General features: G+C 34.2%; 1 protein-coding gene, 1 long non-coding RNA gene and 2 pseudogenes across 3 annotated transcripts; all 4 read right to left on the bottom strand.

Moving 5' to 3' along the window:
- Positions 1-21,253: 21,253 nt before the first annotated feature.
- Positions 21,254-56,356, bottom strand: LOC149561620 (uncharacterized). Of its 2 annotated transcripts, none has more exons than XR_016363453.1 (5): positions 56,213-56,356; positions 55,182-55,901; positions 37,117-37,215; positions 36,727-36,863; positions 21,254-21,348 (listed from the first exon to the last, which is right to left on the bottom strand). It is a non-coding gene; the product is annotated as an uncharacterized LOC149561620 (long non-coding RNA). The 2 variants fall into 2 exon arrangements; XR_016363452.1 differs by lacking the exon at positions 21,254-21,348 and adding an exon at positions 26,916-27,192.
- LOC149561622 (acidic endochitinase-like) lies at positions 27,636-28,778 on the bottom strand (annotated as a pseudogene).
- On the bottom strand, positions 43,131-43,988 carry LOC149561621 (aspartic proteinase nepenthesin-2-like; annotated as a pseudogene).
- A 13,620-nt stretch (positions 56,357-69,976) lies between the features above and the next one.
- Positions 69,977-71,115, bottom strand: LOC149561619 (acidic endochitinase-like). The gene has a single exon (XM_089825208.1). It carries the CDS (start codon positions 71,102-71,104, stop codon positions 70,196-70,198), a length of 909 nt encoding a protein of 302 aa, XP_089681334.1. The 5' UTR covers positions 71,105-71,115; the 3' UTR covers positions 69,977-70,195.
- Positions 71,116-72,089: the final 974 nt, after the last annotated feature.

The following is a 72,089-nucleotide window of genomic DNA, read 5'->3' as shown; positions in this document are numbered from 1 at the left end:
TATAAGGAAATGCATTAGTAAATAACATAATCTAAACATGATAAACAAGCATCCCAAGAAGCTCCAACAATGACAACTACGGACGGATCTCAATGGTAAGAGTAAAAAAGCACTACCACCTGACTGCGTGGAACCTAAATGGCCCACTCCCACCGTGCTAAGAAGATAGTCTCAAGTCCCAAATAGGATATCAAATCACACAACACAAATACTCTCTAAGTCTAGGAAATCTTAAAAGTATACTAACTCAAAAGTTCCAACATAGACCGACATCTAGACCCAGAGGCACACAAGACACGTAGAAAACTTACTATGTAAGCAAGCAAGTGTCATTGCATAAATCATGCTTGGATTTACCTTAGCAGTCCCTTAGGACTCTTGGGTCCCTAGTGATCCCACTATGGCCACTAGTATCCTCTCATACTGACAAGGCATACTAGGAATGCAAGGTCACAACCACGCATTCTCTCTACTCCCATCCTAGTCTATACTAGCACTCGAGACATGGGCAAGAACATACAATTAACTCTTATTAAGTTTATTTTACTCTCATTTAGTATAACGTTATCAATTATTAAAAAAATTACAATGAGTTACCCTGGCAGCCACTTAGGGCCCTGGCCCCCCATTAAAAGCCACTTCCCAACAATACATATGGATTACCTACCCTAAGCTCATGAATTCACAAATCAAAGAATCATAGTAAAATCACCTCAGTCCTGTACAAGTGATTGGAAAGCATCATAAATATAATCGCAATAATCACATCAGCTATTTGTGAAGAACTGGAAAGCATCAAAGATAGATCATAGTATCCATCGGTTCTCAATGACCAACTAGAAAGTATCCCAAAGTAATACTGATCAAAGACTCCAAAATGGTCAAGTCAAACATGTCACAACATGACATCATCAAGAACAAATCAATCAAAAACACCTCAGTCCTCTCAAAGTGACTAGGAAACAAATCAAATATAATTGATCGATGACTCAAAAATGGTTAAGTCAGATATCTCATAGCATAAAATCTCGCCATCCCACATAGGCACTAAAAATAGTAATTAGCAATATAAACACACTCAACATAGAGCATACCATCACATAACATGGTTAAGTTAAAAAGATCAAGATGAACATCATAACATCACAATTGCATAACCCCTAAGCCTCTGGTAACAAACTAAACTGGTCAATGCTAGATCAACCCCAAACCCAAAACAACAACACACATAGAACAGAGTGTAGGTATCAAAGTTTTGGTTTGATTTGAAAACACATAGTTGAGTTAAAGTAAGGTTTAAGTTCTCTATTTTTTCATAAATGTTTCCAGGTAATAAGTCTCATAGTTAACCCTTACCATTAACCCATTTTATATTGTAAGTAATTACACAATTACCCCTATTTGTTTTAAGTAAATTTTCCAAATTAATTAAGGGCAATCATTTATTTAAATTATTAAAATAATAATCATTGATGTTTAAATAATACCACTTTATTAAAAAAATCAATGAAATAACACTATATCTTCTTTAAACAATATTAATCATTAATTAAATTCAATTAAACTAATTTTAATTAAATTAAGTAATATTTATACAAGACTTAGCTATATTACCAATTATTAATATTTTACTAAAATTAATAATTATTGATAAATAAAATTCATTATTAAAATTAATAATTAATAGTTAATAATTAAAATTACTAATATTTAATAATTTTTCTTTTAATTACAACTCATTAATAATTAATATTTAATAATCCTTAATTGATTTAATAAATAAGTTATGACATTAATAATTTTAATCAACAAATAATAATTTAAAAGTATTAATAAATAATTATAAAACATTTATAAACATTATTGAAAAAACGTAAATTAATTACAAACACAAATTAACATTTAAAATATTTAACACTCATATAAAATTGTGTCCTCGTGGCTTAATCAGTTCAGGTGCTATATACAATAGTCACCGATTATTAAACAAGCTATGCGATTTTAAATTGCAATGGCCCCACACACGTATGCATGGCTTAAACAACTACCATAGAAGGTAAGCGGGTATAGGTTAATCCCTCCCCATTCGTATTTTAATAAAATTTATTTTTTTTCAAATTTTGTTTTCAGTAAAATTCATTTTTATAAAAGAAATAAACCCAAACACCCCTCCCCCCCCCCCCCAAAAAAAAAAAAAAAAAAAAATCATATATATATATATGTATATTTTTTAAATTTGTTTTCCACATCACTCTAATAGAGAAAATATTATCAACCATCCAAATTTTTAATCTAAAATTTTCATTTTAAAATTCAAACCCTTCCCAAATTAAATCCTAATTTCTTTAATCTAGAAAGCGAGGGTTTTTTATTACTTTTCTAATCTCCATGTATGTAGAAGATATTGGCAAGCATTTAATAATTTACAAAATTGAATTGCTTAAGTGTTCATCACAGAGAATTTAGATTCACAATCCATAGACAAGAAGAAGAAAGGAATGGAAATTATGTAATTAAATTGTGCAAATAATCATAAGCATCTACCTGGACACCGATGCTAATCACTAAGCCCAAGAGTTTGAAGAGAAATCCCTCCTCACAGAATCTTCCTTTTTTCAAAAATTCCTTCCTCTTCCAAAATTTTGCTCTCCAAATTCGCTTCCTAAAATTTGCATCTTTAAACTCCTCTCCCTCGAAAATGAACCAACCAAATTGAGATAAAGAGTTCTCTCCTTAAATCAGGGCACTAATTGTTCGTTCACTTGGGAGAACTCCATGCTCACCAGAATCGAACTCCAAATTAAATTTTCTTTAATCTTTCTTTTATTTCTTCCATGCACATTAAATGAATTATTAAATAACTTTATTTAATTTCCACTTGACTTCACTTTTCAAATAATTTATTAAATTTAATCCCATGTGCACTTTATGCAATTAAAATATCTTTATTAAATTCACTTGTTTTATTAATTTCTTATATTTTAATCTCATGCATACATCATGTGAACTTAAAACTTTTCAATAATTAATATTTTTTCACTTTTTACTTTATTTTTGAATGTTTAATTTGATAAATATTTATTAACTTAAATAATAATAATATTTAAAATTTATTTAAAAATAAACTCTAAATATATTATTATTATATCAAATAAATATTATCACATTCTAAATTTATTCTTATAACTTTTATCTCCAAATTTAATTCTTTTTATTTAATTAATTTCTCAATTAATTAAATACAATTAAATATTAAAGTTTCATAATAATTTTTCATTAAATTAAATCATTAATTTAATCTTTTAATTTGACTTAATTACTAGAAAATACACCAAAGACTCATAAAACAACATACCAAAACCCATCATAGAAAAATACATAAAAAATCAAACTAAATGGTTATAATCATGAATTAACGTCATTCGATGCATTTGGAGGGTACTTGATTTAGATAGTTGTCCTAATTTTCAATTAGGACAAATGGCTTAAAGGTTTAGGATTTAGACTCAAGAATTTATCTTCCCTCTCTTACCATTGAGATAATGTGATAGGGTACGCTCATCCTAGCAATTCAGGGAAGTCAATACCCAGTACTTGCAACTTGCAAAAAATTCATGCATTTACAGACACACTATTCTAAGCTAAACAAGCAATGGTAAGAAGTGGTGCATCATGTAGATCCTGACTAGCAAGTGACTACGACTCCCTTCCTTAACCACATAAAAAATGCCACACATAAAGAAAAAAATATGCACACCATACACATGTAGTATGGGGTAAGTATCCATAAGAGAACACATATGATAATAAACCATCTAATTGATCATCATCAATAACTAAAACACTGAATAATCATCATGCATATATGAAATATAGAGTACCAAGTAATCTCATCATTTAATCAACTAAATGTAAAACAATATCTAATAATCTCAAGATAATGCTACTAAACATTAAGCATAAAATTGGCCTAAAAGAGTTTGGCAATGATAACAGAAATGTAACTAGGAAGATGTGAAATGGGGTAGGCACTACACATATAGTTCCAATTCAACTTATAAAAATAATACACCCTATCATTACTAACCAGTAAAAATAGTAGGAAACCAATATAAAATATACTCATTTAATATCGCCAATTTGAAAAGTTTTACACTAGAAACAACACAAAATGAAGAGCAACAAAAAATAACTAGAATCATTTAATTTTTTCTAAAGCATCCCAAATCTTGCTAAGGTAGCTCAGATCCTTTTTCCATCTTTCTTTCTCTCCCACTTCCTTGTTAGAGTCATCCAAATCAACTAGGTTCTTTTTTTCACATACCTCTTGATCTTGCTTCTACCCCCACTGATGCCAACAACCATATTCTACATCAACCCATAAAATTTATTGCATTGGGAAGAGATTGTCTTATTCAAGTCATCAAGAGAGACATTCATGGGGACCACCTCCTCTAGCACAAAGATCATATCATGGAAGACATCTAAATACTCTTTGATTATTTCCATGTGTTAACTTGACCTTCCTCTCCACTCAAGTAGAGTTGTTCATTTAGGTTTCACTTTATTTTCACCATTATTTTTATGGACCTTTCCTCTTCAGACTCACCCACTACCTCTATCCTAATTTTGTTATCCTCACCCTCAAAGTCATCAATAGCTTTGTAATCTTTTGGGATATTCTCTTTGTCTATCTCTAAGAAAAATTCATCCTCTACTGACTTCTCATTGTCCTTTTTGTTTTTAGTTCTCGAGGGTCTGTGTTTTCCACAATTTCCTTAATTCTCTTTTTCATCTATTATATTATTTTTATCTCCCTGAACTCTACTTCCTCAGTAGAGTCTTGCTAACCATGTTCAACGAAGCATTTCCCTTTAGAGTAAGTCTTTCTAGCATTATAGGTGGTGGCTTTTCTCGATAGGGCTTCTCACTTGTTGGGGGTTGTGGGTAGTAGCTAGCAAATTCTCATGCAACACCATACCATAAATACTATTTTCTTTAACCAATTTTCTCACAAATTTATCCTTTTCTTATGGGTAGTGGTTTTAGCCTCCTTGAGGAGTTCATTACTAATTAACTGAATAGCCAAAGAACTTTTAGTTTAATGACCATACTATAGATAGGTAGGGCTCCTACTAGTGAAAGAGGCATGGTTAAAGACATACTAGTAGATGAGGAAAATCAAGGCCTGGTGTAGGGAAGGACTATCATATTTCTCAATATTCTTGTTAAGAGAGGAAAAATGACACATTAATTTTATCCCCATGTCTTATGTAGTTGATAATAGGAAAGTGGTAGCCATGAAACACAATATACCTATACTCGATTGTGAAGAAATTTGTAATAAATAAATAAAGTTGTAGAAATGGAGAAGGGAGGGAGGTACGAGCATAGTTGTTACCAATAGACACAACAATATGTTTCTCCCCTTTCTTAAAGAAGCATTTTTTGTACCTTTTAGAGTCTTTGATGCTCTTAATAAGAAGAATGAGGTTAGTCCTACATGCTTACTAAATACTTTTTGTTCTTTTAAAATAGGCTCACTCGTCTTCTAAAAGTAGAACATATTTATTTTGTTAAACTTAGACTTTTACCAAACCTTAGACATTTTTAATTAGTGTTAAGTCACTTATGTATATGACATGACAACATTATATTGTAAATATCATATGACTTAGTATAATCTTAATAAATTGTTAATGCTATAATTTACACACAAGATATGATAATACATTGAATTATATTTTCTCTTAATATAAATTTATGGTTACAAAAAGAATATTATATCAATATATATAATATAAATTTATATATTTACTCTTTTATTTTATCACACAACTTTTTAAAATTAAAATAATAATTCAATAAACATACACAGAGATATATATAACTCTAATTTAGTGCAACATAAATCATTATGTTTCCCGACATTAATTAGTACAGCTTCGTTATCAGGAAAACTCATTGTGAATCCAGAGGATAAAAGGAAACACTAGCAATATTGCTCGTCGCCTTTGATTTCACTTACGAAGACCTCTATCTACAAGTAGCGGGGCTCATGGAAACCAAGAGCATTATTATTAGTTCCTGCCTTTGGCAGGAAACTAATGGAATCACTAAGTTCCATATTAGTTATAAAATCTAAAAATTTCATTCATATACCAATGTTTGCAAAAGGTTTATTGATTTTTATGTTTTTTTGAAATTCAAAAATACATTTTCTAAAAAATTCTATTGGCTAATGATGAAAAAGGCAATGAAAATTTCCAATTTCTTTCAACAAAAATTCAAATAATTCTCCCACCAGCAGCATTGATTGCAATTTTATCTTTTCCACACTTGTCACAGGTGTATAAACTTCTTAAAAAAAAAAAATCATTTTCCAATATTATCTTTTTGATATTTGTTACAAGTAGAGAAACTTATAAATTAAAAAAAACCCTTTTCTGACACTTTATTAATGAGTGCATTAATTTCGGTTTTATCTTCTGCAGTCGGGGTTTTTTATTGAGGCGGTTTAATCTTAGATTGTGCATTCTTTCTATTTATGAGTGATACAGCACGGTTTTTTATTGAAGCGATCTAATATTAAGGTCAGTTATAGCAAATTGGTTAGCATTGAAGTTTTTGTTTTTTATCGACAAGTTCAGGTTTATGCTGAAAATTACGTTTTAAGTATTTTATTTGTTTGTTTATGTGCTTTTATTCTACAGCAAAGATATTACAGGTGTTGCAGGAAGAGGAGATAAGTCAGTACTTCAATTGTCGTCTGTTTTAAAAGGTTAGTAAAATTGTTTCCTAAACTAATTTCCAGTACGTTCTGAATCACGAATGTTTTCTTCATGTAGAGCTTTGGTCTTTTGGGTCTTTAGGGCATTTGAAATGTTGTAAATTTAGAGAACTGGTAAAAAATTTAGTCAAATCATTTCTAAGTTTTTGCTTGGTACGATGAAACAGTGCAGAAGTCGTTGAATCTGATATTTCATGATTTGTTCAGAGTAAAGTTTGCAAATTTTCATATTCTAGAGCCAAGGGCATCTCAAAATTTTAAAATATTTTCCATTTCTAAGGTATCGTATAAAATATAGTAATTTCTCTGCGCCATAAAAGATATTAGGGACCAAATCTGTGCTAATGATGTTGAAGGGGGTGACGGATCATGCATTCAGGTTGCGAGAGAAACGTAGGCCCAAAGGTAAAAGAAATGGGGGAAAACCCCAATAAAAGCCGCCAAAAATGCTTTTGTTGAAGATTGCATCAGCACTACAGTGCAAACAGTATTCAGGGTCCCATGAAGGGTGTCACTCTGGTCTACCTTTCTCGGTCCGTGGGATCATTGTGCGAATGTGGGACCACGAAAATCTTGAGCTTTTCGGAATCGAATTCATTTTCCTCGTAGCGGACATTCCAACCCTGTTTCCATGGCCTTCCATCAATGTCCAAGAACTTTATTTTGTTGAAGACATTCTTAGTCGTTATGTCTTCTCTCACTTCAGCAGATGAATTGAATTCCGAGCTTGAAGTCACAGATAGGGTTCTGCTTGTCCCCACCGATTTCTTGCCCTGCCGAACTTGAGCTTTGTAATGCTACAAACTATCGCCCTGCTATGCATCTTCCTGATCCTCGTCGTGGTTGTTTTGGTGCACGAGAACACCCCCTTTCTGCCCGGAATATCGCCCACAATTTTTTTCTTAATCGCCGCTTTAGGGTTCGGCCTCCAATGGGCGGTATTGGAGTGAGGATCTTCTCTTATGCCTGCTGTTGAGGGCAAGTGGTTTGTTCAGTCTGATTTTTCGCTCTATGTGAATGGTTAACAAAGAATTCAGGGCCTCCGTAGCATGTATGTCCAAACTTAAAGAATTGACAGGGAATGAATTTGGCACAAAAACAAGTGTCAATACAACCCAACGAAATCTAGAGAATCCGAATATCTATAGAAGAATCCAAGATATAAAAAATAATCAAATACAAAATATCTGTTGAGATCACTCGGCCATAGAAATTATGGAAAAATAAAGTTATAAAGTGAAGAAGACCTTGAAATTGAAATAACCCTGACAGGTTATTGCTTTTTCCAGCACCAAAAAAATTCTTAATACTTCGGCTCTGATACCACTGAGATGACCCTCTACTATATGGGTCAAAGAAGGGCAATACTGAATTGGATCGATTGACAAATACTTATCAAGATACCTTCGGATTGTATTATGAAGTGCCAAAATGATGTAAATAAATCTACTAACAATGGAAGAACCTCGTTGCAATGATATTCATTACTGTTTCAAAATCTGAACATCAGAGCCCAAATGGAACAATATCTAAATGACACCGATAATGCTCAAGGACAATCAACTTTACAGCTTTGATAATAATTCTGACATGTATTAAAGTTAAACCTGAATTCGATGACTTCAGTGTAAGGTTGCCGACCTGCCATTGACCAAACTCCTGTATCTCCTTCCACTCACAGCTCGTTCAGGCTCACGACTTCTATGGACTCCAACTGGTCGCAATCGGATTGGAACGCCTCCTTGGTCATCCGCCAATCCTGTGATCTCATGCGGTTTTCTGCAAATTTCCCTTAAAATGGAAATCGCGTGACAGGATATTATTATTTTAAATTGCTGTTGCGTCTTGAAAGGGCACGCATAACCTTCTGAATGATTGGCGCTTATAGTTGACTTTCCGCATCTTCCATTTTGGCGGCAAATGGTGAAAGGATTCCGCAGTCTCGTAGCCAGGTTACGAATCTTCTGAGATGAATTGCTTTGTGCGGCTAGCTTTACTCTGTCCCCACGAACTGGTCAAGACTTGCGATTAATTTCAATGCAAAGGCGCTGAAGGGTGTGTTTGAGTATTCTCCCCAACCCATTCACTTTCATTACCCAGCCTGCGGATTCTGAGGCTGATGTACAGTAATCTCAGTGGAGAAATCCCGACTTGCTCTCTCCAGTTTAGATTGACTGCCTGCAATCTTTGAACAGTGCCTACTCCGTTATGAACTGCGTCCTTCCGATGACAACGACGACAATGCATCAAAGATGATCCGACCTGCGTCCCTCCACCTGCTGTAATATTGACTTTGAATTTATATATTCCGACCTTTATCGAACACTGTTTCCGCTAACTCTTCGACTTAGCCTTGTGCAAATCATTTCCGGCTTCTATCCCGAGTCGATCCCCTTGGTTCAGGCTTCGCCCTCAATGTACGAAAACGCTGGCTGGGAGGATTGTCTAGTAAACTTTCCTTCTTTCCCGTTCTGTCCAATACTGCAACTGATCTTGTGAACCCTTGTGAATGACTTATATCTTCAAACTGAATTCCTAGAATAATCCCTCCAAAATTTGGCCTTAAGCCACAGATAATTGCCTTGATGAAATGACTGCAGCGTCACCTCCAATCTGCGATAATTCGGATGATATCTCACACCCTCAAAATCGCGTACCAATTGAGCGTTATCGTTCTCAATGGCCAACTGTGACAATTGCCGAAACCCTAGGTTCCACAATGCACCTGTGATCGAATCACAACCTGAAAACAAAGAGAGATAATCAACTGCCTGATTCGAATGGAGCCCCGGGGTGCCTATTTATTCTTCTTCTCCATCCTCTCCAGAGACTTCTAGAATCTTTTTGATCTTATCCCCCAAGTGACTTTATTAAATATTTTCCAAGTCACTTTATTAAATACTAAAGTCACTTTATTAAATACAAGGTCATCTTTTAATATTTATTTATTTAATTAAAATAACTAATTAGTCGTCCTTGGACAACCATTAATTAAATTAATTAAATCGAACTGTCACCAGAAAATTGGGGACATGACAGTCCGCCCTTCCTGAAATTGCTTGTCCCCAAGCAATGGCTGAACCATGAACCAATCAGTCTTCCTGGATCCCAAATGTAAACCTGTGTATCATCCCAATCCGCATCATACTCTCGTGGAGAAATCATCGATACCAGTATCTGAGAAACTGTACTCAACATACAAACAATTGACAACTCTGATGAAATCATCTGAAAACCAACTGTAGATGTCAGTAGAAGAAAACATTCTGCGGAACTCAAGCCAACTGAAACATCAACTTTATCAAAACTCAAGCCCCCGTCAAAAAGACACCTGCACCCAACTGCATTGTAGATATGACACCAGCCATAGATACTTGAATTACTGTCATCAAATTCAATCTCTGAAAAACTACTCCGGGTGTGTCGATGCTTCAGGCTGAATAACTTGCTACTACCAACTTTATTTTCAAAAGATGGTGCCAATCTATCCCCTAATGGAAGATAGGAATCTGGAGCCAATCTACATCTGCGTGAAATAAAATCTTCTACCTCTGTGTCAAAAGAGAAATGATGAGCGTACCCTACCGTATAATGCAGGTAAGAACCTCCAAATTCTGCTGCTAGCTCATCATCACTGAATTGGTAATCAATATATGGCTCCAATCTCTGACTCCGAGTGACTGTAGGCTGGATAGGATCTCGTGCATTCTGCTCAACAAACCCTTCCTCGAGATCCCTGTGAGGTAGCATAGTAGAAAGGACCCCTATAATCTTCTCAACCAATCTGCAAATAACACTAGTATCTTGGATGAGAACACCTTCTGTCACTTTATGCGAGTCCAAATGAACACATGCATTATCCAGCAAATACTTCATGAACGGTTCAGTGCAGTAAAAATTATATGAGGAAACATTAACATACTCCCCTTTACACCACAACTGGTCCTCCAGTAAGGGTGGCATACTCAACTGTACCACACTATCCCCTATTTGAGAAGAATCAATCTGGAAACTGGACTCTACCGGTATCCCAAACTCATTAAGACCAACTTCCTCCAAACCCTGAACATGTATGTCAGTCTCAACAATAAGCTCCTCAAAAGCAACTGTAGGAGTGTACTTACCGTCATCTACCTCAGTAGTCAAATGAACTGGGTCTGGAGCTGGTTTTGACCGCAAATGCTCCAACTCCACGGTCACCTCCTTTAACTGAAACTGCGACTTCTGTAGATCTCGCTGTGTGTCCTCTAATGCCTCAGTAGTCGCTATGAGCTCTTGGGAAAGCTCACTCACCTCCTCTTCACGATCCAAGAGTGCCTCATATGCTGTACTCCCCCACTCAACCAAGTGATCACAGTCGGCTACCAATCGTAAATAATCCTGCTTCAATATCCGAATAGCTTCACGCAAGGCATGAATCTCTGCCAAAGAAAAGTAACCACCGCTTGGCTCATCCATCATAGAAGTACCCCAACCAGTAACAGCTAACAACTGACGAGTAGTATCAAAATGCTCGCAAGCGATAGCAATGTCTCGCTCACTAACTTTCAACTGGCTAATCACATGATGGTTCTGGCTAGACTGTCTTCTATAAACTCCTTCTGACACATTGTTTGGGGGAATGTCTTCAAAGACACTAGTCTCTGGATTATTATTATCCATATTTTCCGAATCAACTTCAAAACTCATATCAACATCCAGAGTGTCAAAATCTGTAATTCTGCTGTCAAGCTCTTCTGTACCTAAAGAATCTGTCAAGGAAGCTGAATCTTCAAAACTGTTCTCTTCATTCTCCCGGATGTCATCAAGGTCAAAACGATCCTGGGACTCATCTGTACATGCTTCCAAATATGAAAAACCTTCAACACCTTTCAGCAAGAATGGTCGACTGGAAATATGAACCAAACCCAACAACGGTGCATAAAGACTAATACCAACATTGGACAAATTGTTGGTACAAGGAAAGACAACACCGTATACTCTGCTAATCAAATCCATGATAGTATTTAAACAATCATCGCTACCATTAAGTGTTCTCCAGTCAATTGAATCCCAAACGCTGCTAAAACATTCTTGAGTCCATATTCGTAAACAAGGAACAGCTGGTAACTCAAGCAAACTCCTTACCTGAGTAATGTGACCAATACCAACTAACTTCACATACTTGTCTGCCATGGTCCTTGTATCTTGAATGCAAGATGAACTCGTAGCATTATCAGCAACCTCACATGATCCTTCTTCGGTCAAAAACTGAGTGCGAGATGAACTTAAGCTCAGCTCCATGTCGTGCTCATTCCTATGTCTTTCCCAGTCCTGTAATGCCAAAGTTGCTCGAGTGTCCTCAAGCTCGCAAGAAAGCTTGACAACTTCCTCCTCCTTCCTCCTCAAGGCATCTGAATAGTCTTTGGCAAGGCTTAGAAGATGGTCACGATCTGATAGAAGATGTAAATAGCTCAGCTTCGTCGTCCCCATCCCTTCACCAATTGCATGTAAGTCACAGCAGGAAGAATTTGCCTGAACTCCCTTATGTCTTCCTTGTAACTGAATCATCTGGATGTGCTCTTCTAACATCTCCCGCATCCTGTCATGATGAGATAAAGAAGCCACAATACTATCTTTGCTTACCTTCAGCTGGCTGGACAAATCATGTGAAGTACTACCATTCTCATCCTCATGTGATGAAGCATCTAACTGAGCCTGGTACTCTCTGTCAGCAAAATCATGAATGCTCGATGTCTGCTCATTTTCTCCAGGTATCTCATCACCATGCACAATGACATCTTCATCGTCATCTGAACTCACTTCACCGAAATCATTGCTTGTCGGAACCAAACTACCTTGAGCTAAGACATCACCCTGGGAAAGCTCGTATTCAATTGTCTCAACTTGAGTGTTAAGTTGACAGTTACTATCCGTCAGCGTAATGTCCTTTACCGCTTCTTCCTGTGACTGAACTGAAACCTTTGACTGGTTGCATACTTGTTTCTCGAACTCCTCATTAAGGTTCCTCGTAACATCTCTCATTGTATCTGTCAACTCTTCGTGAGAAGATTTGCCAAAACGAAATCCAGTTGATTTACTCACCTTAGCTGGGACGGACAACCTGTCAAGCATACGGTGCTGTTTAACCAACAGTTCAGACATGTTATGTTTGATCTTTCTGAGCTCGTCCTGAATACCTGAATAGTCCTCCTTTCCACATTTCCGACTCTGAATACTCTGTCTATTACTTGTCCGAGATTGTGTCCTTGGAGACTTTGTGCTGTACCTGTCCATCTTGTTTGAAGTAAAGCGCTGATCACTCATGTAATTCGGTTCTCACCCCACAGGATGGCAAGAAAACCGCTCTGATACCACTAAAATAACCCTGACAGGTTATTGCTTTTTCCAGCACCAAAAAAACTCTTAATACTTCGGCTCTGATACCACTGAGATGACCCTCTACTATATGGGTCAAAGAAGGGCAATACTGAATTGGATCGATTGACAAATACTTATCAAGATACCTTCGGATTGTATTATGAAGTGCCAAAATGATGTAAATAAATCTACTAACAATGGAAGAACCTCGTTGCAATGATATTCATTACTGTTTCAAAATCTGAACATCAGAGCCCAAATGGAACAATATCTAAATGACACCGATAATGCTCAAGGACAATCAACTTTACAGCTTTGATAATAATTCTGACATGTATTAAAGTTAAACCTGAATTCGATGACTTCAGTGTAAGGTTGCCGACCTGCCATTGACCAAACTCCTGTATCTCCTTCCACTCACAGCTCGTTCAGGCTCACGACTTCTATGGACTCCAACTGGTCGCAATCGGATTGGAACGCCTCCTTGGTCATCCGCCAATCCTGTGATCTCATGCGGTTTTCTGCAAATTTCCCTTAAAATGGAAATCGCGTGACAGGATATTATTATTTTAAATTGCTGTTGCGTCTTGAAAGGGCACGCATAACCTTCTGAATGATTGGCGCTTATAGTTGACTTTCCGCATCTTCCATTTTGGCGGCAAATGGTGAAAGGATTCCGCAGTCTCGTAGCCAGGTTACGAATCTTCTGAGATGAATTGCTTTGTGCGGCTAGCTTTACTCTGTCCCCACGAACTGGTCAAGACCTGCGATTAATTTCAATGCAAAGGCGCTGAAGGGTGTGTTTGAGTATTCTCCCCAACCCATTCACTTTCATTACCCAGCCTGCGGATTCTGAGGCTGATGTACAGTAATCTCAGTGGAGAAATCCCGACTTGCTCTCTCCAGTTTAGATTGACTGCCTGCAATCTTTGAACAGTGCCTACTCCGTTATGAACTGCGTCCTTCCGATGACAACGACGACAATGCATCAAAGATGATCCGACCTGCGTCCCTCCACCTGCTGTAATATTGACTTTGAATTTATATATTCCGACCTTTATCGAACACTGTTTCCGCTAACTCTTCGACTTAGCCTTGTGCAAATCATTTCCGGCTTCTATCCCGAGTCGATCCCCTTGGTTCAGGCTTCGCCCTCAATGTACGAAAACGCTGGCTGGGAGGATTGTCTAGTAAACTTTCCTTCTTTCCCGTTCTGTCCAATACTGCAACTGATCTTGTGAACCCTTGTGAATGACTTATATCTTCAAACTGAATTCCTAGAATAATCCCTCCAAAATTTGGCCTTAAGCCACAGATAATTGCCCTGATGAAATGACTGCAGCGTCACCTCCAATCTGCGATAATTCGGATGATATCTCACACCCTCAAAATCGCGTACCAATTGAGAGTTATCGTTCTCAATGGCCAACTGTGACAATTGCCGAAACCCTAGGTTCCACAATGCACCTGTGATCGAATCACAACCTGAAAACAAAGAGAGATAATCAACTGCCTGATTCGAATGGAGCCCCGGGGTGCCTATTTATTCTTCTTCTCCATCCTCTCCAGAGACTTCTAGAATCTTTTTGATCTTATCCCCCAAGTGACTTTATTAAATATTTTCCAAGTCACTTTATTAAATACTAAAGTCACTTTATTAAATACAAGGTCATCTTTTAATATTTATTTATTTAATTAAAATAACTAATTAGTCGTCCTTGGACAACCATTAATTAAATTAATTAAATCGAACTGTCACCAGAAAATTGGGGACATGACAGAAATGAACATATCTACGTATTTTTATCAAGGAGCCCGATAAGTGCATCATTTGTGAAGAGACATTAATAGATATGCATAGGAAAACACTCCCAATAATCTTTGCTGTTATAACTGTTAAGATTGAAATTGGTATTACTCATATTGTTTATAACGTCGATTTCTGGTGACTTTCAGTATTTTAATCAATTCGTTATTGAGACAACATTATCATGGGCTCCTCTGACATGCTTATATTTTATCGTGAGTTTTAAAACAGTATTGTTTCCGTTAAAATTGATTCTGATTTGAATGGAAATTTATTCTATTTAGAGTTACGAGTTGGGGAAGCTTAAAGTTGTAAAACTTAAATCTTTTTATAAGGAATTTGTTCAATAATCAGTCGTGTGAATAAATCATAGCAAATGCGTTGTTCTATCTAAAGCAACTAGGTTTGGGTCTGTTGAAATTAGAAAAAGGCGGAACATGCTTTTTTTCCCCTTTTTTCTTTAATGCCTGATGATCCTGCTTTATCTGTTGCAATTTTGCTTCTTCTATCTTGTTAATGCAATGAGCATCCCAAAGTCAGATCAATGAGCATCAAAATGTCCCGTCCACTAAAATATAGCATATGTCAATTATATATCATAAACTGAAATGTATACCAATCCAGCCTGAAAATGTCATAAACAGAAATGTAACAATATGTCAATAACCACTGAAATGTGGGAACATCAAGTTACATCTTTTGTTGACAAAGGGGACAAAGAAAAACACAATTAAATTTACTGAACTCCAATTTTGCTTTCAGTGTGAATGGTTTAGCTAATTTAAGAATATAGATTTGAGCGTACCCTTTCAAACGTTTTAGATTCTATATTGTTGATTTTGTGGAAACAATGAATCCCTTCAATTGTTGAGCTAGTTTTTGCTGAAGATATTGGTTTTTGTAGTTTGGAAGTAAACTCGAACGTTGTAGCTGTTAACCCTTTTTTGTATTTTTTTAATTCCTGTTGCGGTGAACCCTTCTCTGTATTCTTTTTTAATTTTGTTTCTCTATTGATATAAATCACCAATGCTCTTTGATATATACCACAGATATACTCTGCCAGTCAAGCAAGTTTGTTCTATTGGATGTCTAGGATTTAGATGAACATAACCCGTTGATAGTGGCCATGATGAAAGTGCCCTTTGCTGAGTAATAGCTAGAGTATAATCAGCAAACCATTCCATAAAGAAATCACAAATTCATCCACATTTTCATTCAACAGAAATTGACAAAAAATGTTTATGATCTTTATATTGAAAGCTAGAAGATAATTGTCACAAGTTATATATTGTTTTCATTTGTTGTGTCCCAAGGACAGTAAGAAATGATTCGACAAAAACACAACAAAGCATCTCTAAGAGTGCATATTTACAGTCAAGAGTAGAGCCCTGCTGTTAAATAGACACTTCTGAACCGATAATCCATTACATACTCGCCAAAAATGATTCTAACAGATCATGGTAAATGTAGCTCAAACTCAGATTTGATTTTGAGGATCAGGGCTCAAGCTCAGACTAATATTATATCTTTATAAGGACAGATCATTAACCAGTTACAAAGCTTGAATAAGAAGAAATCAAAACCAATCCTCCATAAAGCAATTGCCCGAATGTCTGTCAGATTTCCTCCTCCTATTGATTGTCTGTGCACCTCTTTCCTCTGTAGATGTGCCATTTTTCTTCTTTCCGTTCCCAACTTTTTTCTTCTCTTACCATGCCAATATCTTCCATGGGCTTTACTTTCTCCAGCATCTTATCATCCCCTTCCTCACAATCCATGAGGTCCACAGTTTCTGGCTTCTCATCAGGCTGGATTGTCTCCACCTTCAATGACTCCGAAAATTCAGATATATTGTCATTCTCCTTTGAATTTGCAGCAAAACCCTCCTGGAATATCAAATCTAATGATTTATCTACAATGTCAAATTGTTTTTCATGCGATATTTTTTCAACAGACCATTATTGAGTTTTTATCAGTATTTAGGTTGTTCCTATTGATTTATTGTCATAATATAAAAAAGAATAAATAAATCATACATATTAAATTGAAAAATTCAATTTTAGTAATGTTTATTACTATATATTTATATCACTAATTTATTGTCATCTAACAAATCTATATTTCTTCTCAATACCTTCATTTATATTTTTATATATAAATCAAGCTTCAATTTCCTCTTTCTTCATTTTTACATATAAAATTTATATTTATTATATTCTAAAAGCAAAAAAATTGAATTTAAAAAATCTCCTGATTTTTATAAGCTCTTTAATTTTATTGTATTATATAATTTTTAACATTTGCATATAAATATTATATATTAACTAATAGAATCTTTACAAGACTTTTTAAAGATATTCTTTGTCTATAAAAATCTATTTTTTACTACACAATTTCTATATAAAAAATAGATTATTTTAAAAAGTTAAATAAAATAGCAATTTCTATAAAGGAATAAATTATTTTAGAAAGAGAAATAATAGAATACTTAGCTGATATTAAAATAATAGAAATTCAAATTTCATGATTTAAATATTTAGTTATTTTTTTGCTTTTCAACTTTGAGCAATAACAATATCACTCATTTGAAATTACTTCTTTTTGTATTTGTATTTGTAATCTACCTTTGTATTATATTTCTCTATTTTCTTTATTAGTAATAATTGTTTCATTTATACATGCACAGGTTAAGCAATATCGTTCAACTCTAAAGGCTTCTTTCAAAAAATACTAAGATAAATATTGTGTGATAGGTATGCAAGTATCTATTTTCATTCTATAGTTTGTCATTCCTCCTATAAATGTTTCTAAGTTTTCTGTATCGAAGTAAGCACTATAAAGTAAGAAATGATTTTAGCTTTTTAGTAGAACTCTCATTCATATTAATCTTGCTAGAATTAGTCTTCAAAATATAAGAATGTAATATAAAAAAATGATGACTTATATTTTAATCTAAATTAGATTACTAATCATAATCAAAAGGAGATGTATGATACAGGTAATAATAATCATAGGCAAATATAGGATATAGGAATGAGATTCTAATTTACAATAGATATGGATATTGTATGTTAATACTTTGATTTTTGAATTCATTCATCTCTTTCCTCTTTGTACCTAGTATTTAATTTAATCGAACAAATGATGTTTCTATCATGTAGCTTGCAAATGCTTTATGCATAGAAACAGTAGGAGCTGATTGGATTTCTTTTCCATTATTGCTAGGGGTTATTTGTGAATCAATTTCAATACAACATCTACAGGTAATAGTGCATTATATGTTTGTATGTGGATAAAATTGTAGATTGCAAACATGTTAAAAGTTATGGCCATACAAACCAACCAATAGAAAACATTTCAAAAATTATAAATTTAGAAAACTATGAAACCCGAACAGAAGCTCCAAAATTTGACATTGACACTGTTATAGAAAAAGAAGGATTATGCAGAGTAAATTGATTCAAATACATAGTTGGAGATTGTTTATTCGACTCCTTCCAATACTTGCTTGGTAACAAGTATACATCAATTCAACTATGAAAAGGAACTATTGAATACTTTATGGCATGTTTGCAAAGAGGTGAAAAGGATGCTATTGACTCATACAACATTGAATTGAATACGCAAACATTATATGAACTACATAAAGTTATAGATGTTACATCATATTTTCATAGAATGCAATTGTCTGCGAATCCAACTATAGGCAATACTGAAATTGGACTATGGGGCAATGTCTTCTGCATTCACTGGTTATCAAAATGGTTGAATATACAAGTATGTTTCTGGTCACTAACCAAATGCAAAAAGTACTTGCACTTCAATAGCATATCACATACGAAACCATATTCATTACTTTTCAATGACACTAATCCACTCCATGGACACTTTGAGCCTCTTTTGCATTGCAGATTCAATTATAGCAATGACCAGGCAGAAGAACAGTTCAAGAATATATCAAGAGATAAACAAACCACAAAACTTTGCCAAATACAATTACCAACGATTGAAAAGAACAATACTACTGAAATAATATCACTTCATACTACAAAAAAATTGATTAGAGACAATAATCAAATTGATGAAAACAAATTTTTCAATGCATTCAAAAATCAAACAAAAATTGCCCCAAGCTACAAAAAAAGGAAACATCTACCTCAACAAAGGAAAAAAACATTTTCATCAATAGAACTGTTCAAATAAAAAATTCAAGACACACCAAAATACTCATGTAGTATTTGTCAACTGCTATGTTTCAAAAAAGACATTAGAGCATTTCAAAATGAACAAAAATTGACTTACCATAAACTAGTCCAACCACCTATCAATATGCTAAAAAATTACATTTGTCACAAGTGCAATCTTGCATTAAAACAATCAACTCTTCCTACATATGCTACACTGCATAATATTAGAATGATTAATGCAATGCAATATGCTAAAATGTTAACACCATTGGAAGAGCATCTCATTTCACTACGAATTGCTTTTGGACAAATATGGGAGCTTGGATACAAAAGATCTTAGTTTGGCCTAATTGGTTCCATCATTAATGTTCTTGTTGACACAAACATTGTTCAAAGAGCTTTGCCTGTATCTACAACTAATACAACAATAGTTGCAGTTTCCTTGAAAAGATGTTTAGAATATAAAAATGCCTTCCAAAAAGGCATGGTACGTCCAACAATTATCATGCAAGCTCTTCAAGAATTGACAAAAATAACATTATATAAAATGCAAACTGTAAAACTCAATGACAACTAGAAACAAGCTATCAAAATAGATACTGAAACTATTAACCAAAATGAACCGTCCACAATTGACTTTGAGTCAGACAGTGACAGTGAACAAGGACCATGTCAAACTTTGGTACATGGCTTCACTGAATCTATTAACATACATAAAATGCAAGACAAGTTGATTGAAGTTGCACCTGCCCAACACCAATATCCTATTAGAATATTCCAAGACAAATATGCTGAAGAAATGAATTTTCCAACTTTGTTCTTTGGTAACCCACGTGATAATGTTATCACTAAAAATTTTAGTTACCAAAAAATAGTGTTGTGGGAATTGACACATTCGCAAAGGCGATTTGCATACCATACAACTACCCTCTTCTTTAAAACAATTAAAATACTTATACAACAAGTGATGTCTACAATGTGGATAAGAATTCAGAAAGGCCAATCAAAAGGAAGAAAGCTACTAGAAAAATAAGTCAAGCATAAACCAAATCTAGAAAAAATATTAAAGTCAGATATAGGTTATGTTGACTTAAAAAAAAATACGCATATCTCCTGATTACACACAACACCTTAAAAAGAATGTCTTTGTAATGATACGACAACTAGGACCACCTACTTTCTTCCTTACATTTATCAGTGCCGAACATAACTAGTCTGAATTGCAAATAACATTGCAAGAACTACATGCAAACTATTATTCAATAAATAGACAAGACTTCATTACAGAAAATGACATAAATGTTTATGAACTAATCAAAAGAGACCCAATAACCTGTGTGCAATAATATAGGCATAGTATAAATTCGTTAAAAATATTGATCTTTACAGATCAATCTTTTTTTGGAAATGTATTAGACTATTTTTTAGTAACCGAATTTCAAAATCATGGAAATGAACATGACCACTTCCTCATATGGGTTCAAAATGCACCGGTTTATGGAAAGCATAGCAACACAAGCATTACAAAATTTATTGATAAACACATTACATGTGACACAAAAGACTTAGACCCAAATATAGTGGTATTGCATATACACCACCATACAAAATGATGCAAAAAATCCACAAATGCGTGTTGCAAATATGGTTTTCCATTTCCACCAATTAGGAATACAACAATACTTGAACCCTTAGAAGATGCAAATGAAAATTTATATACAATTTCTAAAAACATATACAGCAAAATTGAAAAAATAACTTACAACAACACATTTACATTCATACATTTTTAGAGGAAATAGGTGTCAATGAAAATGACTACATAATGGCCTTGAGATCTAGAATCAATAAACCAACCCTCTATCTTCAAAGGGCACTTTCGCAAATATGGAACAATAGCTTTTCCAAAAAAATACCAGAGCTTTGGAGAGCAAATACAGATGCACAATACATCCTCAATGCATATGTTGCAGCAATGTATTGCAGTTCCTATATGGCAAAAGTGGATAAGTCAATGACAACTGCATTCAAGAAAATTTGTAAAGACCATCAACAATAGAATATAGATGCGATAAAAATGATATCAAGATTAGGAAATGCTTTACTAAACCTTCACCAAATGTCATCTCAACAAGCAGAACATCTTGCTCTTTCATTGCCACTGAATTATAGTTCTAGAAAATGCATCTTCATTGATACAAGACCTGAAAATGATCGAACATTTATATTGAAATTAGTGAAAGCATTAAACAAGGAGGATGATGAATCGAAAAATGTGATGTGCAAATCAATAATGGACTATTATTTACAACACTCACTGGCTATTTCAAACATTTGCCTAGCAGAATTTGTTTTCAAATATAAAAAAGATGGCACTAGGCTTCATCATAAAACCAAGCCAAAAGTAATTCGTTCCATAAACTTCAACAAGCATGTTGACATAGAAAGCTATTGTAGAGAGCAATTAATATTGTACAAGCCATTCATACTAAATGAAAATACGTTAAAAGAAAACTGTAACACTTGGGAAAATGCATATTTGTAGAATGAAACCACTATCCAAATAAATCGTGCACAATTTTGCTACACCACTAATTCTGCACGGGGTGACATTGACAAAGCTATTGCTGAAGTCAAAGACAATGATGTCAACATCAATGACATTAGATTTACAGAAAAAATATCCACACAAGAAGAAAAATATGACATAGAACATGATATTGAAGCCACATTTCGTAAAAGCACCAATAACCTAGTCCCAAGTACATTTGAAATTGCAAGACATCCACGGATCATGGACAATAATGAATATTACAGACTAAGAAGAACTTTAAACAGAGAGCAACAAGTAATCATTAAAGACATTATCATGAAAAAAGTTAAAGGAACCTAATAATCCAATACACTTGTTTCTAACAAGAGGAGCAGGAACAAGAAAGACATTTACTGCAACAACTGTTTATCAAGCTCTCATCTGATTATATAGCAATACAATTCATAGTGATCCTGACAAACCAAAAGGCCTGATGACTACATACACAGGAAAAGCAGCATACAAAATTGGTGGAACAACATTGCATTCAGCCTTTCACATACCTTTCAATAAATCAGAAGTTGTCCCTCTCAGCACAGAGACATTAGATACAATGTCAAAGATCTACAACCAATTGCATCTACTTCTCATAGATGAGATCTCTTTAGTAGGGTCCACATTTTTGTGATACGTTGATAAACGATTACGTGATATTATGCAATTGCCTACTAAATACTTTGGCAACATTGAGATGATTTTTTCTGGTGATCTCTACCAAGCTCTCCTAGTACTAGAATCAGATGTATTTAGCAATGAACCATCTTCAACAGAACTAATGCCTTACAATTTTTGGAAAGATAAAGTAAAGTGTTATTCCCTAAACACAACAATGTGGCAAAATGATAGCCAATTCATTGATATTCTTAATAGGATATGTTTGGGATCACATACAAATGACACTATACAATATCTCAATCATGCTTGCCTACGCCCAACACCACTTGACCCAACATTCCCATACCTTTTTTTTAAAAGACAAGATGTTGACACACATAACAAGAATATGCTATCCATACTTTCTGGTAACAACATCATCTTAGGTGCAATTGACCTTGTATACCAAAACTACACTACAACACGAACCTACAACCATTCAGCCATATTACCAAGTCAAATAATCTTAAAACCAAACATCCTTGTTGAAATTATTGGAGGAAACTATAACACAAAAGATGGCCTTGTCAATGGATCATATGGAATATTCAAAACATACACAACTGAACAGGACATTGACATAATTTTGATCCACTATAATGATCCGAAAATAGGCTGTCAGCAGCGAAATAAACTAGCTCGATACTATATAGTAGAAATTCAAAGAGATTGGGTTCCCATACATAGAATAATAAGACCAATTCTAAAAATACTTAACAGTGGACAAGTAAAGATTAGAAAATAGTTTCCAATACAAGTAGCATGTACTCGAACAATACATCGATCTCAAAGGCTAACATTGCAAGGCCTCGCTTTTGACCCAACTGGCATTACACAACATGGCTTAACATACATAGAAATTTCAAAAACAAAAACAATTCAATCATTATTTTTGCTCAAACCTCTACAATCAAAGCACTTAAAGGTCAAATGAAATATTCATTCTGAAATGTCTCGCCTTCAAACACATGCAAAATGGCAACTTGAAAATCAGCCAACTTGCTCAATGTCAAATTCACATCTACTTTTATGCACGCTAAACACTCGTAGTTTACAAGCTCATACAAATGATATTGTCAATGACTATGACATCATGGACTCTAATATTTTATGTCTCCAAGAGGTCCACTTGCCTCCATCCCATACAAATCTACTCCACAAATACAATAGCCATACAGTATATCATATACATGGCATAACAACTTTTACACTAGATAATTTGTTAGTGTTGAATACAAAAGATCATAAAACACAAAATACTGAAGCCATAACTCTACACTTACGTCATGATGCCATTGAATTCATTGTTTCAAATGTTTACATATGCCCAATACTGCTATAGATGAGATCCTAACGATAATGACTAGCATCTTCAGCTACCCAATTCAACAAAGTGTTGTATTTATTGTAGGAGATTTCAATGTAGACATGTGTAAGGACAATAAAACCACAAGAAAGCTCATACAACATATGAAACAATACAAAACATAATTTGTTCTCAACAAAACACAAATTGCACATAGACCACTAATTGACCACATATGAACTAATTCAATTAGAAGTATATGTTCCACCTATAAAACAGAAGCATATTGGACAGATCACCTTTCAACTTTCATAAACATTCACTCTATAACATGATATTACAAAAACCAACAGTCACATTCTTCCAACATGGCTTAATCTTCTCATTGTAAATACATTCAATTATATTCTATTTCCACTAGCGATGATCAACAAAACCAAAGTACCAGATCAAACAGATATAAATGAAACAATAAAATAAAAAGGTAATAGCGTCAATTGCTTCAGTATACTACATTATGTACAAAATGACCAACATTACCATTATGTCATTTTCTTTATAATAGACCAATCATAATGGACACAACAAACCCAGCAATTGAAGCAGATACAAACAAGCAAAAAAAACCAAAAAGATATCAACTTGCATTGTTGTTTACATCTTCTATAGTCCTCTTTGCATCTTTCACATTTCTCCAAATCATGCAACATAACATCATCTTTCTTGTTTTCTAATAGGCCAAAACTAACTTCTGAAAGACCAGTAACAATTGAAGATTTAAATACTAGAAAAGTTGGCAACACTTTTGAAGGCACTATACTTGTGACCTACAAAGTTATCTTTTTCAAAGGCATAGGAATGCGTGAAGTCTTACGAGCTGATTTGACAGATTATAAGGGTGAAATGAAAATCACACTAACTGTTGGTAGCCAACTACTACACAATTTTGAGCATAAGATAATACCAGGAACTGCAATAGTAATAAAAGAATTTAAGGTTGCACCAAAATCAGATTTCAACTGCGGAGATTCTGATTACATCTTACTTTTAAAGGATTCTAGTGAAATTGATAGTATTCCACCACTTCAAAATGAATACAACTTCATCCCAGGCACAACCATAAAACAACTTACGTCTAGTCCAAAAGAATATGCTTATGGAACAATAGGTGCCCTTGCTGTCGCAGCAAACACAAAAGAAACACAACATATCATTAATATCAAAGATGGCCATACAGATATGGATAAAGCACCAGTAAGCTTCTTCATTTTTTTTACAATTTTGATTCATTTTTACAAAATACTCATTATTAAATTTTCAACACAGCTCTACATGCATCCATCTTTCTCTCAACTCTTCTATCAAATGGAAGAACAATTATGAAAAGGTGAAATTCCAATCTTCCTTTTTAAAAACATTGCAAAAAAGAAAGATTAGAAGCATACTCTTCGTACAACTCCATCAACATATATTTGCAGCCTAAATGACAAAAGAAAATTGGAAGGACTCCATGCACTCTTACACACCACATTTGAGGTAACCATTTTGATTACTTTATACTTATCATTTCCTATAATAAGATTCAAAGTTTTGCTAATATTTTTGAACCTTTTTGCAGGTTGTTCAGCTGTTGGCACTTGCAAATGCATATTCAAATTCATTTCATGCATTCTGTCCTAAATGCGATTACAGATTTGATAGCTACAGCGCACTAAATGACAACAAAACATATTGTGCCAAATGTAAACATGAAGTCAACTACATATATTCCCTGGACGTTAAAGCAATCATTACTAACAATAATAATCAAACTATCTACTACTTTGCAGAGAAGAATATTGCTCAGCAAATCTGGCCTTCCTTACAAAACATGACATATGAAACATATGTTGCTGACAAACCAACCACTATATTTATGTTCTGGGACTTCTAGCTAAGAGGAAAGTTCTATCTGAATCAAAGCAATCAGATAACTGATGCTATTACAATTGAACATTAGGCCACACAATGTCTTTAGTAAGGTATACACATTAACAATGCTTTTCGTTTCTTTTGATTTCATATTAAATTATTTTTCTTATGTAGTACTAACTCGACTGATACAATTACATAATTGTACAGTGCTCCAACTACATCAAATACTTTTCTCATATTGCAGCTATTACAAAGTTTTGGTTTCAAACAACAATCGTATCAACTTTGCTATAAAACATATATGTTATCTTTTCTATTTTGAACAGTCACTAGCAACATTCAAGCAAAATAGCACATACTAAATGTTGTTCATACATACCTCTTACGTTATATGTAAAAATTATACCATGCATAATATAAATATTAATTTCAATATGACATGTTTTGGTTGAGCTAGATTCTATGTTTAATCTCCAGTACTAATGATTTTAATTGCAGCAATGTTAATTATTTTAGCTTGATTTCCTACTTCAGTCATATTTATGTATTTGATGCAACCAAGCAATATTTTACCTGCCTCTTAAACTATTAAATAAACACAATGCATCTTGCACATATTTTGCCTCCTACACTCCATTTATTAGTCTTCTACAACATGAATAAGAGACCTCATATCCCAATGCCACTAGTGGAGTTTCATTTGCACTGTACACTTGAATGGTAATTTTTTTTTAATCTTTGTTTAGCACATTTCTTTCAAACTTTAGAAATAGTTATACTTTTTTAGGTGTTAATGTCTTCATGCTTTCAATAAGTAACAAAGAAGCAAGACCATGTTTCCAATCATGTTTACTGGGCTGCTTTTTTTGCATAGGCCAACAGATTGTTCTTGAAATCACTAGTAACAGTCGGCTTTTCTTATACTAACACTTCATCAAATCCACATACTCAAAGAGATAATAGAACAGGTATATTTCAACACTCAAACCTAAGGCCTACCAGATAAGAAGCTTACAATTTACCTCTATGTTACGCTTTTTCCTAAAACTATTATTGTTTATGTTTCTTACAAAATTTATGTTACTACGCTTTTGGTTTTTGTCATTGTAGTTGAAGATGCATATGTTTTCTTGATTAATTGGCTGAAAAGTGCTGTAGAGAACTATGCAAATCTGTCACTCTGAAATTAAAAAGTCTTGATTATCATGTAATGTTATTTAGCTGAAATTTCCACAAGCTGGAGCATGAACAAATGTTTGTATAAATCATGGAGAAGTTCAACATACATACAAACTATCCATCAGAAAATGCTTATAAGAGAAAAATAACTGTTTACTGAATTCTGCTTTTGGTTTTTGTGATTGCAGCTGAAGATGCATATGCTTTCTTGATTAATTGGCTAAAAAGCACTGTAGAGAACTATGCAAATCTGTCACTTTGAAATTAAAGAGTCTTGATTATCATGTGCATCTTGGAGTCCATTTATTAATGATTGCAGCACCTCAGGAACACAACAGCAGTACACGTACCATTCATGAACACCAACACTTTTTCCGGCTAACATAGGCATCGGCATTTTTACTATTTGCAAAAAACAGCATCTCAACTATTAAGATAAAGAATAATATTCATTCATCGGTTGTGCATACGAACTTAATGTAATTTAGCTGAAAAAAAAATATTTTCCACAAGCTGAAGCCGGGCATGCAATACTGATAAGTTCAGCATACATAGAAACTGTCCAACAAAGAATGCTGCATATGGTTGCTTCAAGTTAACAGTTTTTATGTTCATAGCTCTGTGCTATCTGCAATTCTCAATATTCAGCTTGTAATTAAATGTATCATTTTAAAAGAAAGGCTTACTGTATATATGTCAATAAGTATCTTGCATCTGAAAAACTGTCACCTTGTAATTAAATATATCATTGTAATTGAATATAGTCAATAAATATCTTTGTTTATGTTCTTCATGTTCTTTCATTTTAATTTTCTATTTAAAGTTAGCTTGTTACTATAATACTATAGTTTTCTTCCTATTAGTCATCTGTTACAACTATTAAATTAAATAGGCTACTTCAGCCACCATAAAATCACAAAGGCAGGAACTCTGGTACAAGCGCCTCTTGTTTAAACCCGAGCTCACTGGCCTCGAGTTGTTTATGGTTATCTATCATTACAATACCAACTCTGGCTAATCAAGTTGTTTATTATCGATCTATACTATACGAGTGCAGGCAAACCTCATCTATCATGTCAGACAGAATCTTTGATAGATGAGCTGTACCGAGTCTGCCCGTCCTCGTACTTCGACCGGAGCATGACTCCCGCGTATTTGGACGACTTCTTAACCTGAGGCAGCACATTCGACTTGAGCGCAGCGGCTGGAATGAAGCCACTGCCTGCAGCAGCAGAAGAAGCAGGAAGCCCCACAAAGAAATTGCTGGTGTTGGGTGTAGAAGTTGTCCACTTGTTCCACGAACTTACCAGATTGGAAGCGTCTCCGTTGGCGTATTGGCAAGGTGGGTTGTTGTAGAATTGAATCCAAACGTAATCAAACAGCCCCGTATGCAGGGCCTTTCCCAGAGAGGCGTCAGGGTAAGGGCACTGCGGAGCAGCGATGAGAAACACCTTCTTCCCGCCGCGAGAAGAAAGCGCCGACACCGCTCTCGCCAGGTCGTCCCAGTGCTCTGTCGTCGCCTCTATGTCGAAGTCGATGCCGTCTAAAACGGCGTCGCCTAGAGGCCGAGACGCATAGCTCCCGCCGAGATAATTGTTCCACAGATAGTTTGCGACGTTCTGTGCATCTTGCGCGGAGGCGATTGGATAGCTTCCAGCGCCGCCTCCGAACGAAAGAAACAACTTCGTATTTCTCTTCTGGCATGATTTTATTTCGGCGCTCAACTTTTTGCAGCCGCCAGACGAAGGGTCACAGTGGCCGGCGAGATTCAGCTGCGGCGTGCGGCCGTTTCCGAACACGGGGAGAAATGCAAGAATGACGTATCTGAAATTACCGGTGGCGCAAGTTTGGGTGAGAGAGGCTTCGTTGCCATTTTGGCCCCAGTATATCGCTATGCTTCCTGCTGCTGAGGCCTTCTACGCGATACAGCTGGCCAGAATGAGGGCAAGTGCCGCAGCTTTCAAATTAATCCTATGCATCTCCATTGTATAACTTGAAGTGAATAGAGCAGTACTGCTTCAACCCCTATATCACTACAACATAAAGGGGGGTTTTAAGACAATCTTCGAGACAATTTTTAAATGAATTGTTTTAGCTTGACGCAAAAATAAAGTTGTGTATTGTCTTAAGTATTGTCCTTAAGTGAGTGTCTTAAACTATCATTAAAATTGTCTCCTAGAGACAATTTTAATCTTCTGTATAGAAACAATTATGTCTTAAATCTCACTTACTATGTTTTTAAAGATGATTAAAGAGATGGTATACAATAATAAATTAAAAAATATTATTACATATAAACTAGAATATAATTTATTTATTCATGTTAAAGCACAGTGGATTCGAACTACCATCCTCCTGCTTGTAATGCAAGTGCTCTTTCATTGAGCTAGCACTTTTTAAAATAAGGAAAACTAAAATTCTAAGGTTTTGCAAATATGAGTTACAAGAAGGGATAAGACAAATTGAGGTTTCTTACCCAAGTCCATGATAGGCTTGAAGAAAATATATATGTGCTAGGGATAAAATATTGAAGTTACAGAAGTTCCAATCACAGTTTTGGGAACCAACATGCCCATTTACAATATGCATGCACCCAAACTGAGGTTAATGGATGATATGAATTCATAATTTGATGTCCTTGTGGAACTATAAGTGAAGATTATTATTATCCAATAAAGTGTATTCTAAGCTATAAGCTAGATAGCGGAGTCTGTAAATATACAACATTGGTAGAGCACTTTGAGAGATGGTTTATGATGGAGTATATATTTGAGTGTAATGCTGAAAAAGATTCAGGTAGGATAAGCAACGTACAACATAATATTGTTTTTAGTATCCATAAAAAATTTCATTAGTTAGGTCCAAATATGTTGATAAATATTTAGGTAAAATAATTGTATAATATGATCACTACAAAAACTGTATTAAGTTATACCTACTAAAGTATATTAAGAAAGATGATGCATGATCCTGAGACCAACTACATATGTGTATTTTTAATATTTATGTAAGTGTATGTAATTTTATAATTTTATAGTTTTCAAAACTTGCATTGTAATGTGATGATAGGGACAAAGACCAATATCATAATGAAGATGAGAACTAAAGATTAAAACTGAGAGAAGAAAATTGAACCAGATGTGAGAGCATAACAAAAGTCAATTGAAGAACTTGAGATATATGTATAAATAAAATTGCAATCATAAATTTGGAGATGCATAGATTGTGATCTTATCAAACAATTTGCAATTGTGCATGTTGATAGAGGAAAGGAAATCAGGCTACACCTAAAGAGAATCAACAATTTTGTTTACAACTAATGTATCTGTTGTAATTTATTAGGGAAAAATAAGGGATTGTATATTGTAACACTAACTAGTTGGTGATTGAAATGGTATTGTTCCTAGAATTTTAAACTGGTATTGGTTATGGTGAGTTAAAGCTCTGAAAAGGAATACGTCTAAATAGAAGAGTGTGAAATTTCAAATTTGTGCAAAATAATCAAGAAGCAGTTGAAGCACAGTGGAATGCATTAATGATAGTCTTCTTTGAGCAAAAAGATAAAGATGTGGACAAAGAAAAAGCAAGAAAGCGATAGGATTGAGATTCCAACATTGAGAGAATACTTTCTTTTTGGCATAGGGTTGCGATGTTTGGGCTTCCAACAAATTGTTCTCTTCATGAAGAGAGGGAAAAGAGTTTAGAAGAGGATTGCAAAGCTCAGACATTTGAGGGGCCAAACCAAAGCATTTTGGGGGAGAAATTATTCAATCCTAAGATCTCCCATACGGTGTAGGCTACTCCAATTATAATAACTCCACCATATTATTGTTCAAGGTTGTTTGGAAATAAATCATTTTATGAATAAAATGCATGTCTGGATCACATAGACCAAGTTATTTCACATTGTTTCCATACTAATTGTGGCCTTGGCATTGAAAAAAGTCCTCATTTTGGGTTAACTCAACACTAATTTCTACATTTTAGAATGACGACATTGGTATGGACAACTTAGTCACTAGCATAAACAATTTGGTAACTAATGTAGATAGAAAGCTAGTTAAAGGAAGACATTGTCCCAGTTACCCCTACTCTCCACGTAATGTGTCTGCTACCTCCTCCCAACCTATAGAGTCATCATTCCAAATATCATGGCATGACCACACACCTCTAGGCCAGAGCATGAGATATCGGCTCTATGACTCAACACAATGTAATGGATTTTATTTAGCAGATAAACCGTCACGTCTAGGATGTAAGAACGTTGGTTTTGGCATTCATTGCTCCCACCATAATGGAGGCTAATGCAAAAATTCTAAAATTTATTTCACCAAAAATTTCTAATTTTAGACAAAATGTTGGACAGGGGTCAAAACATGGGCCTACTTCATCAAGCTTGGACATTGTCACCATGCACAATTGGTAGCCCAAGCAAGCAGTAGATACTGAACCAAAACAACCTAAGACATTAGGAGTTTTGGATTTAATATGGGATCTTTCTCAGCCATATTGGATCCCACACAAAAGAGCTAGTGCTTACAAAATACAAAACAACATTGGCAGAACTTTCATTACAAAGATTTTATGAAATACATTAGTTCATATGACATGATTTGTTGACTATGGCAGCATCTTCTCAAAAGATAATGCAAAGGATTTTTCCTGAGAACAATGTAGTTTGTGATGTGGAGAAACACAATGGAGAATATGGAAGTATGTTTCATCTCCTAATAAATTTGTGGCAGGTGATAAACTGGCTACTTCCCCATTTTGAATTTGGGAAGAGGATCATCAAAAGCATAAGAGTGATTTTGGAGTACTCTCCCTACATGATGGAGCTTGTTGAGGAACAGACAATAAATGATTCAAGTACATTAGAGGAGCTCTCTCTCATACATATTTTAAAGTTTCAACACCAGTGGGATTAGATGAAATTCCAGAATCCAAATACCTCATTTAAGGAAATGGGAGCAATTGGAGGAGAAGAAATTTTTGACTCCAATTTAATTTGATGGGAATGAAAAAGGTAAAAATTCCGTTGGATCTAGCATTATTTAAATTCTTAAGTTTGAGTACATAGTCAACCCAATAAAAATATCTCGTACATAGTAAGGTGGAAACAAGTTTTGCTATTTTAAAGCATGGAATCATTCATTGTCCATATCAGTGTTGATGAAATAGAACCTTAAAAATACACGATGACTAAAAATGCATAGGATAAGTTGTCATAACAGTTAACTACCATTTTTGCCTCCCTAAAAGTGGCGTGGAACAAATTTTTTTTTTCATCAATACTATAGCATACAAATGCATCAACATTCCTAAATAGCTCATTTTCTAGCTTGGCTAGAAATGATAACTAATGGTCTTTCTAAAACTGATTGGTAAGAAAACTATAATTTTTTTAACAAGCATTATTCTAATCATAAAATAATTAAGAAAAACCTGATCCTATCATGTAAAGTAAATTTCAAGAAGAAATGGGGAACTCCTCTTGTATAGACTTTCTAAAGCTTTCTTGATTATCTCATGGTCTCCTCCTTTGAAAACCATGTTGAGATAATAATTTTAAGGGAAAATCAAGTCGTGAAAGAATCGTGCCTAATTTATAGCACCAAGAGAATCCCACAGTTGCTTTGAAGTTGTTTCATCAATATATATAGGCACCTGAATTTACCATAGTGTAAGGAGAGAATCAGATTCATGACAATTTAGAGAAATTGTCCATGTTGAAAAACCTTTGATAAAAATAGGCACATTGACAAGTTGATAATATTACTATGAATGATATCACTCCCACACCAAAGCGTATCAATAATCTACCCACATACAACAACGTAGTATCCTGCATAATGGAAAAAAGGGAACACAACTAAATGAAAGTTATGCTTGTAGTTGTTGTTTAGAAGCTAAATGCTTCCAAAATCATTTCAAACTCAGCCTTCATAAACATATATTGTCAATATATTTACAATTATTAATTTTGAAAATGGCCAATTAATTTTTATACAAATTTTTATGGATATAACTTACATTTTCAAAAGAAATCATGAGTCATCCTACAATATTTGGGATGGCTACTACTATTAGTGCCTTTATAAAACAACTAGACCCAAGCTTTGTAAAGAAACTCTAATTTACAATATGAAATTACTTCAAGAATTGACGAGCATTGGTCAATAATGTATCACAACAAATGTATGACAAATAGGACATAAGATGTCAAACATACTTACCTCTTTCTATCTAATGAAATTTAGAAACTTCCCCACTTACTATGGCTCCAACCATCATACCGGCATTGGATGGAAAACTAGCCGAAGATTATTGTAGTTGAATGAGAATAAGATATACATATAAATTCATATTTATCCAAATGATACTCTACCAAATAGAGTGTAGAGCTAATAGCATAGTTACATGTCACCCTAGGGAACGGGGGGATGACATAATGGGGGGACAAGTTTCTAGGACCAGGGGACAGAGGGGTCTTAATTTGTGGATGGTTGGGAGATGTCAGGGGAACAATGGCAGGGGACTGGGAGGGGGTTGTGTATCATATACATATGATAATTATAATACTAGTTATGAAAGATGTATTGCAATATAAGATATAAAGATGTAAAAGCGTAAATATTTGAACATTGCATTGGAATTGGAACATTGAACATCGAACATAAATAGTCAAATAAGAAAATAGTCAACACTGAGACATCCCCCATCCTTGCTAGAGGTTGTAGAATTTGGTGGCATCATTGTGGATGATGGAACGAAGTCCCCAAGTCCTTGGTGCATCCAAGTCTCTAGGACATGGGGCAAAAAGAGAGTGGACATGTCCCTGTGTTAATATAACTAATAGTATGCTAGAAATCATAATCAAGATCCAAAACCTAAAAGACTATGAAGCTAAGAGCACAGATGCTTTTCTATAAATAGTCAAATAAGAAAATAGTCAACACTGAGACATCCCCCATCCTTGCTAGAGGTTGTAGAATTTGGTGGCATCGTTGTGGATGATGGAACGAAGTCCCCAAGTCCTTGGTGCATCCAAGTCTCTAGGACATGGGGCAAAAAGAGAGTGGACATGTCCCTGTGTTAATATGACTAATAGTATGCTAGAAATCATAATCAAGATCCAAAACCTAAAAGACTATGAAGCTAAGAGCACAGATGCTTTTCTTTTCAATAGGTGATGAATTTATCCATTATGAAACAAGGCAACATTCATAAGTATCTAGAAGAGACAATATAAATAAACATGAAGACTCCATACATACCTACAAGAACAATGGGAGCTAGTGCATTGAAAAATTATAAATGTAATAAGTAATGCAACGAAACATTAAGGCGTGGGAACTAAGCATACACAAACACATATGTGTTTATGTGACACGAACCCTCCAAGTAACATTCATCAATAACTATAAAGAGTAACCATGGAAATAAAGATATAATGCAAAGAACACCCTTGTAATAGACTCATTTCTCATTGTGAAAGCAATAGAAACAAGAGGATAAAAAAAGAGACCAACAGAGAATAATGCGAGAAATGTACTTGGAAACAGTGGTGGAAGACTTGCAACTTTTGAAGAAATGAAAGTATGTATGGAAAATCACAAGGAACGAGGAAGCAAAAATCAAGTGTCATTCATTGAATATATATATATATAAATATATATATATATATATATATATATATATATATATATATATATATATATATATATATATATATATATATATATATATATATATATATATATATGGCAATGTATTAGATATCACAGCAAGAGAGCATCCAACCAGTGATCATTTATAATCACTGATAACAGTGAATCTTGTAAGTAATATAAATAATTATCTTAGTTTTATAATGATATACAATACTTCATATTAAGATTGTTATAATGATCTAACTCCTATGTGTTAATGATTATAACAATATTTTAGAATATATATATATATACATGTGTAGATATATATAGATAATGATCTATTAGATACATATATATTATAATATATTTCTTCATGTATATATGATTATAATTTTATATCTTATTTTAAACTGGTATACTTATAGCTACCTCCTTTTTCCCAAATACTTACTAATGTCATTAAGAGAGATTTGTTTTGTCAAGGGTGGAGTAATGTCTTGCAATGTAGGAGGAAATTCCCAAGATGGGATAAGGACATATTGCTGCAGAGCTTTTGACCAATCAACTCTCTAATCAACAGGACTCCACAATTAGCCCAATAACCCAACAGGACTACAAACTTCCACAATAGGTTTCTTTATCCTTAAGTACCCAAAATCAATCCCAACTACCCAATCCTATTACAAGGCCTTCTATGGTTTATCGTTACCCCTTTTGACTAGTTTTTAGAAACCAAAAATGGCCATCATCAAATGGAAACTATAAACTATCAAAACTAGTTAGAAACTACGCTATTTCCCCTTGTAGTCCCTGAAACAAATGATTTTTTGACTTTTCACTGACTTCTCCCAAAATGCGTTCCAAAAAAATTATATTTTGAATTAATGCAAGTAAATGATAATTTATCCATATTCCTTTTGCACTAAGTTTATTCAACAAAAACAAATTTTAAGGTCATGATTAAAGATGATATAAAGAGGAGAGAGCCAAGCTTTTACAAATGGAAGCATTTATGCTCCTTAAAATCTACAAAAAATTTGTTGTGGACAAACTAAAACTATTTCAGTTGGTATCCCTTCCAACTCTTTAACTTCTTTTACATTTCCAAGGTTTCTGTAACCTACACTCCAACACTTTTTCTTTTCAAAAATTTATAGAATCTTTTGGATTGTGGCTATCACATCTTGGCTCTAACACAGATTGTGTCTTCTCTCTGATAATGACTTTATGTGGGCTATTATTCACAATATGAAAAAAAAAAAACAATGAAAAAACTTCAAACTATCTAATAGAACCAATATATAATTTCTTCTTTTATAAGTTATCTACTTGGGAGCTCTTTACGAAGGTCAATTCTCTACTAATGCCTATTGTATTCATGGTCTAATGCATGGTTATATGCATTAGGGGATTAAATTCATTATTTTGACTACTCAACTCTCTCCATAGTTGCACTTCAAATCAATATCTTCAATATTTTTTTTGGGTGCATATGTAGTGCAAATATAAATCTCTTCTTAGGCACTAGAACCTGTATCACCTCTTGGCATTGTTGTTGAAATGCCCAGCTCATTATTCTCATGCCTGTCATATTTTTCGTACTTGGTATTTTTATTGAATCTATTTTCCATCTTATTGGTTCATTCTTTGGATTAAATGTGACATGGATTCTTAGTATTATGGTTATTATCTATTGCATATGTCAAACCTGGATGTCGTGGGCATCTTGTAACAACAATATTTTTGAAATCAATGACTTTTGAGTTCTCTACAAAATGCATCTTTGGTCATTCACATTCAATTTTGTGTATTCATGCATATGAATGAATTTTTGTATTGAAAGATGTTTTAGATTAAGCTCAATAGGAGTTCTGAATCGAAGGAAAGAGGTTGTAGAACCCCTTCAATTGAGAATAAATTTTGATTTTTCTTGTCTCAATCTCTTGCCCTAACTAGAACTAGTTTTGGTGGATCTACTCGTGACTGAAGGTCTCAATATTCTTTTTGGGTTCTATTTATCATAATAGATATTGTTGTAGTGTATGATCTTCACTATTATCAAACATCATAAAAAAAATCAAGTGTCCCCTTGGTAAGAGATGCATTTTAATTTACTATTTAGACATTGCCCTATTTTTTTGGCTACAATATCCTATTCCTACTCCAAATTTAGTCCTTGTATAGGGGAAATCAACTTGAGTTTTGAGCCTCTCATCTACTGAGCATAATTGTACTACCTTCAATGCTGAAAAAAGTCATATTAAATCAGTAACCAGCCTACCTAGTAGTGGTAGATGATGGTAATATGACCCATATGGATGCTTAATTGATCCTCATCCAAGCCATACACACTTGTCTTTGGGTAATCTAGATGCCACTGTAATTTTTACAATTGTGTCATGAAGAGAGTTCCCATGTCTGCAAAATGACAACCAAGATCAAAATGAACCATGCACTATGGAATCCATCGGCAAAGTATGAAACAGGGGATAAAGAAGCACATTTTCAAGATCTGGGTGATCATGATAGAAAATACAACAAATAATTGGTGGAGCAGAATGAAAATAACGAGTTTTTAATGCTTATTTCTTACCAAACATTTAAAGCTACAAATAATTAGATAACCATTAAAATAAATTGATGTAAGTCCTCTGTATTGGAGATTGCATACCTTGTGGTTTGATCAGTGGCTTGTGAAAATCCACCACACCCATCTCTATAGCTACAAACTGGGAAGGAAGGAAGGCTTGTAGGAATTACAGTTAAAACACTGACACAAGGAAAATAGATATAGAGTAATCAATTACAATAAGATTTAATGACCTAAGTTGAGAAGATCAATTTAACCTTGCCAGAGTTCCTTATTTAAAAATAAGATTAACAAATTTGGTGAGTTTAGCCCATCAATTATATTGAGGCATGACACACAGTTTAAGCAATCAAGAGACAAAACATAGTAGAAATATTTTCTCAATTGGTGATGCTAAATTCTACAACTATCATTTATGATATTAGAAAACCTAAAAAAAATAAAAATCTGAAAAAATAGGAGACATGCATCTCAAACTATAGAAGGCACAAAATAATAGAAATTTCTTCAATAGGGATTCATCTTAGGTTGGACAGGGAAAAAAATATAAAAACATATTTGAGACAAACACAAAAATTTGAGGGTGCCCTGAACTAATGGCATCTTGATTAAGGCCCTTCTTACCTTGTTGGGTGAACATATAGGCCACAATCTTGGAACCACTCATGCACATCCTCCATTGGTTACAAACATCGCCAGAATACAAATTAAGACTCCATAAGGAACCATCTTCAAATTAAGGCCTCCCATGCAACTTTGTATGAGACTAACAATCAATCATCACTCTTCAGTCTATAGAAAATGTTTTGAGCAATAAAACCTAGTAATTAGATATCAAGGCTGACTTTTTATTTGATTGGAAGCTCAGCTGCACCGTAATGAAATTAGAACTAATATTGAAAATCAAAACATGAGCACTCTAGAATAAAATATTTCAAGAGGTGGGTTTTACCTCTTAGATTTTATAGAGAAAAGGAAAAAGAAAAATCAGGAGTGAAGGCGCTCTTGGAATAGTTGAAGAGCTACACAATATACTGGGTACCCCACGTTGCTATGTAAGATGAGTTTCTTATGTAAACTAAAGCCCCGCAAGAACAAAGAACAACACATGAAGGGGTAAGAGAGAGTATGGGAAGGAGATTGGTAAGAATCATGTTCTTTTGTAGGAGTTTGAGGAGAATGCATCCCAAACTATTGGGAATCACAAGGCCTGCCCTTTATCTAGGGCATTGGAGTGACTAACCCTCCCATACAAACAACTTTGTGCCCTACGATCGACTACATAACAAGTAGCTCTGTGGTCTAAGAAGCAAATTTCTGTTGAGCACATGGGCTATGATGGGGAAGCAGCTCTATGGAAAAGTGTGTGGAAATGCCCTTGGAAGGAGGGCAATGGTGAAGGGAAAAAGTCCCTATATTGAATAGTTTCTCACAAAGTGCAGTACTAATAAGATCTCACTAGAGATATGTTCTTTATTATTAATGATTTGAAAATTGAACTTCTATATCCATGGTTCAAAATCACTGGAATCCTTGAGATTAGATATTCTACTAAGAAGAGTAATCAAGTCTTTGTATTTTAACTTTAAAATGAATCTGTGAATGGTTTTAGGCCATCTTGAGAAATAACTGCTATGGCTGCTACTGTAGCCCATCCAATTACATATGAAAGGATACCTAGATCAAGTACAAGCTAGAGAGTTGTTGTCCAAGTCAGATGAAACTAGAAGAGGAATTTACCTATACGATAAGCATCTACAGACATATAGTTCATGGTCTTTCTTGCTCTATGGACCTATTTAGCTTCATTGGAAAGTTTCAATTGTTTCTCATATATTGTTTTCATTAATGAGAAGCGCATTTGGAGACTAATCCTTGTAGTGCCAAAATACCATTGCCTTTGAGATACAGACTCTAGGGGCTTGGCTACAAAGATAACTCCCACTAATGTGTGCCCTTCAAATTTGAATGATTTTTTGCCTTCAGAAAAACCAATAAGTGCATTTAAAGTGAGAGGTCGACAAGACATAGTTGTTACTTTGAGAAATGCATAGACCCTAGTCCTTCCCAGATTTTTCCAATCACAATGAGCTAGAGCCCAGAAAACAAATGAATTAGCAAATGGGCTTTTCCCTTGTGACCTAACTAGTTCTACAGTGAATTTCATACAACATTTATTTGTTTGATCTTCCTCACAAACTTAAGGCAAATCATTTTCTTCAAGTGGTTTTTTTCTGCCTTTGGACAAAAGAGAATTCAACCACCAAAATGTCATCCTTCTAAAAACCCCTACTTTGGTGAACGGAGTAACTTCTGAATTTGATCTACTCAATAATGGATCTTCATTGACCTATTCATAATTAAGGGACTCATTTTGGTTATGCCTAATTAGAATGGGTTCTGATATAAGATTGACCCTATAGATCTCTTCTTCTTTTTTTTTTTCTGAATTTGAATATTGTATATATTAGGGCATGGTCAGGTCTATCTCCACCTTTAATATCAATTTTGATCTATTATGCCCTAGCTATCGTCTACTTCAATGACCTATTTTAAATTATTCAATCATTCTAGAACAATTCATATCTGCACAATACATAGGGTAGTACCAGGTAGGTCACTTATATTTTTTTTTCCAAATTTTAATATCATCTATATTAAAGCATGGTCAAATCTATCTCTACCTTTCTGGTTACCTCTCTTTCTAATTATCATAGAGGTTCCCCCCTCGTGTGCCATGCCCTCCTGGAGTGGGGTAAGCCTGTCTAAGCCACACTTGCCAATGAATATAGATAAGCCACCCATTGAAAAGTTTTTTATTAGAAGTCGTGTAAACCTTTCCTTGATCTGTTATTTGGGCAATTTCACCCTATAATTCAACTACACTTTGAAATATATTAATTCTTTTTCTATAAAAGTTATGGTATTAGGTTTAACTTTGGCCTCGGGCTAGTAGGACCAAAATCAATTTTTGTAGAATGGCATTGACATTGTTTTTTACACCTAATAATTGTTTCTGCAATAGAAGTTGGATAAAAACATGTACATTGTGATCCAAAATACCAAAGAATATTATCACTCTCATGGAAGCTTTGCATTATGGACAATCCTGACACAAAATTGAAGTGAGATTAAAAATACTATAGCATGAAGAAGGCCTCCATGAAAATGAAAAGCACCCTATTCTACATAATTGGAATATCATTAACAACAAATTGGGCACCAAATAAAAGCCATTTTCATTGCATTTAGGGCACCTAACCACTCTATTTTCCTCATTAACAAGCTTGTAGCTTCCATTGCATTCCAAGCACAACACAAATCTCACTCCTTCATAGTCATCACAGATTGGACTTGGAACATGTGTCAGAATTCCCTGAAGAAGATGACCTAGTTGCCTTTCTTCATGAATCTTTAGAATCTCATCTGCACCCCTAATATACCTGCCCCTGATGAACAATCTGGGCACTATCACATGTTTTCCCATGAGTTTCTTGAGCTCATTCGTTAAGTCCAGATGCATAAAACATCCTTCCCACTCACACAAATCTCATAGCTCACTAGGGTATCTCTCACATTGTTGTAGTCATCAAAAGTCTTCCTAATTCCTCTTAGTGTGGTAGTATATAAGACAACTACATCAGCTCCACCAGGAGGATATTTTGGCTCAAAACTCTCAATTGGGTCATCCTCATCATGAAATTTTGATTTCATCTTCTCACCATGACTATAATTCCCCTTTGAATTCCTTATAAAGTTCATTTCCTCCTCACTCAACTCTTCAAGAGCCTTCTCTAGAGTGATCACCAATTGGGGCCTAATCAAGGGACTCTTGAGCTCTATAATGAGGTCCATAGAAAGCTAAATTTTGGAATTGAGCCTTCTAGTTGGACCAACCTTCAAATCAGTCATAACTTTGATGTATTTTCTTAAATCTATAGAAGTAGAGCTCTTATTTTCTAATAAATATATACTCCTATATGCTCTCTTATCACATTAGTCACCCTCCTACCTATATTTTTTGTCCATTTTTCTTTAAATGGAGTTATGGTTGGGTTTTTAATGTTTTCAAAGTTTACAAATTCCTGCGTTTAGTCTTATGTTTATTTATTTTCTACAAGTTTGTTGTTCGTTTTGTGGTATCAATTTATTTAATTCATTATCTATTGCTCTGTTACTAATCAATTCCTCTGTTAATAATTTGTTTTCGAATTCCTTTGTTAATAATATGTTTGAAGGTTAATTTGTTTTCAGCGAAAGGATTCCTCTTCATTCCCAAGGTAATAATCTATTTTGAAGGGAATCAGAAGATTCTGAAGTTTTTCGCATTCTCTTCTAGCTCAAAGACTGGTTTATTACTTTACTGACAAATGAGAGCAGAAAAATCATAAAACTACAGGACAGGACAATTATGATGAAAACCATTACTTGACTACACAAGAGGGAGAATTAACATGGGAGAAGTGAATTCAAACATACAAAGATAGAGAAATGAGATTCAGTGTAGAGTTCGGGGATCATAGATTAATTTATGTATTTTAGTTTTGAAGATCTAAACAAGTGGATGAAATTCAAATAATTATCCCCTTCCTATTCTAGCAGAGAAAAAACATCGAATGGGAAATGCACATTTGGTAGAGGAAGAAAATCAAAATAAAATTGATAATATACAAACTTGTCAGGCAGCCAAATTTATATGTCTACCACTATTGTGAAAGATCATAGTGGTAAACATATGAGGAATTCATTTATGTTAAAGAAATATATTGGTTAAGGGGAAAAAACAACAATGGTCTACAATGTGGTCTATATCAGGAACCAAGAATCAATCCAACACATCACCTTATAATCTAACTCATATCTAACAAGCAATCCAATGCAACATCTTCTTATCTAGTGAACAAACAGACCCAAGATAGAAGGCTGGGCCATAGTGACTATAGAATATCTTTCCTTGAGAACATATAAACATCTTCTAGTATAGAACACAAATTCTAGGCCAGGATACATATAATAAATCCGAATATAGGTATGTTGAATATAACTGAGCTAAATCGTCAAGGAGTCTACACTTAATGTGATTGAATTCTAGTGGAAAATCTTCATCATAGATATCTATAATAGAATGGAGGAAAAGAACAGGATAGCCAGCGCCCAAAACAATGAAAACATGAATAGAGAGGGTAAATTAATAATACTAGTTGATATTGGGATTAGAAATTTGCATTCGATTGGGAAAGATAATTTTGCGGACTATAGTATGAGTGACAACACATGTATGTGTAACCCACGCCTAATAGTATATTAGTAGAATCCTACGGCTCCAAACAAAATATCCCACATGACTATTAATGGAAATGATATCATATAAAAGACAATTACAAGGTAAATTATTCATATCAAGGACATATGAAAGGAAAGAAACTCACTCAACACTAACCTCAAAGGTAGTCATAAAGGGATACACACATCAGCAACCACAACACAAATTAGTACCCAAAATTTGGGGTCAATATTGAAGTCATCTATTATTATTTGAACATGGACTAATTGAAAATAAGTAGTGATTAAGAAGCTACCGATAGACATTGTGTATGAGCGAAGTTCTAATCGGTGGCAAGTTACAAGTACAGTTAGCAATTAGAGATATGTACAGGATAATCACAGAGTAATGTAAATATCATCAGTGGTGACTAGAAGTTATGAATGTGAGTAATGAATTGCAATCTCAACCTAGCTATAAACATAAGTAAAATATAGAGAGTTGATGTAAGATAACAAGTACATCTATATTCATACACCAATATACATTGGACATACCTATGGTTATTCTACCTACATTAAATGGATATATGATCAATATTTAGTAATATAAGACATACGTATCAATAAATTCTTCTAGGGTCTAATTCATGAAAAGGACTGTAACAAGATGTATATGTATCCTATTCAATGCAAACATTCACAATCTATTAGAGATTTTTGTGCAAGTTATAGAGTGAGTGAAGTTTCCTTTTAGACACATAACTTAGAAATTCAATCCATATTTAAGGAATCTCTAGAACATGACATTACACAAATCCATGCTAAATTATTTAGTGGCTATCAAAAATGGAGGGAGAAAAGGACAAGGTGTTTTTACAAAGCTCATAAAGGATATGGAAGTTTTGTTATTGAACTTTCCCAAACATAGGGAGGCCAGTGCCGAGCAACATTGCAAGGTAGACAACAACACTAGTATCATGAATCAAGTAATTCTCCTTTGGTAAAACATAATCAGCTCCTTTCAAATGAAAAGTAACACTCGAAAATTTTGTAGTGGTAGTTGCAGATGTATAACATAGGTCCAATCCAATAGAAGACCCATCATCCCATGCAAGCTTAACTATGGACTCCAATCCTTTCTTCAAAACATCATAAATACTTTGCTCCAAATAAATGATGGTTGTTCCAGAGTCTATGATAATTCCACCATACCCAGTCAGCCTGAAAAGTAATGGTATCGGAAGGGATATCCAATAGCTTTGACCCTATGCTTACTACTTCCAAGGAAGGATAATAGAAGGTTTTTTGTGAACTACTTTTGAGAAGAGGAATAGTGCCTATAGACTAGATATTAAGCCCCACACTTGACCATAAGATCAAAGGGCTTTATTTGGAAGGAGGTTCATTCATTGACACTAGACAATAAGAAAATATATTTCCCATGGAGCTTCCAATCTGTGAAGTGCATGATAAGGGTCCCTCGAAAAATCTATAAGGCCACCTCCTTGAGCAAACCCACTTTCTTTGTTATGTAGACCATATACAAATGCAATATTGAGAATGTTTTAAGAAGAAAGGGTGAATGACTCATATGAAGGGATGCCCTAACTGGAAGAATAGTCACCATAAGTGTATAGATATTCACATTGGGATTTTCAGCATATGGATGATGGAAGAGCATCTTTCATAGAGAACTTGAACATAGGATTGTATGATAAATCTGTGTATTAACTTTTATTCTCAATGGAAGACTCATAATTTTCCTGGATAATATAAAATTGAGTCTCTTATTGTGAACTGATGATTCACAATCTGTTTGAACAATATTAGGTGATACTTAAAATATTGTCTTACAATCTCAATCTGAATTATATGTATAAACTATTAATTTGGAAATTTCTTTAACCAATTGAAAGAAACTTCACAGAATAATCCTTTTAACATTTCTATTCTTTTTTGTCTAACTTGAACAAATTTAACATTCAAAAATCACAGAAAAATGATACATATATTTCTAAGCGGAGTTGTGTCATGTCCCCTATTCAAATAATTAAAAAAAATAAACTTTGCTAAGGCAGGCAGGCTCCAAAAAGGTGAAGTCAGAAAAAAGGGGCTAATCTTTGGAAACCAATGGACTAATAAATAAAAATTATTATTAAATTATATTTTATTAACCCTTCTTGGACGTGAGTTAGGGTTATGCCCTCTTTAAAAGGGGTTTGGAGGCATTTTGGACTCATTCTAGAACTTGATTTTTGCTAATTTTCTTGTTGTTCTTCAGAGGCTGCAAAACCTGTCGAGAAGGAGACCCAAGAACGGGAGTTTGCAGGTTTCCAGGAAGGCTAAGGATGGGAGTTTGAAGCCATCCCATGTGCATGCTCATACAGAGTTTGCCTTTGTGCTGAATAGTGCCGATTTGTGAGTTTTCGGGGTTGTTTTTGGTTTGAGTTTGGTGTTTTCAGTTGAGTGTTTCATGTCAGTTTGGGTTGCTGCTGTATTTCAGACCTTAAGATGTTAAAATAGAGGTGAATATATGTATTGGGTCGTGATTAAACTTTTGAGATAGTTTATGAGTGTTTTTGTGGTGTTTCCGGGCGTTGTTTGTTAATTTCGGGAGCCCGATTGAGCATAGTTTTGTCCTACATTTGTGAGCTGTTGTGTAAAGGCTATACAAATTTGGAAATTTCATTTTGTAGGCTGTTATGCTTCTAAAATTTCTGTAAAAATGTCCATTCTCAAATTTATTAGTAATTTGTGAAGTTGTGAAGTTTTTTTTGCACTAATTTGGACATACCCGATTTGGGTTTTATTGGGAAATTGGTTGATCTTTGTAATATTGGTTGTTTGATTTTAAAGATCTGATTTGGGGCTGGAAATACCATGTAAAATCAGTAAAGAGACATTACAGTGGTATTAGAGCCGTGATCTTGCCAGCCTGAGGGTTTGTAGAAGTTGCATGTCAGTTTTAATAATTACCCAAATCTTGCATGTCAGTTTTGACAACTACCCAGATCTTGCATGTCATGTTTTATGGTTGCATGTTGCTTCTAATTAGTTGCATGTCAAAATTTATGATCACATGCAACTAAGTGAAAGAGAAAAAAGATATTTGCAGCGAGAAAAGAATAAAGAAATTTTGATCAAACCCCCAGTTGAAAGCAAAAGTACAAAATCCAAGGAAGAAAAAAGTATGGCTGATCCAGATGAGATGGCAAAGAAATTCTTCCAAGACATCCAAAATACTCAGAAGCAAACAATGGATGGTTTGGCGGAAACTAGAGAGGCTTTGCGAATATTGACAGAAAAATTACAAGGAATTGCATCTATTAATGAGAAAGGGAGCACTTCAGAGGAGCCAAGAAATGGGAGATCCACACCATTTAAATCAACCAAAACTATTTTCTTGCCTGCAAATGAGCCACCAGTACCAAATCCAACCATTAATCCAGTGGAAGAGGTTACAGGTAACTTGATTACATTAAGAGCTACTTATAATGGCTTAGATGATGACTTTCGTAGTTCAGTTCCTTTTAGAGAATATGTGGATATAATGAATACTTTGATGCCCAAGAAAGAGAACAGGAGGGAGCATGACACAAGTGGAAGAGAGTTCAAAAATAAAATAAGCAAGTTTACAACACCTACTTTTGATGGAACAAATAAAATTTCAGCTAGAGCATGGCTACAAAAATTACAAACTTTCTTCACACTTAACCCCATGAAAGAGAGTGATGCTGTTCAATTTGCAAGTCTACACTTGGAAGATGCAGCCTATGATTGGTGTTATCATGGAATGACTACTCAAGGTCATGATCAGGTAACTACATTTGAAGATTTCAGTCAAAGAGTAATAGATAGATTTGACCTCAAGGATGATGAAGAGTACTTTAAAGAATTGTCAAAGTTGAAGCAAATCAAATCAGTTAATGAGTATATAGAAGAATTTCAAAAAGTGGCTGTTATGGTACCTGATATGAATGAAAAAAGGATCGTTTATCTTTTTCTTGATGGTTTAGAAGATTCTGTTAAGGGTTTGGTTAAGGCTTTCTCACCCTCAACCTTACAGGAAGCTATTAAAAGAAGCTTGCAACTTGAAACTTGCGTGCCTATGAAATCAATCACTAATCAAAAGCCCCCAAATCTTTGGCAACATAAGGGAAATTTTCAGAAAAAGACTTTCCCAACACTACCACCAAAAGATGTGACAAATGTGGCAAAAAAGAAGGTAGATGAAGAGACTAGGAGTGAATTACGAAGGAAAAAGCTTTGTTTTACTTGTAGAGAACCATGGGTTCCAGGACACAAATGTTTGGGAAAAGGTCAAGTGCACTATATTGAAGTTGCTTCAGAATCTGATTCAAATGAGCATGAGGAATTTCATGATACTAAGGAGGAGGTAGAAGAAGAGAAAGGAAAAGAAATCAGCAAGGATGGCACTTTAGCAGCATTATCAGGAGTCCCAAGATACCATCCCTTCTGAATTCGAGGGGTACTAGCAGGGCAAAGGTTGACAGTTCTTCTTGATAGTGGGGCAACTCACAATTTTATTGATGAGGGATTTGTCATGAAAAGAGGGCTTAAAGCAGAAGATTTTGAGGGATTCAATGTTACTGTAGCTGATGGATTCACTATGCCTTGCACACGGGTGGTGAAACAACTCAAGATGACCTTAGGAGATTATGAGTTATGTGATGAATTCTATGTGGTTGGTATTGGGGAGACAGATCTTGTATTGAGTGTTCAATGGTTGCACTCTATCGGAGGCTATTACATGAACCATCAAACTATGGAGTTTAAATTTCATTCCAATGGGAAAGAAGTCATATTGAGAGGGTTATCGAATGGAGCACCTAAGGCGGTCTCTGCAAAGAGGATGGAGAGGACTTTTCAAAGAGGACAAGTAACATGGGCAGCAGGAGTCATAATCCAACCAACAAGCTCTCCAAAGAATCAAGGTAATTTCCATTTTGAAATTCAAAATATTCTTGATAAACATAGTATAGTTTTCAATGATTTGCCTCCAAGATTACCACCAAATAGAGGTTTTGAGCATGTTATAGAGTTAGAACAGGGTGCCAAACCAGTTATAACAACCCCATACCGCCATCCAAGAGGTTATAAGGAAGAAATTGAAAAAACTATTAAAGAACTCCTGGACATGGGATTCATAAGGCCTAGCTCTAGTCCATTTGCATCATCTGTGGTACTTGTCAAGAAAAAGGATGGTACAATGAGAATGTGTATAGACTACAGGGCTCTAAACAAGAAGACCATAAAAAGTAGGTATCCCATACCATGCATAGATGAACTCATTGATGAGTTACATGGTGCTGTATACTTCTCAAAAATTGACTTAAGATCAGGCTACCATCAAATCTGAATGAGGAGTGAAGATGTGGAAAAGACTGCTTTGAGATGTCACTATGGGCATTTTGAATTTCTTGTTATGCCATTCGGACTCACTAATGCACCTGCAACATTCCAATCTTGTATGAATAAGGTATTCAGTCAGCATCTTCAAAAATTTGTTTTGGTATTTTTCGATGACATCTTGATATACAGTAAAACATGGGAAGAGCATCTAAAGCACATAGACACTGTTTTGGGAATCTTGGAGCAGCAATCCTTCTATGCTAAGATATCTAAATGTGAGTTTGGTTTGATAGAGATCCTATATTTGGGACATATTATAAGTGCTAAAGGAGTACGGGTTGATCAACAAAAAATTCAGGCAATTTTGGATTGGCCTCCACCCACTAATCTTACACAGTTGAGAGGTTTCTTTGAGTTGTGTAGCTACTATAGGAGATTTGCCAAGGGATTTTCTCAGCTTGTTGCCCCCTTGACTGATTTGACAAAGAAAGGAGCTTTTATTTGGACAGAAGAGGCACAAAAAACATTTGATAAGCTTAAGGAGGTAATGATTTCATGCCCTGTGCTTGCAATTCCAGATTTCTCTTTACCTTTCGTTGTTGAATGTGATGCTTCTGGAGAAGGTATAGGGGCTGTCCTAACTCAAAGGGAACATCCAATAGCATTTGAGAGTAGAAAATTAAATCAATCAGAGAAAGGTTACTCCATCTATGATAAGAAAATGTTGGCAATCATGCATGCACTTCATAAGTTTAGACAATATTTGGTATGTGGGAGATTCATTGTAAAGACAGACCATAATAGCCTCAGGTTCTTCTTGAACCAAAGGGATTTGAATGATCGTCAACAAAAATGGGTAAGCAAATTGCAAGCTTATGATTTTGATATTGAATACATGAAAGGAAAGAATAATGTGGTTGCTGATGCTCTCTCAAGAAATCCCACTTTGTGTTCCTTATCATCTATCTCTGCTGATTGGAAAGTCTCCATAATTTTAGAGTATGCTAAAGATTCATTTGCCACCAAGATTTTGGATAAGTTAGTGGATGATAATAGGTACAAGGTTGTTGATGAATTGATTTATTACAAGAACAGGATCTTGTTAGTGCCAGGGTCAAAAACTAAGGAGAGGATATTGAGGGCCTTTCATGATACACCTTTGGCTGGTCATCAGGGATACTTCAAGACATACAGGCAAATTTGAGAGCGGTTTTCATGGAAGGGTATGAAGGAGGATGTCCTTAAACACATTAAGGAATGTATGGTATGCCAACAAAGCAAGAGTGAGCAAAATTTTCCTGCAGGGTTGTTGCAGCCACTTCCTATTCTCGAACAAAAATGGGAAAGTATTTCCATGGATTTCATCACTGGGTTGCCCAAGGTTCAAGGTAAGGATTGCATATATGTGGTGGTAGATAGACTAACTAAGTATGCACATTTCTTTCCTATCACATCTGATTTCAAGGCATCACAAGTGGCCGAATTGTTCTTCAAAGAAATTTTTAGATTACATGGTTTGCCTAGAAACATTGTTAGTGACCGGGACAGTAGATTCCTCAGCTCTTTTTGGAAGGAGCTCTTTCATTTGGCAGGAACTGAACTCACTCCCAGTACTAGCTATCACCCTCAAACAGATGGACAAACAGAGATAGTTAATAAATGGATAGAGGGATATTTGAGGAACTATGTTTCCAATCAACAACATGCTTGGGTGAAATGGTTACACCTAGGGGAGTATTGTTACAATACATCTCATCACATGTCTATTGGTATGCCTCCTTTTTGTGCTCTTTATGGTTATGATTCCCTTTCCTTTGTTGATCTAATACTTTCCGATAGCAGAGTACCCGTAGCAAGTGATTTCATCAAGCAAAGCCAAGACATAATAAGGTCCCTCAAGGATAATCTACAACATGCATAGAACCAACAAAAGATATATGCTGACAGGAAAAGGATTGAAAGATCTTTTGAGGTGGGAGATTTGGTATTTGTTAGGTTGCAGCCATATAAGCAAAGCACCTTGAAGAGGAGTGGGGCAGAGAAACTCAAGCCAAGGTTCTATGGGCCTTATAAAATCATCAAGAAGGTAGGAGAGGTAGCTTATGAATTGGAGCTCCCACCAAATAGCAAAATACATAATATTTTTCATGTATCTTGCTTAAAGAAGGTTCTAGGCCAGCAAACCATAGTATCTACAGAATTACCACCTCTTGATGATGAAGGGAAATTAGTTTTGATACTAGAAGAGATTTTGGATACAAGAGAGAAAAGGTTGAGAAATAGGAGCGTCATGGAGCATTTGGTCAAATGGAAACGATTACCACTAGAGGATGCAACTTGGGAAGGAGCACATATTCTTGAGAATTCCAACCTTCATTGCTTGAGGACAAGCAATATTTGGGAGGGGAGGACTTGTCATGTCCCCTATTCAAATAATTAAAAAAAATAAACTTTGCTAAGGCAGACAGGCTCCAAAAAGGTGAAGTCGGAAAAAAGGGGCTAATCTTTGGAAACCAATGGACTAATAAATAAAAATTATTATTAAATTATATTTTATTAACCCCTCTTGGACGTGAGTTAGGGTTATGCCCTTTTTAAAAGGGGTTTGGAGGCATTTTGGACTCATTCCAGAACTTGATTTTTGCTAATTTTCTTGTTGTTTTTCAGAGGCTACCAAACCTGTGGAGAAGGAGACCCAAGAACGAGAGTTTGCAGGTTTCCAAGAAGGCTAAGGATGGGAGTTTGAAGCCACTCCATGTGCATGCTCATATAGAGTTTGCCTTTGTGCTGAATAGTGCCGATTTGTGGGTTTTCGGGGTTTTTTTTGTTTGAGTTTGGTGTTTTCAGTTGAGTGTTTCATATCAGTTTGGGTTGCTGCTGTATTTCAGACCTTAAGATGTTAAAATAGAGTTGAATATATGTATTGGATCGTGATTAAACTTCTGAGATAGTTTATGAGTGTTTTTGTGGTGTTTCCAGGCATTGTTTGTTAATTTCGGGAGCCCGATTGAGCATAGTTTTGTCCTACATTTGTGAGCTGTTGTGTAAAGGCTATACAAATCTGAAAATGTCATTTTGTAGGCTGTTATGCTGCTGAAATTTCTGTAAAAATGTCCATTCTCAGATTTATTAGTAATTTGTGAAGTTGTGAAGTTTTTTTTTGCACTAATTTGGACATACCCGATTTGGGTTTTATTGGGAAATTGGTTGATCTTTGTAATATTGGTTGTTTGATTTTAAAGATCTGATTTGGGGCTGGAAATACCATGTAAAATCAGTAAAGGGACATTACAAGTTGCAACACCGTAGCTTTGACACTGTCAAATGTTTAAAATAAATGATCTCTTTTATTTAGCATCTCTTGGAACTTTTATGTTTCACATAGTTTTATAACTCTTCTTCAATCAAGAGATTAAATATGTGTTATAGAAAGTTACAATGATACCATCACACCCTTTTTCTATACATGCCGAAGCACTCAAATATATAGAGGCACTCAATACCTTTAAAGAGGTTAATTCAGCTGTGATTATATTTAGCAACTGCTAGTTAACAAAGATTTAGTTTTGCTTATTATGATTTGTAATTCCCGACATGGCCATTGTCTCTTGTATATTTGTTCTTTAACCAAAACTAATCTTGTCTTTGCACTATTTCAAGTGAGACACACACTTTCGTATCTTAATCTTTTCTTAAAAAATTGTCTTGATTAGCACTGATAAGACAAATATCATACGTTATCATTTTCAGTACAAGATAAATATCATTCTAAAAACTTTATTGAGTCTTGCTTTGTAATTGACCAGCCTGTTTGTGTGTGTGCCTCATAGGACAAATCAGTGTCCAGCCTGTTCCAAAAATTGAAAAACATCAGGTCCAAGTATGCTTGTAATTATCCTGCCTAGTTGCATGTCTAATAAGACAAATAAAAATTGTCTTTATCCTGTTATGTGCTCAAAACAAAATCTGTCTCTTTTCTCATGGCGTGTCTTGTAGAAATTATCAAAACTTCTCATACTTTCCCAGCAAACATAGTTACTTACATGTGCATAATGATACCTTTCAACTTTTTGTGGTTTGACATGCGACAGAGAATATTAATTTTCTTTTAAACAAACTATGCATTATTTTATATATATGTCCAGCATCTATAAAAGTTTACTTCAGCAACAACCAAATATATCATTCAAAGATTGTTCAAAATAGTTTGATATATCTTGCTCTGATTGAAGGTATTTGTCCTTTTTTTTTTGTTGTAGGCATATATTCATTCAAAAATTAAACAATTGTTATCCATTCAGAAAACTGATAATCATTTGCACGATATTGTTATTGACACACACAATAATCATCTCACAATGATCATCTAAGTTTATGCTCTATTTCAGAAGTTCAAATTATTTGTTACCCTGATTGTATTTTTGACATCAATGGCATCCAACAGATTGTAGCATTCAACACAAGGCATGTATTGGGTCCATGTTAAGTCACTCAACGTGTCAAGAGTTACACAGTAGGACAGAGGAGGGCTTTCAATTGAGACTTTCAAGAAGAATTCTCCATTTCCAACACTTACAATACGTTGGGCATCTATCTTCCACAAACTTTTCAGAATGAGAGAGCTGAAATATTTGTAGTCTCTCGTGGCTTCTTTTTAAGGATATGTTCAACGTTATGAGGTTATATTGTTGGGAGATAATGAATCTCTATGAAAAAACTCGACTCCTATGGTCTTTTGTTCTTGAGGAAGCTTCTCGCCAATAATTTCATTCACGAGGAGCTTGGGGATAAGAAATTTGCATTGAAATCCATCGAAGATACTACGTCAAATATGAAGCTAGGAAACTAAAAACGACCAAAATTACCTGCCATTCTAATTAAGACTCTCTAAAAGCCCTTGAAAACTAGTTTAAATTTGCATACAACTGGAAAAATGGACTCAACATCACACAAAGAACATAATCGACTTTTCAACTTCCAACTTTGCTATGTTTCCTCATGGCACAAGAGAAACAAAAGGTGATGATTCATGCCTGTGACGTGAAAGCACTGAAGGTGATTTAGAGGATCAATTGTTGTTCCTCATTGAAAAATAGAATGGGTAATGGTCTAGCATGTCGAAAGGGTCAACGAAATCAAAGAACAACATTATAGGGCAGAGTTCCAAGGCATTCAAATGTTTTGTCTAATTTCCCAAACCCAAAATGTTAGATTTCATATTTCCAAGTATGTAGCATTTGTGTTATGCGCCCCGTAAGGGAATGAGTGTTATTTAATAGTGTGATCACAGTCTAACTGACGAATTCAAACTGAAGTCTTCAAATGATATTATTTACATTTGACCAAAATATGACAGTAGTTTGATTAATATTCATTCAATAATGTTTTAAGAAAAAACATCTTTGAAACTAAATTAAAAAATATTTTAAATAAGATCAAAATCTTCTAGAAGAAGGGTCAAGAGTTGTGATTGTTTCAAAAAGGAAAATTAATTAAAAAGACATGACTCTTCCCTCATGGAAACATATAAAAGTAAAAAGGATATCCCAAAACAATCAATCAAATGTCTCAATGAAGTAACATAGATGAAAATCACTAAAGAAGTGGCAGTAGTTGAAAGGGGAACTTTCTCAGTAACAGAAGGCATAGTTGCAATGTAGGATACTTAGTAGTTGTTACATATAGTAGCAATGGTAGTGAAAGATAATATGTAATGAAGTATGAAGAAAGAAGTCGAGCATATTCTTAGTCTTATCAACCATATAAAATAAACAATGGCACACTCAAGAAACATTCATAGATTCATAAGATAGTTGAACAAATTTTGGAAAAGTTTAAAGGAATGGGATAATTATGACAAGAATCTCAATTATGTAAGGGTAGCACTTGTTAGCAATCAACAAAGTGGACAATACCTTTCTTTTGCCTAGTCATAGGTATCTTCTTAGAAGTTATTTTGACCAATTCCAACCAACATGCACTAAAGGTCATTTGAAACAATATACTAAGCAATTATGATAGTGGCAAAAAGGAAGGGAAAGAAAAGATGACTTGGAAAATAGTTGAGATTGTATAAGAAGCCTTGCTTGAGTTATTGTAAACTAATAATTAGAGTTCAATCATATTAAAAACTTTATAAGGTCATGAAAGAGAAAGAAGAGGGTAGAAGGATCAACATTCTCTTCACTCACTCTCACTTTCAATCTCTGAAGCAGTATAAATAAGTAAAAATATTTATCAGCATCTAAGGAAGGTTTGACTAGGTAACAAAGGAAAATACTAGGAGTATAAAAGTTGAGAACACGGGAGAAAAATCTTAGATTTTGGTCATTAGTAATAGGCTCAATACTGATAAAAGTAGGTAGAAAAACTATTAAAAAAAACTTATAGCCAATTATATAGAAATGAAGCCCTTAAAGGCTTTTCAGAGAAAGATCAAGATACATGGTTTGAGTATAGAAGATATATAACCAGTAGGAATGAATAAAGTGCATATTAGATACACAGAATAGATACCCGTTTCAACCCAAAGGTGTCTAGATCTTCAACGTCAACTAAGAAAACCCACCATTTGATATATGCATAAGGAAATGGTAGATAGATCCATCGACCCCAATTGTATGGGATAAGATAGACACTAATGTAAATCTATAGAACATAGATAGTTTTTGCAAGTTTCATGTTTCATGATATTTGAGACTTTTATTTTAGTGCTCCACAAATACGAGATTGTGTTCATAAGTTAAAGGTAATGATTGGGTACTCCTTTTCAAAATGCAATCATAAATATCAATATTTTTGATAGGCAATCATGAATAATATTCATTTTATCCATTTTATTAATAGACAATCATAGCTGGAAAAAATCTATCGAATCATGCAATCATTAATGAATATTACTTTTATGTTATTTACTCTTACAAGATAGTAGTATATGTTGAATTTATCTCATCTCATCATATTTTACCTTTTATTTTAGAGGGTTCCATGAAAGGAAATGTATTTAATTGGTAGGAGAGGGATGGAGCCAATTAGATGAGGAGTTTAGTTTTCCATTCATTAAGTTAGTTTTGTAGAAAAAAATGTTAGTTTGAGGAAGTATGTGAACTTTGAATACTCTATTAAAAATAATATTCTACTATTTTAATAAACTAAGACATTGAAGTAATAGCAACCTGCAATATGTAATTGATTAGCATGGAATATCATTAAGAATTTGTGTTTGTATTGAATTCTTTTGGTTCTTTGCTTTGCCCTATTTTCTTGTGTTTTAAATTCTACAAAAACTCTATCAAACTTTAGGGAATCATGAAATGTTAAATGCAGGGTACAAGGAGGCAATGCTTTACAAGTATTGAAGCCACAAAGATTCCTTTGACATGTTAAGAATACAACATATAACAATACCCACATTACAACAAGTAACAATACATCTTGTAATCTTACAACACCCAAATTACAAAAAAAGAAACACTTCAAATCTACAGGGTAGCAGGGAATTTTCTTACCTATTTGAAATGCAGATCTAGCTTTTTCTCTGAGCTGATTGAAGAAACACCACCTTATTACAAGGAATACCAGACTAGCCCTATGCTCCTTAGTTAACATTGCCCTTTCAATAGTAGGGCTTTGAATTGATCAATGGAATTAGAGGTCTACCATCTGTACTTACACTAACAGATCTAAGCTTTGAGAAAGAAATCGACTGCCACATGCATTTTGGGTTTCCTATGAGAGGAGGAGAGGTAAGAGCAACTAGTGGTGCCTAAGCACAAGCAACTAGATAAGAAATACAACCATAGCTTGCTGGGATGGAAATTGTTTGCTGCATGTAATTCTAAATGCTTGTGTATTTGTTCCCTGGGATGGCATAGACTATGCTTCTTGCTAGGTTCATTGATGCCCCTGATATTGGCCTCTAGTAATTCAAAAATGTTGAAAGTATAAACACATGCTGGAGAGAAAAAGGTTCATACACTAAGCTAAGGATAATTGACTCTACAGAGAGAAATATATATAATGTTTATCTGGATAAAAGGCTACAGATATAATGCATTAAGACTTCAAATAAAAGGTTGCCTACTCCAAACAATAAATTAAAAAATCTAAAATTCAGGGCTTAAAAAGGTGCAAAAAAATCATTGGTCATTTGTCTACAACTCTACATAATTCAAGGCTGCTGAAAAATGGAAAAGCCCTCGCTTAAATCTCCTCGCACTCAAAGATACCTGCATATCCAATAGGAATTTTTCACAAAATAAGCACCATGAAGGTCAATTTTATAGAGAGAAAGATGCATGTTGAAATACCAATTCCCTGAGCGCGGTCGGATGGCTATGAGGGGAAAAAAAGAGAGTGAGCCGGTGGATAAAAGGATGATTACGACCAAGATGAAAAGCTTACAGAATTGGTTTTCGTACAAATATAGGGAAAACCCACTTCATGAAGGACCCTTGCATTAAGAATTCTGGTGAGCGTACACGGCTAGGGCATAGGAGATATCTGTATTGCTGCTCATAGTTATAATCTGAACAAGTACCTGTTTGATGACCCTTCCCGTCGATGATGCCTCACTGATTACCGTTGGCTGCCGTTGATTACTCTAGAAGAAGCAACAGTTTGATGTGTTCTTCATAGCAGAAGAGGTCGAGTTCGAGCACCGTGAGCTGAGGAAAATGAAATGCTCACTGCTATTATGTGAATAACTAAGGCTAGGGTCTTATGTAAGCCAGCTTCCTAAAAAAAAGAGCTGCATTCATTGAGATTTTTAAGGAAATTTGTAAGCTGAGAGATCCTATGGATTTTGTAATTTGAGTTTCAGCTCCTAGATTTAAGGAAAATTTTTCTAAAATTTATTTTATGATAAAAGACTTTTTTAGTTTTAAAGTCTCAGTTTTTGACAAATGGCCCACCCCATTTTCATCCGCTTCCTTAAAAAATGGAGCTCCTATTATGAAGGAAAAGATTCTAATTAATCCTATAGCCCCTCAAAAAAAATCTTATGGGACCACTTGTACCTAAAAAATAGATCTGTAGCCCCCCCTCATGGGACCCCTGTCTAAACTGCCCTTTAACTTTTGTCTTTACCTAACATGATTAAAATTTTTAAAAATATTAATAAAATAAAAACATTTTTAATGACAAAAAAAATATTGTCTTCAACTACCATCGTAAATACATCCACTTTGGAGTAGTGTATTTGTATTTCACGCATATATATATATATACATAAGAGAGGTTTCTAGACGTCTTTGGAGTCCACGGTTGGGTTAATCGATTATAATTATTTATGATCACAGGAATGGTAATGTGATAAGAACAAGACTAGCCTGTTGGCAGACATTAATTTCTCCACCAGCTCGTTCTTCCTCCACCATCAGCAGTCCAATAGCCCACACTTTAGCTGTCCCAGCCAACAACCCCCAAAAGCAGTAGACAATATGCCGTCCATACACCATCCAACACACCAGCTGCACCGTCCAAGCATTAATTGTATAGCCAACTCTCTACAATAGTAAGACTAGGATTTAAATTTAATATGTATTTCATTATATTTATGGATTGGGCATGTAATCAACAGAACCCATTTTGGTTTTCTCATATCTCTTACTATTTCTCCTGCTTGTTCAATGTTGTGTTGTATTTTTCATCATGGTATCAGAGCAATATTTATATTTTCATCATGGTACCAAAGCTAATTGGAGATGATTTTGGAGTTTTTTTTGGCAAATGAAAAGTTTTAGCGATTGAGTATTTTGTCATTAAGGTTGTGACATCATAGCCCAACATGCAATGACATTTGAAGCTAAAGGAATAGAAAATTAGAATTCATTTTTAATTCTTTGGTTGGTGCACCAAATCAGAGTTGGCAATAGGAATACGTATTCCCATTTTGCCCTAAAACGAGCATTTGTCCATTCTCCAAAATACTTGTAATTGGAATTGCTATTCCCATTCCAATTTTAAATTTTTATTATTTGAAAATGTTTCCAGATCCACTTCATTATAACTTCCTGCTGAAGCTCCCCAAAATGAAAAATCATGGCCATTTTCAAACTGATGATACTGAAAAAATATATATATTACTCTTGCAAAAATAACAGCAATTTTAGTTTTTGCACAACTCTACAAAATGGAGGACACGAAAATTATGAGTGACGAGGAATACCAAGAAAACATATATTTTTAGCCCTCCAACTAAAGAGGACAATGAATGGAACGAATATCTTCTGATGGGGGGAGCGCTATTTTTGGGCATTCTTCTTTCCATCTTTGTTTTCTTCTATTACGTCTAATTTCAAATAGATTCACATGGATAGCCCCACTGGTGCCAGAGGCCCTAGATTTCTAGAACTTGTTAGTTTTCTTTGAGAGGAGGAGTAGGTGTTCAACTCTTTTTTTCTCTGACGAATGATGGGCTCTATCGGGAAGTTGTAGATGCTCTTTAGGTTTTTGTCTACTGGCCAGAAAATTGAATAGATAAGCTGAAAAACTGTAGATACTGGAACCCTCTATAAATTATGTTCAATTCAAGTTTGTGCAACCAAACAAGAGATTGAAGGAATTGGATTGTAATTTCCTATTCCCATTCCCCATTTCTATTCCCATTCAAATTTTCTCTTCTAATTCCCAATTCCTATGCCTGCAACCAAAAGGGCCCTAAGAGCCAATGGTAAAGACATGAAGATCTGATAGAAGATGTGAAAAGAAAGATTTTAAGGTGGTAGATGGAAGTTTATTTTTTTGCTACTAAAAGGGTTTTATTATGTGTTTGTGTTTGAAATATTTTTTATGAAGTTTGTCGTTTCTATTTTTTGTCTTAATGAAATATGTGAGAGTTAGCATTGTTTGTAGTTCATCTTGGGAGTGCAATTATGCAAGAAGATGTTATTGACGAATTTTACAATGGAAGCTATAGATTGAAATTGTGATAGTTTTCTATCCTCAGGAGCTATGTATTTTGGACAAATTTGTTGAGTGTGAGTTGTGTTTGTTAAAGGCAAGTTTAGACATTGTATTATACCTAAGCTTTTGTAAGGGGTGCATTATCGATTTTATCCAACACCCTAAAGTTTGGTTTAACATATTGATGAACCATGTATCTGAAAAGAATTTCTATAAAACTAGCGAGTACATTGGCTAGGTACCCATGTATCTCGATAGATGGATTCATTTTTATATGGACTCAATAATCAGTTTGATGCAGGCCAAGGAGAAAAGCCAAAGTAATGATAGTTTTCCCATCATGTGAGTTTTTGGTAATTTGAAACCATTTGCGATGTTTCCACATCATGTGAATTAGTGGTAATTTAAAACCATTTTGTGTTGCTTGGTGGTTTGTAGTCACCACTCTTATGTGAGGTTTGTGGTTAGCTGAAACCATTCAAATGCAAAGTTTTTGGTTAGCTAGAAACCATTTGTATTACATTTGTTAGGGGTAAGTCATAAAACCCGAAGTGATTATGATGAGAAAAAATAATATAAATGTAGTAGCATTAGTGGAAGAAATTAAGGGGGAGTGTTGGCAGATATTAATTTCTCCACTAGCCCGTTGTTCCTCCATCGTCAACAACCCACACTTTAATTGCCCCAACCAACAACCCACCGAAACCAATAGATAATATGTCGTCCAACACACCAACTGCACCATCTAGCATTAATTGTATAGCCAACTCTTTGCAATAGTAAGACTAGGATTTAATATGAATTTCATTATAAATATAATGAATTGGGCCTATGATCTAGTAGAGCCCATTTTGGGTTTCTCACATCTCTTATTATTTCTCTTGCATGGTTGACTTCAAATGCCTCAAATATGAATCTAGAAACAAGGAGGAGCAAAAACAGATTGAAGATGCATTAGTGGAGAAAATGGAAAAATGGAAGTATGACCCCAATGAACTCAAAAGGGAAAGCTCTTGAAGCCCTACTAAATGTTGCCTCTCACCATTGGGCTAATGCAGTCAAGATAGAGAAAGACATCGGAGAACAAAATTTAAGAAAACTAATGCCAAATTTCTCTAATAAGGAAATAAAAGAGGCAATGTCAAAGCATTAAAATAGACGGACTCTCAGATTCTAAAAATTTCAAATTTTGTCAAACAAAATTGAGGATGTTGTGCAATCCACATCCAATATGTGGAAAAAAAATTTTGACCTAAAAGAAGAGGGGAATCTACCAAAGGTTCAAACTATTGAAGAGTATGATCCTAAGAAAATTGCAGCAGAGGTCATGACATTTCTTCCAACCTCTCCAAGCCAAGCACCCACTCCATCAAGCTCTGAGTTAAACAAGGCAACACTCCAGCTACAGTCTAAAGAATTTAGCATAGTTCAACTGAGTGATAATGAGGAAAAAGAAAATATTTCATTTACCCTAGTGGTAACCAAGCAAAAAGCTCTAACTTTTTTAGAGGCAATCCTAACTGAGCAAGGAGTTAAGGAAGTCAAGCTTCAACTAAGCATTGAAGAAAAGAGTGATGAAGGCAAAGGAAAATAAATCATACCTTCATCAACTGCCAAGGTCAAAGGTAAGGGAAAGATTGTTGACTTGGTGGTCAACACCTCCTTTGGGGTTTGCAACATGGATTAACCACCTCTCATGGATCTAGGTAAGTCTAGTGTTTGTGACGTTCATTGAAAGCTTGAACTTTTGTTGCAATGACAAAAATACCAACAATTGCTATCAAAACCTTCGGTCATGGGTTCAAATCTCAGGAGGCCTCCTTGACTCTATCAGTGTGGAAACCTCAGTCGGTGTGGAACACTCAGTCAATGTTGAGAGGGAGATTATTGACCTGGTGATCAACACCTCCTTCGAGGTTCGCAACGTGGATCAACCACCTCTCGTGGATCTAGGTAAGCATAATGTTTGTGATGTTCATTGAAAGCTCAAGCTTTTAGTGTAACGACAAACATACCAACAAAGAATGTTGTTGACATTGACCTAAATGAAGAGATTTTGATTCCAAATTGACACCAATCTAATATTTCTACCGAGAAAATTGACATATTGGGTGAACTTTGGAAGAAAAGAGCTAAGCAATAGATGTTGAGAGTAGAAAGGGATAGAGGCAAAATCCTTGAGGACATTAAAGAAATATTTTTGGATGCACTCTCTATAGAGGTAAATGAAAAATTTCCCATCATTGAACAACTAGTTGAAATTTTACATAAGTTCAATGAAGATGTAGATGGTTAGGTCAAACTTCTAGAAAAAGCTGAAAGGAAGTTTGAAAGAAAATTTCTAGAAAATGTAGCATAGAAAATTGCTATTGACCAAGTAGAGTTATCTACTCTTAGTGCTACATTGGAGAATGTTGTAAATAATTTTGTATCTTTATTTGTAAAATTGAGTGACACAACAAATTTCACCAAAGAAATCAAGGATAAACTGGCTAAGATTGATGTGGACTTAAAGGCTAGCATTAGTTAGTTGGCACTTAACCTAAGTTCCAGCTCAACTCATTTTGAAAAAGTCATATTTTTGATAGATCTTCAGGAAGAATTGTATGAGAGCAACCAAGCATTCTCTCTACTCCCATCCTAGTCTTTACTAGCACTCGAGGCATGGGCAAGAACATACAAAGACTCTTATTAGGTTTTTTTTAATCCCATTTAGTGTAATATTTTCACTTATTAAATGACTTAGATTGAGTTACCATAGGAACCACTTAGGGCCCCGACCCCCATTGCAAGCCACTTCCCAACACTACATGTAGATAACCTACCCTAGGCTCATAACACCACAAATCAAAGAATCATAGTAAAATCACCTTAGTCCTATACAAGTGACTAGAAATCATGAAAAGATAATCCACAATAATCACATTAGTTCTCTACGAGCAACTAGAAAGCATCCCAAGATAAATCACAATACCTATCGGTTCTCATTGAGCAACTGAAAAGTAAGTCAAACATGTCACAACATGACATCACCAAGATCAAAGCAAACACTTCAATCCCATCAAGGTGACTAGAAAGTAACCCAAGTATAATTGATTGAGGACTAAAAAATGGTTAAGTCAAGAAGGTCATACATTCACCTCAGTGTCACACAAAAATATTGAAAAGCAATAACAATTAGTAAATACAAACATATCATAGAGCATAACATCACATTAACATGGTTGGGTTAAAAGATCAAGATCAAAATATTAGCATGACATCACAAACACATAACTCTTGAGCCTCTAGTAACCACCTAAGACTGGTCAAAGCTAGATCAAACTGACACCCAATAGTAAAATCACATGTCATAAAAAGAGTGCATACAAAAGTTACTTTCACAAAATATTAGGTTCAGAAAACACAATGGTTTAATTTTCATTATATAGGTTTCCAAGTTCTCATTTTCATTTTCAAAATACAAAGATTAATTAGCAACCAAGGTTTCATTTTTTGTTTCCAAGTATAATATGATTTGATAATGTCTTTGATCTCAATCAAGGTTTCAGTTTTCATTTTTTTCAAGTCTCCAAATAAATAAAGTTGACAAATTTTACTTTCTCTAGATAAATGATTATTTAATTAAATCAATAACAGATTTAAAATAAATTAAATAACATCATCATTCCTAGTTGATTTTAATCAACACTCAATTTATATTATAAATTAAACCCTTGGCTATATAGATTATCTAAAGTTAATTAAATATATTTAATATTTAATTATTACAATTAAATTAATAAATAAATTTTAAACTTTCTTAACAATTTATAAACCTTGGCTAATCTTTTTAAAAATATCTATAAGGAAATTTCAATCATAAATATCCTTTTAAATCCTCCAAAATACACTTTCAAGTAAAATAATTTGAACACCAAAAGTTACCTAAAAATATTTTTTAAGGAAGAGAGATCTTTAAAAATAAATGAGATGAGTTTATTTTAATTAGAGGAGACAAATCCCCTTCTTTTTTCAAATAAGAATATTCTTTCAAAGGATAAAAGGAATAGTCAAGCAAAACTTAAAAGTTTCCCTTACTCACATCTACGTAAGGAAGAGACTAAATAAAGTAGGAACCTAATTATTAAAAGTATTTAAAAGTAAAGTAGAAGGAAGCGAATAGCCAATTTAATCTCCATGACCCCACATAATTAGTGATCATTCTCAGATAAAGAATCAATATATGGAATTAATTCAATAAAAAGTTTAGTTGTATGGATAGTGGCTCTTGAAAACCGGGCTCACTTAATTATATTCATTCCTAATAATCCTCTTTGTATGGATGATCTCCATAATTCTTCAGCCTATTAAAATAAGGTGTAAGCTAAGTTGTATCATCTTTGTTTTCTTTTTAACAACCACATTTAATGGGGTGCTACCCAAGGCATCGACGAACTGTCCATAGGACAGTCGTACACTTCTCTCGTAGCGTGTATTGTTTTTAGGCAACCACCCAGGCAAGGGTGAGAATATTTATTATTTTTAATTCACATTTAATTAAATGTAATTAAATTTATATATAAATATATATATTTTTTATATAAAAATTTAAAACAAATAATTTCCCTCCAGTAAAATGACTATATATATATATTTAAATTAAACAAAATTCGTCCAAACAATAACCTTCTCTAATGTATATATTTTTAAAAATAATTTTATTTATTTAAATAAAACCCCTCCCATTAAATGTTTTAATTACACACACACACACACACACACACACACACACACACACACACACACACACACATATATGTATATGTATGTATATATATCTGTGTGTGTGTGTGTGTGTGTGTGTGTGTGTGTGTGTGTGTGTGTGTGTACACATACATACATACATACATACATACATACATACATATAAAGAATTTCTTATTACAATTGTGAAAGGAGACTTCAGGCAAACCATTTGAATTTTTCAACTAAAATTCTATTCATTCAAACCCTCCTAGATTAAATACAATTTTCTTTTACCTACAGACAAAGTTTCAAATTGGTTTATTTTTCTTTCAATCATATTATACAGATGAGATATGATACAAATATCACAGATTCAAAACAAGAGAGTGATAGATTCATGCAACGAAATCTAGAGAATCGATTTCAACAATCATGAAGAAGACATGATTATCTAAATAACATAATTCGATCTGGGTGAACAAAACTTAATAACCTACCTAGTTTTGATGCTAAAATCGCAACGCCCAGAAGATTTGCGAGAGAATTTACTTCTATCCAAGAACTTCTCTCTAACAATTTTCCCAAAATTTCCCTTCTAAAATTTGTGTCCCTCAAAAATGAACCCTCCAAGTTGTGATATGGAGTTCTCTCCTTAAATCAGGGCACTAATTGTGCATTCACCTAGGAGAACTCTTGCTCACTATACTTTAACTCTCCATTAATTTTTCTTAATCTTTTCTTTATCTTTTCCATGCACCTTAAATTGAATTATCAACTAACTTGATTTAATTTTCACTTGACTTCTCTTTTAATTAATTTATTAATTTTCAATCTTATGCGCACTTTATGCAATTAAAAATATCTTTATTAAATTCATTTGTTTTATCTTTTAATTAATTTCTTATATTTTAATCTCATGCATGCATCATGCAAACTTAAAACTTTTTCATAAATTAATTCTTTTTCCCACTTTTTAATTTATTTTTTAAATTTAATTGATAAAATATTTATTAACTTAAATAATAATATTATTTAGCATTTATTTAAAAATGAACTCCAAATATATTATTATTATATTAAATATATATTATCACGTTCTAAATTTATACTTATAACTTTTATCTTTAAATTTAATTATTTTTATTTTATTAATTAAATATAACTAAATATTTAAAATATCGTAATAATTTTTCATTAAATTAAATCATTAATTTTATCTTTTAATTAGACTTAATTAATAGAAAATTTAACAAAGACTCATAAAACAACATACAAAAACCCATCATAGAAAAACACATACAAAATCAAACTAAGGGGTTATAATTTTGAATTAATGTCATCCAGCACATTTAGAGGGTACACAACTCAGATACTTGTCCTAATTTTCTAGGACAAATGGCTAAAAGGTTTAGGATTTGGACTTAAGAATTTATCTCCCCTCTCTTACCATTGAGATAATGTGATAGGGTATGCTCATCCTGGCAATTTAGGAAAGTTGATACCTAGTACCTACAACCTGCATAAAATCCATGCATGTACAAACACAATATATTCTAAGTTAAACAGGCAATGGCAGGAAGTGGTGCATTATGTAGATCCTGACTAGCAGGTGACTACAACTCCCTTCCTTAACCACATTAGAAATGACATACATAAAGAAAACAAACATGCACACCATACACATGTAGTATGGGGTAAGTATCCATAAAAAAACACATAATAATCCATCTAACTAATCATCATCAATAATTGAAAACACTGTAATAATCATCATGCATACATGAAGATAGAGTACCAAGTAATCTCATCATAAATCAATTAAGTTTGAAACAATATCTGATAATCTGAAAGTAATGCTCTAAACATCAAGCATAAAAAAGAGAGTTTGGCATTGATAACAGAGATGCAAACTAGGGGTAGGCAATACACATGTGAGTCATTTTGAGAGGATACTTTCAAGGAATTTGGTCTCATTAGATGAAATGTTTACATGGCATGTACATACTACAAACTATAGTTTTTACACTAGTGCCTTCCAAACTACTATTGCCAACAATCTTATCATTAATGACTCTCTACCTCCCCTTAATGAATGAAAAGTTTGCTCATCTTATAATGATTGCAACTCTTTCAGCTAAAATAGGATGTTGCTAAATGAAAAGCTTTAGACTTGGAGGTCGAATTCACCAAAATCAAATACAAGCTACTAGACCAACACAATTTCAAGCAATTCTCAAGCTTCTAGCAAAAGCTTTAACTACTCAGCTTGTCTAGAGGTTTAAAGACAAGACTACCAATTCAATCCCTATGAGTGATAACCCTAATGTTATGACAAATTGGACTTACAAATCCAAGATATTACACAATATTTCAAAATGCAAATTCTCAATATTTAGAAAAGTTAAAGATATTGTGCAATATCTTGAATATCTATTTTTACATTTGATTATTTATAATGCATAACACATCTTCAATATTTCTATTTCAATATTAAATTTTATGCATTATAATTTTTTAAAAATCATAATAACTAACTAACATATAAATTATATAATCTTAGTGTAACTTTTTATAATTCAATTGTAATTTTTTGCATTTTATAAAATTATAATAATTAACTAAATACTTATATTCAATTGATATATAGTACAAATTTAACTCAAGAATAAAAAATCAAAGCAAGATGAATTAAACTATTTAATTCAAGATGAACAAAATTATTTAGGTAGTGAACTATTACTCAAGACTAGTAACACAATTTATATATATGGGATAGTTGTTCAAAATTTAATAATGACTGAGTGAAATCCCACTTTATTATATTAACTAATCTACTTGTACGCATGGAACATAAAGGAGTAAAAGGAAGAACACCATAACACTTTGACACAATATTTGGTAGCCTAGGAATGCTCTAAGTACAAGGTAAAACTAGGGTGGGAATGTCACCCACAATGCTTCAAGATTGTAGTAATAAAGTTGGCATATTAGGGCTTACAATTGATCACTTCTAGTGATCTACTTGGTTAAGAGCAAGTAGGACTGCTAGGTCCACCTTGTGAAAGGATTTATACAATACAATAAAGTATGCACTCGGTTAGGGGATTCTACAAGGACTATTAGGTCCACCTGGTTAGAAGATTTGAAAATGATACACCTCAGTAGATTCATCTATGCTTTGTAACTTTGTTTATTGATGAAGATCCTTTGAATAATATGATGATCATTTGACTATGTTGGATGAGTCTTTTTAAAATTCCCTTGTACTACTTGGTAGCCTCCTAATCAATATGCTCTTCCATTATCCATATTATCTTATGATAATGAATAATATAATTCCTTGATGATTTGGTTCAAACAAAATATCTTACATATATACTTATCCAAATAGTAACTCTACATGAGGTATGCTATAATAGCTATTCAATAGTTTCAAGAATAATTATCAAGCCGACTCAATGTTGATAGTCAAGTGCAATAGCTTACTTGGGTGATGTGTTGATACTCAAGCAACACTCTCAATTTGACTAATTCTAGCACTCGGTTCATTCAAGATGCTTGGTTCACATTATTCACTCAACAAACATTGATGGCTTGGTTCACATTGCTTAGCTTCCTTGGTTCTCATTCAGAAACTAGAATGCTCAGCTAACTTGGTTTACACTATTACTCAATTGACACTATTAGCTTGGTTCGTATGAGCTTGGTTAAAATTCTTCTAATTGGTAGCTCAAGCTATGCTAGTGCTTTCTACTTGAGGAAAATCTTGGTTGCAATACTAACCGACTCGCCATGATGACTAAGTATTTTGGCACTAAAATTGACAATATGTCTTGCCATAGGATCAACAACAGTGTCATTAAAAGTAGTGCAAAAGACATAGAAAACCATTAACAATCTCTCTTGTTTGTATTGTGATAGAGGAAACACATTAATTTCAACACTCTAATCACTTTTGAATACCTATAGATTATATTCCATGGTCTTTTTAGTACTTCACAATACTAATGCAACTAGAATACACTCAAGAATATGGGGGACAAATTTCCACATGAGCACTATTTGAGAGAACTACAATAATACCTACATGACACTTGAAATAGTTCTAGATACATAGTTTTTTGGCATAGATTGTATAAATATCACAATTTATAGCATAGTGAGAGAGGTTTCAATAAACTGCCATCCATGGTTTGTGTGACAGAAACCTCCTCAATAGTAAAAGAAAATGATGTTGACTACCCAATGAGAAATGAAGGAATAATGAAAGATAAAGTCTTTTTAGGATTATATCTAGGCCTCCCTATATACTTTAATGAGATTGATATTCTTGGAAACCATGAGATTGACTTGAACCATAATTTGGAAGACTTACAATTGAATCCAATAGAAAAATTAGTCTTTTATAATTTAATTAACTCTAATAGGCACAACTTTCAAGCCCTTCTATTCTCAAGTAGCACATTCAAAGTAACTTGTCTACACAATAAAAAAGGCATATAATATAGTTTTTTCACACCTATATGCTACTACTCTACTACTAGCACTAAAACCAATTACTCGAGAAATGAAAGCATGTAAAAGTATCACTTTATTAGAAACATTATGTCCACAATTATCATCTCAACAACAAATAAATAGTCATCCCTACTAGTCCTCACACCAACATGCGTCATAGCATTCAACATATAAACATCAATAATTTATTTCACATTCTGAATATTGATCAAAGAAATGGTCCACCTACAAGGACAAACACTTGCAACCTTCCATAAGAGAATTTATTTCATTTGATACATTCTAATACTTTTATTAAGATTTTCATTGGTCTAATATTGCTTGAAAGAATTGATCTTAGGTTGAAACAAGCATTCCCTACCCATAATCACATTCCATTTGGCGGATGATCAAGCATGCCCTTTGGTGACTTGGGCTAGCTACCACCAATGAAAGTTATCCCAATGTATGCTTTTCATTCTTATGGGGGTACACTATGTCATAGCTTCATAATAGTTCTAACGCTAAACAAAATATTTCAACAAATAGAGCTGATCCTATTCAAATTCACTCTTATGGACTTGTCTCAAATTTATGGAATGCATAGCCTATAATTGTAGATTTAATGTTAGAGCTAGATTCCACACTTGCTTCTAAAATAATTTTTATTTTATTTTTCTTAAATATATTTTCAATAAATGAGATGGTGTTTCTCCATAATAAACACATGTTTAGGTTTACAAAAGCTAGTTGTTGTATCCACTCTAGAGAAACTTAAGTGATTACCATGGTCAAATCTAAATGAAGAACAACTTCAATCAAATATTCTTTTATGTAGTGGATAGGAAGTTGTGCTATGTGAGAATTAATGGGTTGTAAAAAGACTTTTCAATGGTGCAATTAGACAAGTCAAAGCAATTATCTACAAAAATGATGAAAAGCCTCCTTAGTTGTCCTTATTCTTGTCGAATTTAAAAACTAAAAATGCAATGGGTATAAAAAAAAGCTTGAAATTCACAACCACTTAAAGTGTTTGTGAACTTCTAACCCTCTACATCCACCCCACATTCACATTCAAAATATATGCATGCAAAAAAAAAAAAAAAAACTTGTATGTTGGTCGTCATAAAGAAGAAAAGGATTCCACAACATTTTCGTACAGAAATCCTTCAATTACTATATATGAGTTGCTAGAACTATAGGTTTGTTTGATTATTTACTTTAACCCATTTTCTATTCTTACTTGAATGACATAAATGTCAAGCACTTGAAAATAGTACATATATTAATTACCTTTTAGTCTTTTCACATACTTCATTTTGAAATAAATGTCTTTTACAACTTTACACCAATGCATTATTTACTACTAATAAATAATTTATTACTTCATTTATTCTCTTATTATATGTAGTGTTGCAATGTTTTTCTTTCTACAAGAGTTGCCTATACTCCATTAGTTATTAATTATAGATTTCTATGTCACAATTTTAATAGTGGAGATACAAAATTGGTCTCAACTTTATAAAGTATTTTATTCCACTACTGTAATGGACATGTGAGCTTGCCACCACCATTCTTACACTTTCCTAATGTATACTTCAATTATGTACAAAATATAGAAAACTAAGTTGTTTCAATTCCTTTTCACATTTCTACAACGTACCCATTGCACACTAAGGTGCAATTGCTAGTTACTTCTATGTATCACAATTGCTATCTTTATCTTTATATTTTTTATGCTATCTCATGATTCTTTATTTCAATTTTCATACATGCATATCTACTTTCCTTCCTAACTATTTGACATAAACTTTGATGCATTGTGTCACTTATTTTGTCCCACAATTTTTTTTGAATTAAAATAATAATTCGATAAACATATATGTATTTTAAAAAAAATTCTAACAGAAATAAAGAATTGATGAATGCATTATATGATGTTATCAACCACTACATTAACACTAACATTATAATAATCTATTAAGCTTTATAAAACAAATGTTAATTTTAGTGTTAATATGTATTATGTTTTAAAACCTTAGATATACCTAGTGTAGAGGGAGCCTCGAAAGGCCTACTACTATCTCTAGTGCAACATAAACCATAATGTTCCCGACATTAATAGAGTTTCGCTATCGGAGAACTCATTATGAATCCAGAGGATAAAAGGAAATTCTCACAATATTTCTCGTCGCCTTTGATTTCACTTACGGAGACCTCTACCTACAAGTAGCGGGGCTCATGGAAACCAGGAGCATTATTAAACCCGAGCTCACTGGCCTCGAGTTCTTTATTATGTATCTATACTATACTATACTAACTCAGGCAAACCGAGTTCTTTAATTATTATCTATGTATGCTATAGTAACTCTGGCAAACATCATCTCTCATCTCAGACAGAATCTTTGATAGATGAACTATACTGAGTCTGCCCGTCCTGATATTTCGACCAAAGCATTACTCCAGCGTATTTGGACGACTTCTTAACCTGAGGCAGCACATTCGACTTGAGCGTAGCCGCTGGAATGAAGCCACTACCTGCAGCGCTACTGGAAGCAGGAAGCCCCACAAAGAAATTGCTGGTCTTTGGTATGGAAGTTGTCCACTTGTTCCACGACCTTATCAGATTGGAAGCGTCTCCATTGGCGTATTGGCAAGGTGGATTGTTGTAGAATTGAATCCAAATATAATCAAACAGCCCCGTCTGCAGGGCCTTTCCCAGAGAGGCGTCAGGAAAAGGGCACTGCGGGGCAGCGCTGAGAAACACCTTCTTCCCGCCGCGAGAAGAAAGCGCCGACACCGCTCTGGCCAGGTCGTCCCAGTGCTCTGTCGTCGCCTCGATATCAAAGTCTATGCCGTCTAAAACGGCGTCGCCAAGAGGCCGAGACGCAGAGCTCCCGCCGAGATAATTGTTCCACAGATAGTTTGCGACGTTCTGAGCATCTTGCGCAGAGGCGATTGAATAGCTTCCAGCGCCGCCTCCGAGCGAAAGAAACACCTTTATATTTCTCTGCTGGCATGATTTTATTTCGGCGCTCAGCTTTTTGCAGCCGCCAGAGGAAGGATCACAGTGACCGGCCAGATTCAGCTGCGGCGTGCGGCCGTTGCCGAAGACGGGGAGAAATGCGAGGATGACGTATTTGAAGTTACCGGTGGCGCAGGTTTGGGTGAGAGAGGCTTCGTTGCCATTTTGGCCCCAGTATATTGCTATGCTTCCTGCTGCAGAGGCCTTCCAGATAATACAGCTGGCCAGAATGAGGGCAAGTGCTGCAGCTCTGAAATTAATCCTATTCATCTCCATTGTGCTTCAACTGCTTCAACCCATATCCGTATTTCACATATATATATGCACAAGAGAGGTTTCTAGACGCCTTTGGAGTCCACGGCTGGGTAAATCGATAATAATTATTTATTACAGGAATAGTAATGAGATAAGATCAGGACTAGCCGCCACTACGTCCCACTGGTAAAAATTAGTCTTGCATAATGATCAAGCATTTGTGTTTGAAATGTGTGGGAGATTATATGGAAGTTCATGCGAGATTATATGGATGTCGGTTTTCTTATTTTAATGGCAAAGTCATGTTTAGTTCAACCAAACTTGCCAAAAAACTTACACGCGCGATAATATGGATGCCGATATTCATATTCTATATATTGATATACCTTCCCATAGACGTTATTCTCGTGGTTAGATATCCAGCATGCCTGCGTAGGGTCTAGTCAACAGGAGACTTACTCGCAAAACTCTAAAAATGAAGTTGATGCGGCGCACTCGGAGGAAATGTTGTAAAGTCCCGCTGGGCCTATGGAAATAGTTATCTTTAAACGTTTACAGTCAATGTTGATGGGCTCAAATGGTTTCTAGAGTCAAAGAAAATGCCTCAGGAAGTGGGCATCGTGTTGGCGCACTGACGAGGTTTCCCATGACAATATTTTAATACTCTCAAATGCACATGAACCTCAACCTCAAAAAGGACGAATAATGGATTCGATCAAGGTGAGAAGATTAATATACCGATATAGTGGACTAACACTCGATTGATAAATCCAACAAAGATAATTACAAATTTATCATGTCCATTATAAATTGATTTCATTTCATTAAAAATTTATCAACTGCATTGATATTTAACCTTTGTGTGGTTTTTTTATCACTTGCAATAATTAAATTTGATTTTTTTTTTTTTTTAATGCTATCTAATCTTTGTGTTTTTTCTAGATCACAAATGGAACTCAAGTAATATATGACTTTGAAATTTTACCTTGTGAGCTTTTTAAAAACA

The sequence above is a fragment of the Cupressus sempervirens genome, chromosome 4 (genome assembly GCF_028749045.1).
Source record: "Cupressus sempervirens isolate cs-2001-9-10 chromosome 4, ASM2874904v1, whole genome shotgun sequence".
Lineage (NCBI taxonomy): Eukaryota > Viridiplantae > Streptophyta > Pinopsida > Cupressales > Cupressaceae > Cupressus > Cupressus sempervirens.
This window is presented reverse-complemented; position numbering and strand designations above follow the sequence as displayed.

What these genes read in the sequence shown, in the direction of transcription:
- LOC149561619 (XM_089825208.1), bottom strand. Translation starts at nt 71,104, where the DNA reads ATGGAGATGAATAGGATTAATTTCAGAGCTGCAGCACTTGCCCTCATT.